A 72,089-nucleotide genomic window follows, 5' to 3' on the forward strand; every position below is an offset into this window, starting at 1 on the left:
CTTTCCCCCCTTCTCTTTATTCTGGCACTCGAACCCTTCCTTGAGAAAATTCGACAATCCCCTTCCTATTCTGGCTTTCTTTATAAAGATGTTGATATTAAGTTTACTGCTTATGCAGACGATATTTTGCTTTACATTTCTAACCCTGTTGTTGCCCTTCCCGCTTTCTTTTCTTTATTACATGATTATTCCTCTGTTTCTGGATATAAATTAAATATTGATAAAACTGAAGTCCTTCCCCTCAATAAATTCTGTCTTCCTCACATGTTTCAGGGTTCTGGTTTCCAATGGAACTCTGGCTCTATCAAATGTCTTGGCGTTTTATATTTATTTATTTATTTATTTATTTATTTATTTGTGTACTTGTTAAGCGCAACCTATCACCCAGAGGGCATCTTGGCGCTTTGAACTATTAGAGAAACTATCAAAATTAATCACTCCGATATCCTTAAAAAGCTCTCTTCTCTAATAGAACGTTGGTCCCCTCTTTTTCTTTCCTGGTGGGGTCATCTCTCCACTATTAAAATGATGCTCCTTCCTATTGTGAACTTCTGTCTCTCCATGCTTCCTATCTCTCTCCCCCATTTCTTTTTTAAGCCTATCAATAGTCTCTTTTCCAAATTCCTGTGGAATAAGCGTAAGGCTAGAGTCTCTCTCCTCCGTCTTCAACAACCTAAACATCTTGGTGGTGTCAATCTCCCCAATATCTCACGCTTTCATTCTGCTTTTACTCTCAAGCAAATTTGGCCTTTTCTTGATACCTCGTCTCCTCCTACTACAGCTTGGAGCTCTCTGGAATTGGCTCAATTTCACCCCTTCTCCTTCCTTATTGCCTCCAATCTCACTCAACCACCTCCTAAACTACTTTCTCCTATTTTCAAACACTCCAAAGCTTTAACACTCGCCCTTTTTCGTTCATTCTCTGTACCATCTACTCTTCATATGAATACCCCACTTTGGTACAATAAATCTCTTAAATTTCGTAATCGTGCGCTCTTTTGGAAGGAATGGATTGACAAAGGAATTCTCACTTACCGCCATCTTATTTCTGACAATTCCTTATTAACCTTTCCAGCACTTCGTGACTCCTTTGGTATCTCTAACAAATACTGCATACCAAATCAAATCAAAGTTTCTTTATTCGACTGACAGGAAAGCAGTCATAAAAGCACACAATACAATAATATACAATTCATTCATAAAAGGAAAAAATGTATCTTCCATTAGTCTTAAGAGAAAAAAAGTATTAAGCGAATATTAAAAAGGCATGATACAGTGGTCCTATGTGCATATACTTAATCAAGACGGAGTTGTATCTGTAACATAATTCAGTTTGGAGTCATCCTTCCATACTTAATCTATACTTTAGAGCTGTTTTTAAAAACTTACAGATAAAAAAAGTGCTGTCTTCATGCAACATTTGAAGGTATAGAAGTGCGGGCTTAATTTGTATAAAATTCATCTTTTTGAGCAACGGTTTTAAAAACATATTACGTGGACTTGAGTAATAAGAACAAAAGAATAAAAAGTGAGCCAAGTCTTGCGGAGACTTGTTGTCGCAGCCGCAAGCTGGCAACACTTGACCTCTATGGGCTCCACTTGGTACAGCTAAAAGCAGATGATAGAGATCAAATCGAAATCTGCTCAGCAGGAAGCGTTCATATCTGGATATATTCCACGATAAATAAGGTTCAGTGAACACACAGGTCTTTGTTAGTGCGTGGCTCCTTACGCTGGACTTTTTGAACTCAGTTTCTTCCCTGTAGAGTTGTCGCTTCAAATTAAAGGTATTTTTTACAAAATTGACATCTTGCTTGGTGGTATTCTGGGGTGTTAAGTAAAGGTCTAATCTGCCCAGATCTCTACAGCAATTGCGAATGTATTTCATCCAGGGTAACTTGAGTTGTCCTTCCCAAGTAAGGGCTTCAGCTAGGATGTTATGAGTCAGTGGAATCGCTGTATTGCGCCAACAGCTTAACCAGCAAAGCAAAGGGTTTGCAGCAATTTTGTCAGCTAGATAAGGGGTGCCCAGTTCCTCATGTATGGAAAAGTTTGCGGTACTCTTTGGTAAGCTCATGACCTGTTTCAGAAAGTTGTTTTCGAGAGCTACTAGGGTATCTACTGGTAAGAACCCCCACAGTTCACTTCCGTAACATGCCACCGCAACACTTTTTGCCTGATAAAGCTTCAATACGGCGGACACTGGAGTGTTACCCAATTTGCGAGCGAAATCCATTATACCAGAGTTGGTCCTCAGTATTTCTCCTTTCTTTTTAGTTATGGCAGGGCCCCAGTTGAGTTTATGATCGAAAAGTACACCCAGATACGAGAATGTTTTTGTTAGTGGTATGTTTTCTCCATTAACTGAGAAGGGGTATTGTTTTTTGGGAGTTAAACCAACCGTCATGACAAAAGATTTGGAATTGTTAATATTTAGGCCACGTGAGGACATGAATTGAAAAAAAGAATCCAGTAATTTTTGGAGTCCGAGTGCGGTTCTGGATAGAAGAACAGCGTCGTCCGCATACAACAGGACCGGTACGCCTGTTTTACCAATTCGAGGGTAATCCGTGTCTGTTTTTACCAGGTGATCTTCAAGTCCATTAATATATAAGTTAAAAAGAAAAGGTGCTAATATACAGCCCTGCCTGACTCCTCGGTTAATTTTAAAATCTCTCGTTACTTTCATGTCTCTTGTAAAACGCACATTTGCTCGGGTGTCGTTGTGTAAGTCGGCCAGAAAGTTGATCAAGTTATTTTCTACGCCCATTTTTTGCAGGACTTCCCATAGTTTGCTCCTATCGACACAGTCAAAAGCAGAGGAAAGGTCCATAAAGGCCATATACAAAGTTCCCTCTCTTGCTTGGGTGTATTTACCACTAATTAGATACAGATTCAGACACTGTGTGGTTGTTGCATGTCCTGGTCTGAATCCATATTGTGCAGGGGTCATTATATTGTGTTGTTTGGCCCATGCATTCAGCCTCTTTAGTAGAATCCCACCCACTACCTTCGCAACAGAGTTTATCAGGGAGATTGGTCTATAGCAGGCCGCTTTTGTTCTGTCCCCCTTTTTGTAAACAGGGACGATAGTAGATGCTCCCCAAGATTTAGGAGCCCCCACTTCGACCCCGGCATTGATGACAGATGTAAGAATGGGAGCCCATAAGTTGATGTTAGACTTGAATAGGTCAGGTGGAAGACCGTCAGGGCCCGGGGCTTTGTTACTGCATACACTTTCATGAACTTCTGTCCAAACTATCCACTGTTATCCTACACAACACTTCTTCATTCTCTTCACCTCCCCTCCTTGCCTCTCCACCTAACTTTCAGGTTCCCCTTAAGGCCTCTGCTATTTATAAATTACTTTCTCCCTCACTTATTGACAGGCCTAAAACTAATCTTGAACTTATCTGGGAATCGGACCTCAATCAAACTTTCCCCTCACTTACCTGGGACTCTATTTGGTCCAAACTTCATTCCACCTCTCGTTCCGCTAGTACCACACAAACCCTTTATTTTTTTTATAATAGATTATTTTATACTCCCTGTGACCTGTTTAAATTTAAATTGTTAGACACTAAGAAGTGTTGGTCCTGTTCATGCACTCCTGGTGACTTTGTTCACATGTTTTTTCATTGTCCTAAGGTCCAACTTATGTGGTCCCACATTTGGTCTACACTTAATAAGATTTTATCTACTAATGTTCCCTTTGTTATTTCTTCTGTATTCCTGGGTGGTTTGGCCCCAGTTTGGGATGTCCCACTCCATACTCTTAAATGTATTGATCTTTGCATAGCTATCGCTTTTCAAATTATAACAACTAATTGGAAAGACACTACAAACGTGGTTTATAATGCTTGGTGGAATTTGCTCTGCCATCATCATAGACTAGATTGTGCATGTGCTTCTTCTATTCCATTGTTGATAAAACGTGATTTACTTTGGTCCCCTTTAACAGACTTTTTATCTAAAAGTGCCTCTTGATCTCATGTTATTGTTGTATTTAGTATTACTGTTATTATTATTACTGTGAACTTCTCTGTATTTCATACCTCTTTATTTCTCTTACCATATATTTTTCTATTGCTGTTCCCCTTCCATTCCCCCATTTTCCCCTTTCTTCCCTCTTTCTTTCTCTCTTCCTTCCCCTCAAAATGAAAAGTTATAAAAGCATTTTTTCTTTGTATAGCGTTTTCCCCTTTTGGGGCCTTTCTTGTTTATTGGCACATTATTCTCCACAATTATTTTAATTCCTATTGCTCTTTATTTGTGCTATTGTACTGATGTTTTACATTGTTTTCTTCAACTCAATAAAGCTTTTCAAACTTCAAAAAAAAAAAAGAACTACTGGTTTAGCCATATGCTAAAAAGAGGAAGAGTTGTTATGGGGAGCTGTTTTTAATGGACTTGCCAGATTAGTGGCTCTTTTGTCCCATGTATTCTGTTGCTTTGGCACAAATGCATACATGGCAACATTTAGGAAGAGGGAATTTTTTTAAGTAATTGGGACAATTGTACTTCCCCCATTAACTTCTACTGAAGAAGAAACAATTTAAGGCGGGAGCCTGCTAAATAAAAACATATTTTTGTTTTAAAAATCAGGAGTCTCGAATCGGGTCTGTTGGCATGATTGCAAATGAACTATGGCTGGGTAATGTAGTTCGTATTATTATTAACAGCAGTGAGATTGAAGCAAAGAAAGTACATTATCATTTTCGCCCCCTTAATAGAATGAAACATTTCCTTCACAATAGTTTTTCGTTTAATGTACGAAAGGGGCAGATAATGACCTTGCTATACTAGTCCTTTGTCTATCTTTGAAAAAGAAGTCCTCCTTCCCCTGGAGGGTACTCCTTTGTAGTCCTTCTTTCACTTCGATGCACTGGAGTGCGGGAACGCTCGTAGCGCGATTACGTCACAGGACGCAGGACGTCCATTCGCCCTCTAGCTCTGCGTGCTGCCCTTTCTGTGTCTCTGTCATTGCAGCCGGCGTGAACGTCTGCACTTCCGGTTAGCGTGTGGTGCAACCACTGAGCAGGAACGTGCTTGGGACATCATTGAGGCGCGTTCCTGTGTGTCGTGAAGTCGAAGCCAGACACCATTTGCCTTCCGTCCGCACGCAGCCATGCTCGCAGCCTCGCTGGTCCGTCGCTGCGCTTTCAGCGGGGCAGTACGTGGCCTGCTCCGGGGTCGCCAGCTGGCTCAGCCTAGTATAACCCCAGGTGAGAGCCGGTGCTTCATATGTCCTTGAAAGAAGTGGCATTGGAGGGCAACCTGCGGCCTACCCCATGGAGGCGTGAATACCCTCTAAGTATGAAACGAGGGCATGGAAAAGAATTGGAGAGTCCTAGATGTTGGCGGTTTCGCGTGTTCTACTTTACTTAATGGGCTTCCTGTGGTTAGATGGGATGCCAGCAGGATGGTTGTGGGTGACTGGAAGGTGATGTATGTCATTGAGGATTTTTTGTGCCAGTGCGGTGAATGGGCTTTCAGTAGTAACATGCAGGTGAAAGTCCGGTCTTGATGCTCATAGCATGTTGGAGAGGCATTGATGTCTCGCTGAAGCGGGATGGAATCTTTGGATTCTGGCAAGTTGATCAGTGGGTGTTAGTAGCCTGCTGAGGGATTGCAAGGTGCTCTGGACACGTGTGGGATAACTGTGTTTTAACTTCAGGCATGAATGGTAGCCTGTTGGGTCGCTGGCGGGGTGTTGCTCGTCGCTGGGAACCGGGGTGATGTTCCTGAGTATGAGTAGTCATTGGGGGAGTTGTTGATAGTTGTCAATCTGTTCTTGGTGGTAGGTATGCGAGGCAGGTTTGATGGGGTCGCTGCATGTGGTAGGTTAGCCACTGCTCTTACTTCGCGGAGTTTGGTCTTTGCAGGGGTCTGCTGTTTATGGTGGTAGAAGAGGGCAGTGGGTGTTCTCGGGTCAGCGAAGAATCGACTGTCTGGGTGCTTGTCACTGAGCAGTTTTACTGGGGTACTAGTATAAACTCGCTGCCCGAGTGTGGATCAACCGGAACTTGCTATAAAGTAGACGTACATGTCTTGGGTGTAGGTCAGCGAGATCGTGTAGCACCTGGTATGGTGTTTCTGCGCTTCACTAGTGTGGATCGTAGGGGGTATATATCACGGGCGCTTTTTGTGAGGGCGGAAGATGGACGAGAGGATTTCGTTGCTCACTACAAGCCGAAACGAATCATCTGCTAACAGAATGTGCTCACTGAGAGGAGTGTGCACTGGACTGGAGTAGATGAGTTGAGTAGGTTGAAGGCACCGTGAGTGTTTTGCGATGTGCCGTGTATACTCGGGATGCATGGATGCCATAACTTTAGGTTCACTGGAGTTTTCTGTCAGTGCACTCTGACACGTTGGAGTGTGTAGTTGAGGTCATAGGTGTCTAGGAACAAAGAAAGGGCCTGTGTGTTATGAAGGCGTGTAGCGTTGTTATGGGCTCTAGCAATATGTCATATGGTTCCTAATGTTGGGAGACGTGGTTAGAAAATTCAAAAAATGTTTTAAAATTGTGCTCAGAGTACAATGTTATAAGTACCGAGGGCAATAGTGTAAGCGCCCACAGTTTGAGGTAGCCAGGTACATTCATGAGTAGAATACAGTGCCGATTGCAGCATGTATCAGCATACTTAATTCATATATTAATAAATCGTATACAGTTGTGATTTAAAAAAAATATATTTAACATTGGAATGGTTTAGATAACTCAAGGGGGAAACCTGTGGATATGCCTAGCTTGGTTTTTGCACTCTAACATTTGTTGTGGTAGTAAGACTAGATTGGATTAGTAAACGACCAAAACCATTGGTAACTAATCACGTTGCCAAGTATGTTATGACGTGTCTTGGTATTTGAAAGTGTTGCTTTTGAAACCGAAAGACCGAGGCTCGGGGAGCAGTCAGCTGACCCATAAGAAAGGTGACATTGAACATAGCACAGCAAATACTTCAAAGACAAACAGGGAAGTTCACTTTTGACCAGGCCTCTGGTTCTCTTCTACATAGTGGTAGAAGTGACCTTTGTGTTGCATCGAATAATAAAGAAGTGTAGCATTGGTGGAGAAAGAAAATGTTAAATAATATGGCGTTTTGTAGAGCGTTGACCTCAATCAACACTATGTAATATTTATACCCAAGAGCTGTGCTCTAGCGTTGCAGGTTCTGTGCTGTGTACTACAAATGCAGATGTTGTTACCATATAAAAGAGTTGTGCCAGTGTGGGCTGTTTTCAGCTCTAGATGAAGTATACTATTTTACAAACATTCGTGCACTTAGTCCCAGCATCTTTATTCAAGTCTAACAATTATCGCAGCTACAAGTTAGTAATAATTGATAGTGTGGTAGCGGTTGGCTACTTGCATTAAATTAGATATACACCTTTCATTGTCGGTCTTTTAAATTCAGTGTTTTACCGTATGCACAGCCACTGAAAATGAATTTGCATTATTTCTGCAAGTATTTTTTTATGCCGGTAGAAAATATTTATTTATATTTAAGTTTCCAGGCCGTAGTTGGGTATAAGTTAAAGGAACCTGAGCAGGTATTAACTTTTGTTATTAATATTCGATAAAGTACATCTGCTGCTTTTGAAGTTGATTTTCCTTTTTTTTTTTTTTTACCCGAGTCCAGTATTTTTTTAAGCTTTCTGGTCTTCTCATATCCTGAAGAATATCTCATTTTTCCAGGTGCTAATTTTTATTTAATGCGGTATGATGGGAAGAATAATTTTTCTCTTTAATGTGAAAAGAGTGCCAGACCCATTTAATGCAGTTATGCCGAGTAGATATTCATCAATTGGCTCTGAGCCTACAAAAACCAAATAGTTATGCTGCTCAGCTACAAACACATGGAAGGTATGTCTTTTTAAGAATTAAAAACAATAGAATCCATGGCCTTGTTTTTAAAAATAAATGGTTGTTATGGATATTACTCCCATTTATACTGCTTTTAACAGATTGTCCCTTTTCCTGAGTAAATATTTTGCTCATGCTTCTCACTAGGGTATGATGTATTTTACAGTAATCGCTGAAGTCGTAATTTTACATATTTGGTTTTAAAGCCCCTTTCTCCTTCAGTTATTCTTGTAGTGACATCACATGGTTCCAATCACCAATATACTACACTCCTCACAACAAGAAATAATGATGTTATTGCAAGTAAGGAAGACAAGTGGTGGTATGTGCATACACAGTATTTTGAAACTGGACGTTAAACACCTATTCCATAATAGAACCCGTTAAAACCCCTTTGGTCTCCATCGCCATGCAGTCAATTGGTTGCATAGTAAGCAGGTGTCACATTATTTGCCCTCGTACCAGCAATCTGATAGGCCATCAATTCCCATAATCTTGTTAGTGATATCCGCAAAGAACACGTCCTCATTCTGTTGTTTTGGCTTGTAGTGCACTTGGTTACCTGAAGAGTCCCGTGTGTCTTAGCTTGTTGGGTTCTCAGTTACCTGAAGATTTCCTTGTGCTAGACTCTAAGCGATACCAAAGATTGATTTGCATTTGGCTGGGTTCAAACTGGAATGGCATGGTGAGCAAACAAAATTGATGGATTTAGGCCCAGATCTCTGTACTGGGGTGAATGTATGACATTGTTTTGCTTTCTGTCCATCAACTGTTGTTTTTACATTTTTCACCCTTAGTGGGACGGGTATGCTCAGACGTGAGTCCCGTGCTCTCCATGCCACTGGAATCAAGCTATCCTGGCAGATGAGGGCTGAAAGCCCGAAACCGGTCTTAGGCTGCTTGTTTCCAGTCCAGTGAGGACCAGGCTTAGCAGTTCGGGCTGGACTGTTCCCATGGGGCGCAGGGTCAAGACTGATTTGCATATGGCAGGTTCAAACTGGAATGGCATGGTGAGCAAAAAAACAATGGATTTAGGCCCAGATCTCCGCACTGGGGTGAATTTATGGCATTGTTCTGCATTCTGTCCATCAACTGTTGTTTTTATATTCTAAGCACAGCCATGGCTGGGCATTAATGAGCACAAAAATAAACATTTTATTTTTTTCCATAGTTAAAGATCATTGGACATCAGATGTCACTTGATGGCTTTCGTTTCCCCAACAAAAAAACTATAGCTCTCCCCAGCAAAAAAGGTACATCCACTTAGGCTGACAAACGTAATGTGAAGACCTGGACACAGGGCAAGTGAGATGGGTGAAGTTGACTGGCAGGAGTAGACCAGGTAAATTGCTTAAGAAGATAAATGTATCCAGTGAATTGCCACCTGTATGGACCATGCACAGTACCTTAAAGATTTCTCTTGGCAAAAGTAGCCAATGAAGCTTGGCCAGATGCATAGAAATGTGGTAATTATTTATGAAGGTATGAAAGCAGTAGTTGAGCAGAGTCCAATGTAACACCTAAATAGGTTGGCCCTTTGGACCAGTGGATTTTGCCCCAGGGCTCAATTTTGTCGTATTTACATTTCAGTGCTTTGGCTGCCACCAAGTTTGCAACCAAGATCATTCAGTATTAGAATGTCTGCATCATTATCAATGGTATGATGAGTTTTATCGTCGTATGAGTGTTGAATGGCAAGGTGTACATTGTGGTGATGGTGGCAAAAAGAACCACACAAATATAGAACAGTTGGGCTGGAAGACTTGCTTAGGCACTTAACGAGAAAGAGGTTTGTAGGGGGAAAGAGATTGCTAAACCCAGTCAGATTTCTTAGTATTCCAGGCTTCTGAGACACTACGGCATAGCATGCAAACCAGCTTTGCATAGTTGACACTGCCAAAGACTGTCGTCAGTTCAAGAGGATTCGGGCAGTGATTCAGTCACTGTCCAACTTAAGCTTGAAGCCATTGCAGCCCGCATATCTTGCGGTCTTGTAGCTAATGGACTAAATAATTTACAATGCTCTGTGTTTGAGCCGTTAGCCACATGTTTGAATGCTAGTCGGTCCACTTGTCTTTTATCCTTCTGAGGTCGAGAGATGAGCACTATTGAGATGGGTAACAATAAGCATCCGTTTTCTTTCTATACTGTTAGTAGACCCTCTGGGTTGAACTCTACAAATGTTGGATGGTCTAAATGCAAAAACCACAGTTGATGGACAGAATGCAGAACAATGTCATACATTCACCCCAGTACAGAGATCTGGGCCTAAATCCATTGTTTTGTTTGCACTCCACACCACCCCAGTTCAGACATGGCCATATGCAAATCAGTCTGACCCTGTGCCTCATGGGAACAGTCCAGCCCGAACTGCCAAGCCATGCCTTTGTCTAAAGCCTGCTTGTCAAGGATCCAGGGCAGCAGAAATCCAATTGAAACAGGTTACATGTGTGTGCACACATTTTCAAGAATTGTAAATGGGCAACGAGCTAGACCCGTAGTTATTTCAGCTTTTCTTTTGTATACCAGAACTTCTTAGATCATATTATTCAAATTTTTTGGGGAAAACATTTCCTCTCACAATACCCCACTCCACCCCCAGTCATTTTTCTTGGATTATAACATCAGCTTGCCATAGTGGAGTATCACTAAGGAATCCTACAAATATGCAGATAACTGGGAACAAGTTGTATTATGTTGCTCTAGTGATTGTGTACACATTTGTTGAACTGCAATAAATGATGCACTTGATATTAAATGTCCTTTTTTCGTTGGCAAACTAAGTCTTCTCACATCTATAATTAGTCAAGTGTGCTAATCACGGGATGTAGAGAGAATCAGGTCTCCTTTTAAAAATGTTGCAATTTAGATAATTACAAATGAAATCTAAACCTAGCTGATTTTTCTTTTTTCCTTCACAGCTGCAGCAGCTGCTCGCTGTTATTCCCATGCGAAGCATGAATCGGATGAAGAGTTTGATGCTCGGTGGGTTACGTACTTCAACAAACCGGACATCGATGCTTGGGAGCTACGAAAAGGTAATGGTGTGAGTAGAACTGTCCAAGTCTTAATTCTGAATGTGGTGGAGGGTGCATGAGGTAAAATTTGTACTGTCCATGTTAGAGCTTGTCATGCATCTGTAAAAAATAAGATGGATGGCTGTTCGCTGTACACTAGGCATATCCTAGATGGTGATAAAAAGGAGAATTCCCACTTTCACAGGGGCGGGTGACCCACTCACCCCTGACCTCGAGCAACCAACGTTTCCCTGAAGTAAGTTCTCTCCACCCCCATTCTGCGGTGCACATTTCATGTCCCCGCCCTTGAACATCCATTATCTGCCCAGCCTCTGTGGCAGCATGCTCAGGGTTCCAGACATATGGCGATGAAAGTTGAGACGCTATGTGAAAGAAAGGACCGCCCAGCCCCCACCACTCATGAAACCCCAAACAAGGGGGCGGGGGCACACAACTGGGGCAGGACACCGGGTTGTTAAACGCCACAGGCTGAGTGCAGGGAATGCCATTCGCAGTATAAGTTCAGGTCCGTGACCTCGCCCCAGCCCCTCCCTCAAAGCCCCCTCCTTTTCAGGCAGATGATCTCGTGCAGGATTGACCTGGTGGAATCCATGCCGTGCTGCGGCAGTGTCTAGTTGTCTTTCTCCCCCCCCCCCCCAGCCCTCACACAGCTCCCGGCGCTGCTTCGATCCCAGCTGTTCCTTCTACCTCCCTCCCATCCATCAGGACTCTCGCTGATGCGGGCTCTGGGCCAATCAAGGCCGGGAGGGGTGTGGGATGCGGGATGCCGGCCCATCCACGGAAGCGGAGCCCGCTGCACTGCGCGGGGTGCGGCACTGCTCCTAGTAGGTGAAGCCAAAATACGGATGAAATGCCCCTTGGTTCGGCCCCCCACTTCCCAAGGGGAGGGGGACAGTGGCTGGACCGGAGGTCTCAGTGGGTGCCGTCCCCGGGAGGCAGAGCCCGGGCACCAATGATTGGCGCGAGATAAGGTTAGCAAAGGCAGGGAAAAAGAAAGAGCGGGCCCACCAAGCATTGGGGCTGGGCCAGCTCAGCCATAAATTTAAGGTAGGAATGTGGTAGGGATGATAAGGGCTATTTAAGGATGGGCGCCGGGCACAAGGCCCTCTTTCTCCAGGGAATTTTGGCAGGAGAAGACCGACCTGCCCACCCACCCTTGGAGGGACAGGAATGGAGGGGGGGGGATAGAGAAAGGGGGTGAGATTTGTCGCAGTGGCATATGGGGCTTACAAGAGATCCTGTGGTTTCGGAAGAAGGGACAACAGGCGGTACTTACAAAGCGATCCAAGAAGAATACAAAAAGCAGGTGGCGCAGCGGGCTCAGACTACAAACGGGGCAGGCAGGACCCAGGGGGTCACTGGCAAGCTCCCCGAGCTCCCTGTGTTCAGGTGAACCGGAAGTAAACAATTAATTGCGCAACTGGGGCGGGGACAAACGCCAACCCCGAAGGGAATGAGTGGGCCCCGGAAGTGAAAAGGTCACCCGGCTGGGTGGGAACCGGCTGGTTACCCGGGAGTGTGTGGACACCGGATGCAAAAGGGGCCATCCGGTTGGGTTAAAGCAGACGCTTACCCAAGGAGTGTTTGGAAACCGGAGGTAAAAGGTTACCCGGTCGGGCCGGAAGCAGAAGCTTGCCCGGAGAGAAAGGAAAAGGTGTGTCCCAGGGAGGGGGTTACATTGGCAATGATAGCTGCACTGAATGTAGGGCATAGTACAGAGGCAATGGTGGTTAAGGACGGGGACAAGTCACTTTGAAAAAGAGAGCCGCACTTAATGTAGGGCACAGTGCAGAGCTGATGGTGTAAGGACGCAGGGTCGCCAGACGGAAATAATGGCGTGTAAAGGATCGCTTGTAAGAGATAATGCCTAATAAACTGCAGCCTTAATTCTTCCATAAAACAAACTGGTGTGGTCTGAAGTTATTGGGATTCGGGCGGTGCGACCATGTGGGGGGTGCCTCTGCTGTGCAGAGCATCGCCTGCAGAGCACCAGAGACTCTGAATACAGAGCATCAAACAATATAAGGTATGCTCACTGGGTGAACATGCATGCACTTCAAACTAACTGCAGGATCCATGTAAACAGACAATGACATTAACACAGTATAAAACATCAAGACTCCAATCCTGCTTGCAAGCGTTTCTTACACAACTAATGTCAGGTGTCACATTTGCAAAAGTTAAAACTATTGGCATTGTGATTGACAGCTATTAATTTCATTATTTTTCAAAACCAACACCTAAATAAAAAACTTGTCATTTACAATACCAATAGGTAAACTTTCCTAATGCAAGACCTATTGCATTGCAGATGCTTGTTTTTCAGGCTACTGTGCATATTCATGCTACACCATATTCTCCAAAGGAAAGAACTATAAATAGGATTCTATATTTGTTGAGGAACGTGCCTGAGCATACTTGGTCTGAAAAACATTGACATCTTCATATCGCTATAGCAGCGTCACACGCAATATCTTTTTGCTAATCCACCATTAGTTAAACCGTCTGTATGGAATTTAATAAAATATTTACTTGTCCGTGGGGCTGGTTGCTTCATAAACCTACTTGTCCTGTAACAAAATCCACTTGCCCGTTTTGTTCCATGTGGTGCAGCGACAGATTATTGCAGCAATCTCATTATATAAGGGCTCTGTTACAGCATCTCTCGCTCTGATTATGCAAGGGCTCATACCATAGTAGTGTTTGAATACTTGCAGTCCCCTTATGTTGCTGTGTTTCAGCAGATGCACATACTGGGGCTGAATGTAGTGGTAACCACTAGTTCCAGGGTTAGAATGCCCTTTTGAGTCTGTGCAAACCTACTAACTTGTACATTTTAAGGATTTTCAACAACTCTTCTCAAATATTTTCCCATACTGAGAAACATTGGAAATTTACTCCTGACAATGGCAGACGTAAACCTTCTTCCAGAGTTGGGAGGGGGTGGATGGGGGAGTGGTTGGAGGGAGAGTGAACTTTCAAACCCTCAGGTTTTTTTTCCACAACACAGTTTATTGTAAAACGCCATAGCAGCCCTTGTGTGCCCAGGGTTTTTGGTGATACAATAAAGACAATAAAATTATGTTGAAATTTTTTTAAAAAAGAGTAACGCCACTGATGTCGACATTTGTGGGTTTTTTTTTTTTTATCACCACATACAAAGGCAAGTGGGCGACCATAACTTCCTCAATTTGTTACTCGCCGGGGCAGGAATTAAAGCTACCCTGGGCTCTCCACGTCCTGACATCTACCCAGTTCGCATTGTGACATATACATGCAAGATAAGTATTAGCTGACTCACATCAGTTCGGGATCACGCAGTCGGTTCCACAGGTGTAGCCATGGGCAATGTTCCCTCTAATTATTTTCCTCTGTGTGCGGCAGAGTAAGGTCTCTGTGCGCTGCAGCCAAGGCTATGTGCGCCAAGAACCTGACCGCGCTTGTAGACCAGGGCTTTGAGTGGGATGAAAATACTCGGGGATCTTTCAAAGGGGCGTAACCAATGCAATTAAGGGTGTGGCTTCAAAGCAATTAAGCTAAAAATGAGTGCATCATATAGTGTGCCACCCTACTGATATTTTGCTGCTTCTGTCATTGCCTCCGCTCACTCACCCCTTGGATGCAATTGCATCAGAGAAGCCAGCGCGTGAGCAGCGTTCTGAATGGGCTCCGATCTCACCCCAGAGAGGCCAAAGAGTGAATGTGTGGCTCCATTTGCTCCAGTTATCGAGCTCCCGGCAAAATGAGTGGGGGGATGCCGTCCACCCGCGTGGTACCCCGTCTCGAGCCCTGGCCAAGACAATTGGCTTTATCAATAGTTGTTTTTTGAATCAAGTTGTATATATTAATGAAAATGCTTCCGCTCTTGTGGTTGGGGTTGTGGCTTAATGCTTGAGCTGTCGATTTTGGAGATGGGTTTTTAGTCTCAGGTCAGCCTAAAATCCTGTGATTCTGGGCAAATCAATTAATCTCCCCATGCAGACAAAAAAATATATAATAATAAATCATGTAAAGCGCTGCAATACTTTTTCAGTTGAGTTCGCACTATATAAAAACTTGCTGCATTTCTTTTCTCCATGTTGAGTGGTGCAAACAAGACCCCAAACCCCTTCATAAATATACTCCTAAGTATCTCATTAATTTTTCACTCGAGGGCTTACTAGCATAAAAAAATTATGTGAGAGACCAGCGAGCACAGCGCAAGTGATTTCTCCCTGCATGCATAACTTACCTAAACTTGAATAATATAACATTTTGAAAACTTTAGTAAATGTTGCGCAATGTTGGATGAGAAAACTCCAGACATTTTGGCTGGTCTCAAAGTTTCACCCTGGACTACTTTTGTTACATTTTTGATAATAACTGCTGCATCTTCTTTCAAAATAATTACTAGAATTACTTGGAGTATGACAAATACCGCTATCTTTGAGTATGATGAGCTTTGCCTCTAGAATTTGTTAATGGGATATACTGTCTTTTACAAATAAATATAAAACATGTTCCTTAAGTACTCTGATACCAAGAGATGAAATATTTTTCAAGAGAAAACAATACAGTACAAATAAAATGTTTCACATAAAGGGAAACTGCCGATAGTAATTCAATTTGAAAGGACAGCTTCTCTGCCAATGTAATTTGGTAACATGTCTAACGGCAGAACGATTCTTAGCCTTCATGGGGATGACAAAGAAATTTCTGCAAATGACTGCCTTACGGCTTGCATTTACTTATTTCGAGGTGGCCAGTCAGCAATCCTGGCCCGAACTCCCTTCTTAGGAACACCGGGGGTGGCAAAAATATGATGGGAACTTTCACTACATGGTGGCCCAACAGGAGACATTGCTGAAGACTCTAAAAGTGCCATTCTGTGACCTGAAACGTCTCATAAAAATCATCGGAGCGGGCTTTGGAAGATACATCTGAACCAATAGCCTGTGCAACACTTGCAACTGCTCTATCAGTCTGGGACCGCTTTGGGCTGGTCATGTGAAAACGTGCTTGGTGCTAGTGTGCTGCAGCAGAAAACTGAGTTATTTTGCCTTCCCCAATGCCCAATCCCCTTTTGGAGAAAAGCCTCCAGCAAACAAAATGGTAGCATGGGAACTCAGAAGTGTTCATCTAGCATAGATTAAAATGTTGCACTCCTGTCTGTGCACGCTAGGTTTGTAAATTGGTACTGCCTAGAAGTCTCTTTAACTTCTTCATGGTTGCTGAAGCGCCACGTTTCAAAGTGCGAGGAAAGGCCTGGCATCACCTGTCCTGTACACATGTTGTTTGATGTATTGCTGGACCTGTTTGGAGATTTAGACAGGAGTCATCCTAGATCTTGTGCAATGGTTGTCCTTCTCTGCAAACTCCTCGAAGTCTCATGTGTGGGCTTTCATATTCATACGCTTGTTGTAACCGTACTGGATGCTCGCCGACGTCTGATGGCAGGCTGCAGATTCCTACACATCATGCCTTATTTCACTTTGTTTTGCGTGTCAATCCAAACAGTTCCCAGGTGTGACGGGTGGCACCGTAGGGCGGGGTTGTTCCTGCGTGTTCCAGTTGGTGTGACAAGGCTGCTCCTGTGTCCCCGAGTTTGGAAGGGTGTGGGTGGTCAGAAGGGGGTTTGGGCTGCAGCTGGAGCCCGTCCAGCCGTAGGGTGTGTTTATGTGTGTGGGGGCTGTAGCGTTACTGCTCCATGCATCTCTTCAACACAGCTGCGGTACCGGGGGTCCTCAGCCCCTCTCGCCCTGATGCTCCAGGCTGGTGAACCGGGCCTTGCTGCCCTCAAGTGCCCCCCTACTTTACAAATGCCCTCAAATCAGTCCGCAGCCTCTCTCTATTCAGAAAAGCCACGCATCAATTCCAAAAGCATTACATGTGCTTTACACGTCATGCTTTTGGACTTGCTGCATTTCTTTTTTAAATAGAGCGCAGCTGGGTGCTGATTGCAGGCCGTTGTGAAAGTATTGCTGTTAAATGCAGCATGAGTGCCTGAACAGTATCTGTTTCAATAGAAGTGAAAGGGGTAAATCCATGCTCCTGATTGTGTTTATAGACTCTCTCACCTCCCTCTAAAATGTTAGCCTGTATGCACAGAGTGACTGTCACTGTCATGTCATGGTAGCACTGACTCAGTGCAGCACTGCAGACTATGCCCTCACTGCATCACTCGACAGGGATCTCACTGCAGCATTAGAGACCTCACTGCAGCACTGTATAGCCTGGCCTTTACTGCAGGGCTGCACAGCGTCCCCCGAGTATACCAAGACACCCTCACCGCAGCACTGCAGAGTGACAGGCATTGTTACTGCACTGGAGAGACCTCACTGCAGAACTGTAGAGCCTGACCCTCACTGCAGGGCTGAACCGCATCCCTCCAGTATACCAAGACCCTCCCGCCCCCCCCCCCCCCCCCCCCACAGCAGCACTGCACAGAGGAACTGCCATTATTACTGCACTGGAGAGACCTCACTGTAGAGCGTGACCCTCACTGCATGGCTGCACAGAACAGCCCTCCGTGCAGTACTACTCAAAGAAGCGCTTAATGGAGAAATCCTCATTACCACACTACAAACAGTACCCCCCCTCAGCAGCACTGCTCTAGAGGGCAACACTGCAAGGTGATAATCATTACATCACATCTAGCGCTACGAGGCTTCCGGGTAGTATGCGCTTAACAAAACTCCATTAATAATGATAATAATAATAATAATCACTGCCCAGACCGACTCTAATTACAGCACTGCACACTGTGGCCTCCTTTGCAGCACTGCACACTGCGGCCTCCTCTGCAGCACTGCACACTGTCTCCTCCTCTGCAGCACTGCACACTGTCTCCTCCTCTGCAGCACTGCACACTGTCTCCTCCTCTGCAGCACTGCACACTGTGGCCTCCTCTGCTGCACTGGATATTCACCCTCAGTGCAGAAATGTGTGTGTGTGTGTGTGGCTGGCTCTGGGTGTGGGTGGGTGTGTGTGTGTGTGGCTGGCTCTGGGTAATTGTGTGTGGGTGGGTGTGTGTGGCTGGCTCTGGGTGTGTGTGTGTGGCTGGCTCTGGGTGCATGTGTGTGGCTGGCTCTGTGTGTGTGTGTGTGTGGCTGGCTCTGGGTGTGTTTGTGTGGCTGGGTGTGTGTGTGCTAGTAATTGCTGTCTGCTGAGCTCGTCCGTAGGGTACAATAGGTCTTACATTTGCAAGAGATTAAGCTAATGGCAATGTAAATGACAATGCCATTTATTTATCTGTTTTCAAAACCAACACATAAATACAAATGTTGTCATTTACAACGCCAATAGCTCAAACTTTTCCAAAGGTGAAACTATTGCATTGTAAATGCTTGTTAATAGTGCAATTCTGCCTGCTTTCGAGAGGGGGAGCTTTGACCAAATCGCCACCTTGCCCTCAAGCCAGGACACCGATCTGCCAAAGTTCAGATTCCAGATCTCTTGGATGTTACAGCTAATCCAAATACCCAAGTATTTTACCTCGTCTGCTTCCCACCCGAGAGGGTAGTCAGACTGGATCTCTGAGGTGCTGTCGGTTAGAGGGAATATAACTTATTTGGACCAATTTATGGATACGCCAGACAGACCTCCAAATCTTAACTAATTCTCGCAACAATGGGTTCATATTCTCATTTGGGTTGTTAACATACAGAGTGACATCGTCAGCGAGTAAACTCCGAGACTTGAAACCTATACCAGTATGATGTTGCCGAATTCTGGCAGCTAGTGGTTCCATCGCAATGGCGAATAACAGCGGGGACAGTGGACATCCCTGTCTGGTGCCTCTGGAGATTGGAAATGAGTCAGATACCATGCCGTTAATTCTAATCCTGGCTCTAGGGGCAGTGTAAAGTAAGCGGATCAGATTTCAGGGGTGTGGAAATTTTTTAATAATCTACTTGTCCATGGGACAAAATGCAACATAAACCTACATGTCCTGTAAGTCAATCACTTGTCCCACCTATTCCCAAATCAATTATGTGGGATGACAGAGCCAATAATGGATTTTCGTTTTAATAAAACTGACCAGTGATTTATCAATTATTTGCAAAAATGTTGTTGGCAAACTTGACTTTATTGCTGAGAAAAGCGATAATCCCCAGTTGAGGAGGCGCGGTCTGTCATGAGACGTCTGGCCTGCTTCCAGCCTAATTGGTTCTTCCCCTATCATCTAGCCAAACTGACGTACTCACTGCACATACACACAACCCAACTACAAGGACACACCCTCCCCGAGACAAACAAACACACCCACTGCACACTCGAACACCTTTGCACAGACACATAGCTAAGCTATAGATGCATAGACTCATACATCACTTAATGGACAAGCACACAAACACATGCAGGACCACACCCCTAGAGACTTACCCCCACGCAGACATAAACACACCCACTATAGATATACCCAAGCGCTCTCTATAAACAAGCTGTACCTGACAGGAACGGTTTGCATAACGTGCCTAATTTGGCACTGACTGGAGCAGAAATACTGCCCGCAAAGATATCCACGGATTTCCAAACAGGCTGGAAGAAGCCACTAATTTTCTCTTCTAAGGTAGGACATTCTACAAATGTATAAAAATATAAATGTATGTTGCAGAAGGGGAAGAGTTTGTAGGAAGTTTAGGATTAGGTGGCAATGATGTCCAGCATAGGTCCATGAGGGCAGGTCTGAATAGAATCCATGGCCAGACTTTCAAAATGACCACTTACTATTCAAATTCGTTCTAATGAGATTAAGTTAATATCTGTTTATTTTATGTGATAATCCTGAAAATCTAGTATGCGTTGGGCCATCCTTGGCACACGTTGCACACGCCTAGTCTCTTTGGCTGTTTAAGGCTCTCTTGTTTGCCAATGCTTCCTTCAACTTCGGTTCACAAGTAGCACAGCTTTTCAGCTGGTTAGGCTCAGAGTGCATTTTCTTGTGACTTAATATTTTCTGAGGTGTGAGGAGATGGTGTTTCAGAGTTGGAATTCCCTGGGAGTTTGTGCACACTCACAAAATAATGCATTTGGGAGTTTTCACAAATCTTGCATCAGCCTATTCGCATCATGGGCAAATATTTGCTCCTATCAAAGTTCGGACAAAATCTGTGTCCAGGGTGGAAGTGGGAAGAAAACACCACCTAATTTGGTGGGATTGTAAGAAAAGGTCTCACTGCTTGCTTTGTAGTTCCTTTTACAGAGAGCATGGAGAAAAATGGAGACAGTATTACTGTTGGGCAAACTACTTGTTGACTTAAAGTATGTTGTTTTCACTCTAATGCGTAATATATAATTAAATGATACAGTTTCAATCAATGTTTCCCGAGTAGAGTGCAGCTATGTGTTTTGTTTGTGCTTAGAAATGCCAGGCGTGCAGGTTGAAGCATTATATTAAATACTGTTTCTTTTTAAAAAGATATTCTTTCAGACCATTGAGGATCCATACTATTCAGGTGTGAAAAGAATATCCTGCCCTGACCCTTATGATGGCAAATAATCTTTGAGAATTAAATTGAACATATTCCTACATTGGTTAATTGTAGAATATATTAATTCCTAATATTAGCCATTGGTTCCTCAGACAGTCAGCCTCACGGTCTTTACTTGTTTTTTTTTTCAAAACATGCCCTGTATGATAGTGTTTCGCTGCAGTTCTCATTTCTGAAAAGGGTTAATTTCTGATATGCATTTCTTTACATGTCTTTGTTATTCATTTACTCACAATAAAACGTCACTTAAGGGGCCAACATTTGGCAGCAGCCACGGAAATGTCACCCATAAGCAATGAAAAATCACCAGCTATGAGTACGACATCACACAAAAGGCCTTTAAAATGCTGGGCTAAGTGTGTAGCTAAAAGAGCCAAAGCTAAAAGAGGCAAACGCATAACTCTTACATTTTACACATAAGACAACGTTCAATACAAATACCCTGAAATGCCTAAGCACACTGACAACTTGTCAGCGCCTCTCCCGAACAAAAGCTCACCTTTCAGAACCTGAATAACAAGGTCTGTGCCCTCCGAGTAGCAAATCAGGGTCTCTTGGTCCGGAAAGTGATGCACAATCTACACCACACTTTCGATTTCTTTGAACAGCCGCACCACAGGAGAAAGTGAAAACGGACAACAAAGTAGACGAAGAAAGGAGTTACCATACCTTCGCAGATTATATTGCGTTCTTATCATAATCTAAAGCAAGAAAAATTACTTTACTATGGAGTTCCTTCGTGTGTTATTGTGGCAATTAGTGAGGAAAAAAAATATATACTGGTAGAGTCTACGCCCGCTCTAAAAAAAACCCGCTCTTTGTTCATCCCGGTTTCATTCTCTTTCTGCCGCCTCTATCCCCAACTTCATAAGCTTGCAGAGCAAAAGTGTCCAGTTTTCAGCACTATCCACACAGGCATTAGCTGCTAGTAAAACACAAAAACGTGTTTTTAAAATCCTAGCCTGCTAGGAAAATAAATTGCAAGTTCTGTATTCGGCATCCCGTGCCATCACGAATACTATAGCATTAGTAAACTAAGCGAGAGAGACTCGTAGATCTCCCATAGACAGACCATTGTTTTTGTGCGCACCAGAGCAATGCATGCATGTAGAAGCTACAACCAGAAGCGAAGAGAAGTTGCATCTGAGAGAACACTACCGGCCACTCACCGAGCTGATAGCTGTAGGGGCGGGGCCAAGTAGGGACGTCTCCATTTCCTTTGATGTAATGTCTAGTTGTCCGTGGGACAAAATAGACAATAAATCTTCTTGCCCCTGACAGAAATCAACATGTCTCGGGCGTCGGGCGATATGAATTCCCCTCCCCTGAGATTTACAAATAATGGGCTAAACCCCATACGCTCTAGGATAGTGAATAGATACGACCATTCAAGTGAATCGAATGCTTTCGTGGCGTCTAGGAACACCGCTGCCGCTTGCGTATGAGAGTGTAAGTTATGCAGTGCTGAGAGAACCGTTGTTAGGTTGTGAGTGGTAGCACGGCCTGGTATGAACCCCGATTGGTCCGGGAGGGCCACGATCGGAAGCAAGGGCTGGAGGCGGTCCGCTATTATCTTCGCGTATATTTTAACGTCAACATTAATTAACGAGAGGGGCCTGTAAGAGTCCATACTCTGGTCATCTTTGCCAGGTTTCAGAAATGTAATGAGGGCTTCATCGAATCGGGCAAAACTCCCACCTCTTGTGCCTCTGCGAAAACAGCATGTAAGCGTGGAGCGAGCTCCTCTACATACGTCTTATAGAAGGCTGCTGTGAGCCCATCAGGACCCGGCGCTTTATTGAGCGGCAGAGCCTTTATGGTAGTGGCGATTTCCTGTTCTGTCACGGGACGGTCCATATATTGCCTGTGTGTATTGTTAAACCATACAAGTGCTATGGATTCCAGAAAGGACTCAAGGGCATCTGTTGATACCGCATGTGTGGACTCATATAACTTAGAGTAGTAAGTGGTGAGGGACTGTAATTTCTTGCTGGCCTGTTATCATTTCTCCTGCATTGTTTATTATCGTGTGTACATGTGTGGGGGTGGAGGGGTGGTGTTGATCATTCTGGCCAGCTTGTTTACCGAGGAATTTCAGCTCACTTTGTGCTTCCTCGGCGAAGTCTAGTAGTTTAGTTTTGATCTGGGATGCCAATTCAGGAGTTGTTACATAGAATATGCAGGTACACAAGTACTTGACGATATACCAAACATCCCATTACCCAAAACCACCCCCCACCCACACCAACCCCCCCCAATCAGGTTGTGTCAGTAACCCCCCTACTACGCCAAGGGCGCACAAACAATAGAACAGTGTAATCGTGGGAGACACCCCATGAAGGCGTGTCATCTCAAGCGTACACCCCTGCTCACACAGGGTGGCTGCATTAGTTAGGCTATTTCAATAATGGGCAGAGTATGATAAAAGCATAGCACAACCTTACAACCAGACATCTTTGGCATCTTATAATACAAACGGAGGAGCATGGTGGCACCAGCAGAACTCCAAGGACAAACAACTCCGAAATCATACCATGCAAGCCCTACTCTCTCTAGTAGCAATTTGGGCCCTGAGGTTCAAACATTGTCGCTCATTTGGCTTTCAGCTTCGGCCCCAGCCTGAGTCTTCCTCCTGGATCTGGGATTGCATATGTGCTTCGCAAATTTTAAGGCGGATCCTGCATCCAGAAAATGGTGCGTTGTGCCATCATGCACAACCCTTAGTTTGGCAGGGTACATGAGAGAGTATGGGACCTGTGCCTGGAGCAGCAGTTTCTTGGCAGGCAAGAATTCCTTACGCGCCACCTGCACCAGCGGCGTGAAGTCTGGAAAGAAGGATATGTTGTTCCCTTTGTGTGTTATCCTCCCTTTCTCCCTTGCTAGGCGCAGTATGAGATCCCTGTCTTGGTAATTGAGCAGTTTGGCTAGGATCGGTCTCAGCGGGGTACCCGAGGGCAGTTTTTTCCCCAGTGATCTGTGTGCCAGCTCCACAGTAAAGACCGAGGAGAGGTTGGGGTCAAATAATTCGTGCAGCAGATCGGTCACAAAAACCTCCATTTTCCCCATCGCCGTGGTCCCCGGATTGCCTGTGATACGAACGTTGCATCTTCGAGAGCGCGCTTCCAGGTCATCAGCCTTGGCGCAGATCGCCTCGATTTTTCTTTTCCAAGTTGGTGATGTGAGCCTTTGTGCTTTGCTAAAGTTATCAGCATTTGTAATGTCAAAATTGAACTATTTAGAATCTGAGAATATCTAAACTATTAACCAAACAATACAAACGCTCAGATTTTCGCATGGGCAAATCTACAAATGCATATTTGCTAATTCTAAAATGCAGTTCACAAATTTTGTAGGAGTTCTATTTTTTGTCCTACTTCTGTAAATTCATGAAAGCCGTATAGCTGCATTTAATACAAGGACCTATATAATTGGTGCACTTTTGAGAATTTCTTTATTAATTGGGCCCCTAATTTGGTCTGGCGTTGACTGTGACCTTTTGTGTTTATTAAAATTCTCTTTCTCCCTCCCTCTCCTTGTTTTACTGTAACGGACTGCATTATCCTCTTTCACAAGGAGCATATCTGCACACAAAGTAGTTTTGTTCAGTGCCAGTAACTGCTGTGGCAGGGTGTGCTTTTTTTGACAACAAAAACAGTTTTTGCTTTTGTCAATGTTTGTTATAATGGTGAGGCCTGGCAACTCCCACACCAATAAGGTTTACAGTGCAAAAACAAGTCACATATTGACAGAACTAAAAAGCTGACCACCAATTTCAGACCTACGGACTTTGCCAATGCTTGTTTATTTTTGTTTCCCATAATCTTATTGTAACTGGTTACACTGATTTACCGTTTTGAATATTTTTGGGAAATACTAGCATGCATAAACACATTTTACTAAATTATGCTGCAAATAAATTGTACCTGAAATTTTACAGTAGATTATCAAAAAAAAGTTCCTGCTTCATTTTTTTATGAACGTATTTTGAAAGCAAAGAATCATCTGTCTTTGTTTTAAGCTTCTGCAAATATTAACATCAAATCAGAGAGCATTATACAGTTTCATATTGCTAAACTTGAAAACATGTGTACACATTTTTTATTCTGGAACCACCGTCAATAGTGCAGCCGGAGCTTACACCATTTACTTAAAGCGCACACCCTAATAAAAATGGCTTTCACTTAATGAACCATGAATACAAGTTTGAACAGCATTAACATAGGGACAGAAATATTACCTTAACTGCAGATGGTGCCCGTCCCTAATCCATAATGTGGTACTGCAAACTAGCAGCCAAAGCGTTTGTGGTGCAGGGGGTTGTGCATACTTGTCCCAAGGACATAATACACATTGAAGCATGTTGCTCTTGAACCCAAACAATACTTCCCGGCGTCTGGCTACAGGAATTCCACATCCCAGTTAAATCTGGCAGCTGGATGCTTATGGAATGATAATAGTACCCATTCATAATTGCACTCTCTGGGTTACATTGTTGCCAGCAGTAAGATGTGATTCTGCAGATATTAAAAAAAATTGTTTGGAATGCATGCACACAGCCATTGTAAAACACCTATCGTGTTTGGAAATTCATGCACATGCTCACCTTCTGAACTTTCCTTAACCTCTTCCATTCGTCGGACGGCCTCCGGCCATCTGATGTCACGGTGGACGTTGGATGGCTGGAGTCCGCCTGATTCGCGCACGCGTAGAATTCGCCCACACAGCGGGGAAATGTGCGTCGAAGCAGTTAAGTGTTTGAAGTCTGTTGATGCTGTGGTGTATCCAGGCTAGTGGTTGCAGAATAGTGTGCATGCCTCCTGAGTTAGAGCTCTGTATTCCACCCTACAGGAATAATCTAGAGCAGTGGTTCTTAACCTGTGTTTCATGGACCTCTGGGGTTCTGCAAAGCCTATACCTGGGGTGCATGACTGTTTAGAAAATTAAATGGTAGCCGGTTAATACCTATAAACAAAGGCAGAATGAAACATTTTTAAATACCCTGTACATAATTTAAAATTGTCGGTTGATATCCCTAGCCTGACTCTTGGAAGCAGCGCAACCAGAACAAACAAAATCCAAGGACGCGCTCACCTGCAGAAGGCTTGCCGTGAAGGGAACAGCTCTCTTCACTCGTCACTTTTTGCCACCAGCCGTGAGGGAAAGTGCACGTTAACCATTCACCCTGCCCTCCAGGTTCAACCGTGAGGGGAATGGCCACGCAAGAACCCCAAGCCCCAGCAGGCATTGACGGACGCCTGCTGAGGGCGTCATCGCAGGGTGCCACGAGGCGTGGTAAATCCGGAGCGGCCCTCCCATGCGCAGGCGTGCCCGGGCCAAGAGCGGGCCGCCTGCGACCAGAGTAGGCCAGGCTGGGCCACCCCTCTGATATTCGCTGTTATCTATGACAGCCTTCGGTGAGTGAAGTAGGGCTTTCCCGTGTGGACATATTGTAATGGCTAAAGCTATATCCAGCATGCGTGCCTCAGTTTCCATAGATAGTATGCTGGAGAGGGTTGTCAATACTGTTAGCACTGAAATAGAACTGACTGAGGCGTATGTCCCTGGGATCTACAAACTCTCAATTCACTCCCTTACCTGTGGATGATGATCATATCAGTTTCCATATGATATCGAATTCACCAAAGAACCATAGTATGCATAATGTTTTTGCACTCACCAGATCCGGGAAGCAGTCTGAGCCTCGAGGATAACAAACCAATCGGGGATCATAGGGTGACTGCAATTACCGCAAATAACCCGTTACACAATAGCCACATGGACACAGGTGAAAACACAACTGTTTCCCCAAATCCAGAAATCTCTGGGGCAAAAAGGAAAACAGTTTAGCCTGCCTACCCTAAGAGGGAACAACCACCCCGTCTAAAACCACAGTGTAACGCTTGAAGTACTTGGATTCAAGGTCCAGGGGCCACAGCTGATATAGTGAATGACACAATAACTGTTGGTAGCCCTGTTGTTTTAAAATCGACTGTTACGTCTAATTACCCAACTCGCAGCCAAACTCCGTCTACACCAGCACTATCTAACAATTTCACATTGGGAGACACTGCTAATACGCTCAGACACTGTGTCTGAACGTATTAAGGAACTTATCGTCAGGAATTTTGCTTTACTCTGGAAGCGCCTGGATCGCTTAGAATCACTTGTTAACAAGTCTAGTTTGCATATTAATGTACCCAATTTGTCTGACAAATCACAGGCTCAGAAGGGAATTACTCCTAGTATTGCACGTCACAACCAATTTTAACTGCTGTGCAGCCTATGTTAATTGGGTCTTGTGATATTTGTCATAAAGTCAAAGAATGCATTCTTCCGGAGTCTTCCGTCCATCAGGGGAATAACTTACACCCAAGTACTTCCAACATTTTAGTCGAGCTGGCCCATTCACAGTACAGGCCCTGAAAATAATGGCAGCCAAGTACAAAAGTCCCAGAGTATGGTCACTGCCCCCAGTAAAAACTATGGCGGGCCCGTTGATCCAAGAAAAGATGTTTTAAGCCTACCACCCGAGGCCTGCCCGTATGTTCTGGTTTTAGCAGGGGTGCCCCCTACAAGGAAAAATCAGCCAGAGTCCTGGGATCAACTACGTAATAGGAGTGTTAATTGGCTGGCAAAACATAAGGGGTTTAGCACGCATAACATCAATGATGTTCTGATGGTGCATAGGATTGGCTGGGTTGGCCCTTCTAATAAGACCATAGAAGGAGACTGTGTTGTTAATTTCTATCGGCCAGCTCTGGTAAAATCTATACTAAGTGGAAGAGAGCATAATAACGCTTCACCTACTGACATTTGGTCATTGCATCTTGGCACCAGTCATCTCCCTATTCTTGTCACAAAACAGGCTTACCCCCGCTCTGACCTAGATAGACTAGATTTACTGCCTTTTATACTATCGCCCATTGAACTGGCCCCCACTATACCAGTATCTGCCCCCTTGGTAAGCGATGTTTCTGAGCCCCCCCAATCACAATTTAAGCTGGAATGTTGCCGGCTTAGCCTCCAAAGTAAACAACGGTAAATAAATTCGACATTCTAATGGGGATCTTTACCTTGGGGGTTTTCAATGTTTTTTAATGTTTGTGCATCAGTGCCTACAAATGGGCGACCCTCAGGTGGCCTGTCTATCTGGGTCAATACTATGTCTGGCGAAAGTATCAAAATTATTCCTACAAATAGTCCCAACTTCCAAGCTCTGATATATACACGGGGTTTCCATTTGTTTTATTAATTTTTATAATAATGATTTCTTAAGTGTCCCAAACACGATTGTTGACAACCGTTTAAATTTTGTGTCAGAAATACAGAATCCATCAGGAACCCCAATCTAGCTGGAATTTGTTTGGGAGGAGATTTTAATTTCAAGATTTCAGGGGCGAATATATCTAACACTGTTAATGCACCACACGAAAATCTGTGGAAAAGGGGGTCGGCATTAGTTGAATATTTGTTAAATTATGAGTTACTAAATGCGATGGACTTTGCAGCCACAAACCAAAATGACAGCCACCCAATACCAACGTTCAGAGGTCGTGGCTGTGCTTCAATAATTGAGTGTCTTCATATCAGCCACGTCAGAGCTGAGGTTATACCCACCGTATTTAGGGACCACAACACAACTTCGGTTATTTTAAGGGACATTCCCAGAGCCAATCCTATTGTAGAACCCGGAGCAAGTAATTTAACACCCTCGACTGACAATTTAAGAATCATTTGGAATAAAATCGACAATGGTATTGGGTTCCTGTATAGGGTAACATCTTATCGATCACTTGTCGATACCGGTTTGTCGCCTATGGACATCAACCCTGAAGTAGTAGCAGCTTTTACCCATCTATGCACAGGCCTTAAACAAATGATCTCAAAACCCATGACTATCAATAACCACAATATCAAGTGGTTTAACAGTGATTGCTCAAGGGCCAACAGAGAGCTTTGTGCTGCCTTGTTATCAATACCAAGGGAATCAAGTCTTGTTAGATCACTGAGGAAACAATATAGTAGAGTGGTTAAACATAGGAAAGATGAGGTCTTAAAAGATCAATGGGATAATTTGGCCAGTGCTGCTAATCTAAATAATACAAATGGATTTTGGCAATCTGTTAAAACATGAGATCTATGTATCCTAATTTAACCCCTTTGCTGTAATATAACAAGTGAAGCCTGGGTAGCTAATTTTTCCAAAATATACACAGCTCCGCTCATAATGATATAGATCTTCACGCTGCCACACAAGTCCAGATATCTAAAACTGAAGTCGAGGATGCCGTTGACCAAAGTTTAGGTGATCAGGCCCCTGGCCCGGATGGGCTCTATATTGATCTTATTAAGCATAAACCAGACTTTTGGGCACCGCTTTTGCTTAACACTCTAACAAACTCCCTTACCCCCAGTACATGGTCATCTAGCATTATAGTCCCAAATTTTAAAAAGGGAGACCGGTTCAACCCTAGTTGTTACAGACCGATCTCTTTGATCGACAACACACTGAAGCTACTTGGGCGGGTTTTATTTAATAAAATCAGGAGTTGGGCTGAGGACGAATGTGTTTTTTAGATAAATGTCAGTTGGGTTTCAGAAGTAAATTGGGAACTGTAGAGCAATGTCTCAACTTAAACCTGATGATCGGTAAATATACTATAGCTCGTCTGTCTCCAATCTACCTGGCCTTTATGGATCTCGCCTCCGCAATCGATTTTGTAAATAGATCGCGTCTTGGGCAGTTTTTTTAATTTAAATTATGGGCTGGACAAGGATTTAGTACACTTTTTGGCCTATTTACGTAGGGATTTGGGAGCTAGGGTGAAGATTAGCAGGGACTGGGCAGTATCAGGGAACATCGTGATTGGCAGAAGGGTCATGCAGGGATGCATTATGGCCCCTCTGCTTTTCATTTTATATATAGAGTTGAACAATGATCTGTCCAAATTGACCAAGGACGTCCCAATGAGTAAATGGCAAAATGCTACCCGCCTTACTGTACGCAGATGGCGATGTCATAATGGGCCGCACACCCAATGCACTGCGCACTTTAGTCAGGGGATTTGGGGATTTTATGAATAAGCTGGACCATTGCACAAATTTAAAAAAATCATTTTTAATGAGTTGCAGCCCCAAAAAATACTCTGTAAATGTAATTAATTCTGTCTCAGAAAAACTGTTATGCACACGCACTTTCCCATATTTGTGCTTGGTATTCTCTGACAATGTAAAAGCCACCAACTCCATTTTGTGCCTCCCTCAACCCAGAAGAACTGAGGTAGTGCTACCCATGTTGAAAATATATAAAACTGTGCCTACCTACAGCAACATATGGAGCGGAAATCTGGGGTTATGCAAATTGTAACAACATTCAGGTACAAGAAAACAGATTGTCAGTTTTGGGGGCACCGAACAGTTCTTTCTCCTTTGTTTTGCCACCATGAGTTAAAATTTCCATTTATCGAGGATAACATTAAGACCCGCCCAGTGATCTTCTGGATGAAAGTATGGCAAACCAAGCAGACACGTTAACCAGAGACGACATAGTTGACTGTCTTAATTACAATAAGGGTGGAGCTATACCATAATTGGCGTCTGTTAAGGCTAGCTTGAGTATTGTAAATCTGCCACACATTTTTACAGACCCAGGAAATATGGCAGGCACTAACAAAGATTATCCAGGGGGCCTTGTACGCTTACCATGGCAACTTGAGACAAGAGCAAGACATTTTGAAACCCTCAGTTGCCCGGTATATAACGATGGCAGATGCCCCCCTCTTCCCCCCCACACACACACACACAACTTCCAGCTTGTTATCTCTTAAAGGTGACTAATCGCTGGGAACGAAGCCTGCTTTTTCCCCTTAGGGCTAGTACCCTAAAATATTTACTCGGTTTTCCCTTAAGCTTCAATATTAAGCTTGAGCAAATGCACTGCCCCTGTGGAAATCATGGCGGTTAATCTGTTACTTTTTATTTTTCTGTGATTTTTAACAAATGTATAGCAATCAGCTGCTGATCCCTTTCTTTAAGGCTCGCAACATTACTGATTTTAGGGAAGCATATAGGGAGATTGTTACGATCAATGGAGAAAATGTAACTCTTGGTGTTAGTACCTTCTTAAGATTGGCAGTTCGCTCCTGCGCCTCCATATTTTTGTATCTGAATAAAGAATTAATTGAATTGAATTGAAAATCTAGTTTGGTTGGTTGCCACGATTGAAGCACATGCAGACAAATAGAGCACACTTTAAGAGCAAAAAGATATATGGTAGACTAGCATATGTTTGATCTCAAAATATTTTTATTGAAAATAAATTTGACATATACAAACAGTTTGTCACAATTCTTGACTGCTTAGACCAAAATATAATGTCTGGCTTGTGTGTGAGTGAAGGGGGTGGGGGGGGGGGGGGGGATTTATCGTTCCAGGTGGGCATCAAGGGCTGCCCACTTGTCCCCTCTGGCCGTGTGATTTGCCGGGTGGTGGTTGGCGGTAATGTTGTCGGCCCCTTGTAGAAATGTTACTCAGTTGAACCAACGTTTGAACGTGGCTTTACTCGTGTTTTTCCAGTTACCTAGAATTTTTTGGGCGGCTTCGGTTAGCAATACGCCAACTAGTTCGCGGTTCTCTTTGGAGTCGAGCTCTGTGGCCATGGTTATGCCTGGTAGGCCGCGTTGTATGTGGCAGCCTGTAAGTGTGTCTGTGAGTTCGTAAACTTTGCGCCAGAAAACCTTGACCTTGGGGCATTCGTATAGGACGTGAGCAAGGTCCCCCCTTGCTTTGTGGCAGTTCCAGCAGGTGCCGCTCTCGCTGCCTCCTACTGTTTCTAGCTTGGCTGGGGTCCAGTGTAGTCTGTGTAATAGCCAGTATTTTGTTTGGGCTAATTGTGGGGTTATCTTGTTTTTGGATGCTGAGATCCATAGTCTGGCCCTTTCATCTTCGTTTAGTGGTGTCTGTAACTCCCCTTCCCAGAATGCTAGTGTTTTGTTGTTTAGTGTTGTGGTGCGGGGGGTTATGAGTTTGTAAATGTGAGCAGTTTGGCCTGTATTGTTTTGGTTTTGTGAGTACTGTATGATGGATGGTTTGTGTTTCGAGAGGTTAGTTTTGGTGATGGCTGCCTTGATCCTGAGGAATTCATAGAACTCCTTGTTTAGTAGTTTATGCGTGCGCTGTAGTGCTTCGAATGTGAGCGGGTTGCTGTCTAGCTCTAGTTGGGCCGGCGTCATGATGCTTATGCTGTACCACTCTGTGTTCTCTAATGTCCCCCCTTTGTATGTCACCTTGGAGTTGTACCATATTGATTCCCATTTGGACCCTTTGATGCTGACCTCCAGTTCTGTCTACTCTGAGTAGTGCCGTCTTTGTGTTCCTGATGATTGCATTCTTTGCTTCTGGGTGTCTGTTGGCCGTCAGCGCCACAATTGGGTCGGCCACTCCCCCCTCCCCCACCCCCCCTGTCCCTAGGATGCATCTCTCCAGGTCGAGCCAGACCGGCATGTACTCTGGTGTGGGGGAGATCCAGTGTATGCCCTGGTTTGCTAGGCAGGCCATTTGGAAGGCCTTGTAGTTCGTAAGGTTTAGCCCACCTTGGTACTTTTTTAGTCTAAGTTTTGATAGGCTGATTCTGGCCTTCTTGCCACCCCAGAGTAATGAGTTGATTGCTTTATCTATTTTTTTGTGAAAGTCAGTAATTAAGGATAGTGGTAGCATGCTCAGCAGATAGTTTAGCATTGGTGTGATCAACATCTTGATCGTCTCGACTCGACCCCACCAATTGATGAATTTGTGGCTCCAGGCTTCTGTCTTGCTCCTGATCTTCCTCCGCATTGCCTCCTCATTGTGGTCTAGGGTCGACCTAAGGTCTCTTCCAAAGAGGAGGCCCAGGTACTTCAGGGGTTTCCTCTGCTACGCAAGTCCGGACGTGCCTAGTACTGTCCTTGTTGTGTGGCAGTTAATTGGCTTGCATTCAGATTTGTCACGGTTTAATTTATATCGGACCTGCGCATAGTCCTCAATGGTTTGCATCAAGGCTTCTATTGATGTTTCTGGGTTGTTAGTGGTGATCAGGATGGCGTCTGCATATGCTGCCAGCTTGAAAGCTTGTCCTCCGACTCGTACTCCTTATGTGAAGGAGTGGTTCTAATGTGAGTAGGAATAGTCCCGGTGATAGAGGACACCCCTGCCTCGTCCCCCTCTCCAGGGTGAACTTCGCCGACGTGGTTGTGTTGACCACCACTCGTGCCCGGGGGTTTTTGAAGAGTGACATGACCATACCCCGGTATTTATCCCCATGGCCGAATTTGCGCATGCATTGGTCAAGGAAGGGCCACAAGACTCTATCGAAGGCTTTTTCTGCGTCAAGCGCAATCATGACTGCCTCTCCATGCTGTTAGCTGTGTGGTTTATGAGGTCGCAGAGTAGTCTGGTGAGTCTGTTTTTTAGGTAGCCTACTTGCGATTTGTGTATGAGGTGAGGTAGATATGTGTTTAGTCTTGCAGCCATTACTTTTGCGTATATTTTACAATCTATGTTTATTAGTGAGATCGGGCGATAGTTTTGCGGGAATTGTGGGTCCTTCCCCTCTTTGGGGATGACAATGATGTTTGCCTCCGCAATCGAATTTGTCATGCTCCCCCTGTCAGCGCACGTCTGGAAGACTCTGACCATGGTCTCTTTTAGCAGGGGCTGAAACTGTTTATAGAAGGCCGCCGTGAATCCGTCCGGCCCTGGCGCTTTATTTGGCTTCAGCGAGTCTATTGCCATCCCCACCTCGACTCCAGTTATGTCCTGCTCTAGTGAGTCTCTTTGTTCGTTGCTTAGTTTGGGCAGATCGAGTTTGTCTAGCAAGTTTGCGCCGCCGTCTGCCGCTAGTGATTTGTCCGCTGTGTACAGTTCCTTGTAGAAACCCCTGAAGGTTTCAACGATTAGCTTGTTGACCGTGTGGGTTCTGTTATTTTTGTCTGTAATCGCTACGACTGAGTGTTGCCTTTTTTTGGCTTTCAGGTATCCTGCTAGTGCTCTGCCTGCTTTGTTTGCTGAGCATAGGATTATGGATTTGTATTTGTTAATCCAAGTGCTTGCCCTTTCACTTAGTATCCTGTTCAATTCGTACTTCTTTTTTGTGAGTGTGGTGATGGTGTTCCTATCCACCAGGTTCGCGCTATGGTTCCTTTCTAGTTCCTTTATCTGGCCCTCCAGTTCTGTAATTTTTTTGTTCCTACTCCTGTTCATCCTGGCTTTGATGCACAGGGGCTTCCCTCTTATTGTGGCTTTTAGTGCTTCCCAGAGGGTGATGGTGTCAGTGGTGTCGTTGAACGTTAGATATTCCTTAATCGCCTCTTCTGCCTGTTATGTTTGTCACGTTCTCTACTATGTTGCTGTTGAGGCGCCAGCTACGGTTTGGCTTCTTGTTGTGCTTCCCGCTTATGGAGAGGGAGATGTGAGCGTGGTCTGAAATTGTTATGGGCCCTATTTCTGTTTCAGTCAGATGTGTGTGAGTGGAGGACATGAGTATGTAGCCAATTCTGCTATGAGTTGTGTGGGTATGAGTAGAATGTGTATTCTCTGGCGCTGGGGTGTTTTAGTCTCCATGGGTCTGACAGTGCTAGCTTGGCGCATAGGTTTTTGAGTGTTGTCTGCTCTTGCGTTATGTGGCTGGGTTTTTTTGGATGTCTGTCCGTGGCATTGTCCATCGCTTGGTTCATGTCTCCCGCTGTGATTAGCAGCTCCCCCAGGGGGATGCTGTTGAGCTCGCTTTCTACCTCTTCCCAGAATTTTTTGTCTGAGTTCGGGCCATAGATGTTGGCTATGTGTATAGTCTCTTCCCCTCTTGTGCTACGAGTATCCTTCTGCCCTTTGTGTCTGCTTGGTGGTCGTGTACCCTGAACTTTGCTTTCTTGCTGATGATGATCACCCCCCCCCCTTCTTGTTTACCGCTGGTGAGCATACTACCTCGCTTATCCGGCTCGCATTGAGTGGGTTCGCGTACTCTACTGAGACTCTGGTCTCTTGGAGGACATGTATGTCAGCCTTGAGTTTATTTAAATATTCTAGTGTCTTCCGACGTTTAACGGGAGGGCTAAGGCCCTTGACGTTTAGGGATACAATCTTGATGTCTGCGGCTATTTGCACTGTGGTCTGTGTGGTCATTGCGGTCTGTGTTTTTCGCTTGTGCCTACGCAGGTACTAGAATTAGTCCTTGGCCACATGTTGTCGGTCCCGCCAAACCCCTCCCCCCCCCCCCCTTTCCCCCCCTCCCCCTTCCCGGGCAGGTTGGGGATCTGGGATGTGTAGGAGGACAGAAAGAGGGGGAAAGTCTCCACAAGGTTGGATGTACCATGTTACAACGCATACTATTAAAACTACCTACCGTTACAACGCGACCATTACAACGCATACCATTACAACGCATAACTCCAGTCCCCGTGGACCCTAGGGAAGGTGTTGGATAGTAAATTATACTTATCCCCTATCCTATAGCGCCCCCCAGCGCAATGCGTTGTAATGGTATGCGTTGTAATAGTCGCGTTGTTACAGTAGTGCGTTGTAACAAATGCGTTGTAACAGGTGTATACCCCACAAGGTTACGATTGTCCATGCTGCTTGGCTCCCTGCCCGGCCCTCTCCTGCCTCCCACCCTTCTCCCCTCCCCCCTGTCAACGTACTGTAAACGCGCGACCGCAACGCCCCCCCCTCCCCTGAGATCGATACTTCTCTGCCCCCTGCTGTGCTGTACACATCTGGTAAAGGATATTCTATTCAGACTGCTGGAGCCTGCACGTGGTCCGGTCTTCCCTGAGAGATACATAATACTTTAGGTAATAGTCCCAAGTTCAGAGTTCAAGTTCAAAGGTCCGTTGAGGTAGATGCGTCCTTCAGAGTGTTCTGTGGTGTCGCTGCAGTGTGGCTGCAGCCAGGTGGTAAGTCTAGGTCACAGGCCTGCCGCGCTTTAGCGGTCATGAGGTAGATACGTGTTTGTAGTGATCAGTGGTGCCGCTGCACTGTGGCGTGGTGAGGTAGACGTTGTTTAGGTATGCTGACTCTGCTGAAGTGTTGGCCTGGCTTGTGTCTGAGTGTCTGCCTGCTGCACCTGTTTCCGAGCCGTCTGATGATGCCCTCCTTTTCGCTGTCCCAGGGCTTGTTTCTTCCATTTCCTCCGGTTCGGGTCCTTGGAGGTATCTACGTAGGTCGGCTGGGTCGTCAAAAGTGCGCGTGCCTCTCCTGTCCGTTATTCGCATTTTTGCAGGCCCTGCAAAGCTGCACATGATGTTAGCTTTCTTTAGCCTTTCCCGGAGTGCTAGGAAGCCTTTTTTAGTTTCCACTGTCCCTTTCGAGAAGTCTTGGGTGATTATTATCTTATGGCCATTCCACTTCACGGTTTGGCCTTTTCTCGCAAACGCAAAAATGGCGTCTGTGTGATTGGCTCGCAAGGGTTTGCAAATGATTGTTCTCGGACCTTTCGTCTGCTGTTGCTTAATCACTGGTACTCTATATGCCATGTCAATCTCGAAGGCTCTTTCGAATTTGAGGCCTGTCAGTTTTGGAATTAGGGTTTTAGCATTGCTGCGCACGACCCTGCAGCCTTTTCTTCATCCTCTGGCACTCCCTGGATCCTGATGTTCCCCTTCCTATTTCGCAAACATTCTCTGAAGGTCGCTGGATACCTTGGAGACATAGCGTACATCTCTGTCCGTGCTGGCTGTTCCATCTTCTATGACGCTAATTCTCCTCTCCGCTTCACCTACTCTGCTGGCGATCTTGTTTTGGTTCGCTCGTATTGCAGTGAGTTCTAGCTGAACGTTATCCATGGAGTTCTTAGTGGCCTTGGCTAGGTCGTTGTCTTCCGTTATCTTTTTGAGAAGCGCTTCCATCGCTGCATCAACGGTGTGGTTGTTTTTCATCTTGATTGGAGATTCCACCATATCCTTACTTTGCTTTTTATTGTCGTTGGCAGATTTGTCGTCTCTGCCGGCCATATTATCGAAACCTCTTCTTGCGAGGTATACGGACAGCCTGTCCTTCTTCTGTTGGTCCGTCTGTTGGTTCTCTTGGTGTGGGCAGCTGTTTGTTGATGTGGTGTCTTTGTCCCTCGTGTTGCCACTGAAGGTGGACCTGCTAGGCCACCTTACTGTCCTGGTTCTTGTTTTGCTGGATGCCAGGTCTTCTCTATGCACTGCTGTTGCTTGCTTCCCTGTGCTCGCTACTGCGATTGTAGCTGTGTGTAGTGCTACACTGCACCTTCTACGGGGTAGGACCGTTTGTTCCGTTGGCGTAGGCCCTGACGAGCTGCCCGCCGTGGGCTGGTAACACTACTTGCTGTGTTGGCTCTGACCTTGTCCCTTACCGCAGACTGACTTACGGTGCCGTTAGGGTTTGGCTTGCGGCTTGTTATGCTGCGTTAGTTCGGTGTGCTCCCCTGGCGTTTGAAGCTAGTTCCGTAGTGCCGTCTAGCGCGGTTGAGCTTAAGAAGGATAGTACCGCACTTCCCGGCTGGGTCGATACCTCTTGGTGGTTCTGAGATGGCCGCCCACAGCGAGGGATGAGCTCCGGTGTCTGTTGTGTCGCCAGCTCTGGGTGGTGGCATACGTTTGGAGGCTCACCTCCAACGACTGTGGAGTTGCTCTGGGCTTATTGCGCCGTGCCGCCAGCTTCCCTTTCCAAGATGGCAGCCGTGTCTGTGTGTCCTGTTCTGCGGTCTGTGCCCCCGGCCCTTTCTAGTTTCGCTTTGGTTTTGGGGAGGCCAGGTGTTGCGTGCTTGAGGCTCGATACTGTCCAACGGTCGCCTCCCGTGTTCGTATTGCTTGCGCTCTAGTCACCGACTGCCCCTTCCAAGATGGCTGCCGTTTTGCTATCCAGCGCCTTTATGCGCCCTTCCGGCTTGGCCACTTGGACTGTCCTTTTTGTTTCTTTGCCTCTGGGTTTAGGGGTGGTGCTGCATGCGCCTTGGGGCTTGCTCTAAACCCCCCACCCCCCTTCCCCCCGGCGCGCTTGCCTTCCGTGCTCGTTGTGCCGCCGCCTGCCCCTCAAGATGGCCACCGTTTTCCGGTATCAGCCTCTGTGACCTTCATAAATGCTGCCTGGTTAGCGGTTCCTTTTTTCGGTTAGGTCTTTAATTGCTGGGACTTTCAATGGCTGGGTGGTGGCGGGCATTTACAAGTTTTACCCCTGCCTTCCGGTGTGCTCACCTCTGCTGCTGTCCGTGCTTGTGTGCTGCCAGTGCAAGATGGCCGCCCTGGAGTGGTGAGTTTCAGTTTCGTTTCTTCCGTTATCGGGAAGTTGGTTGCTCGTGGGTAGCTCCGAGCGTTGTTTCACCTTCCTTTGAGGCTCTGAAGTGGCTGCTTCGCCTGAGCTTCGCCCCCTTTTGTTTCCGCTCGTTGTTATGAGGGAGGGGTTCTGGCACCGCAGTGTGTAGTGGTTGCTGTAGCCTTCTTCAATGCGCCGCCATCTTAGGTGCACCTTACCGCTCGGCAGTGCTAGAGATCTTTTAGCTAGTTGCTGTTCCTTCTTGTGTTGCATTAGGGAAGGCTCGCACCACCTTCAGCACCAGGTGTTCCCACACTGTTCGATGTGCTTCTTGTGGCTGATTAAATATTTAATAATTTGTTGATTTCTAAATTTGTGTCTATTGTTTTGAGTTTGAAATCATAGAAATTGCTTAGTTTGGTTGTCCCTGGTTTCCAGTAGTGAATCAGTTGGGGTCCACCGAAGAAAGGTTAAGAAATGTTGACCTAGAGGAAGCGGGGCTGTCATAAGAGCAGTACCCTGAGATATATGGTATGGCAGCTTGCAGAGGGTAACTCATTTGAGGGAGACAGTCGCTGGTGGCGGCATGCAATTTTAAAATTGGTTCAAGGAAACAGTATGGGAAGCTATAACAATTTGCTATATTACACATGCTACATCATTTATTCTTGGTAGTGTGATTGGGTATCCTAGTCAAGGAACAGGCAGCCAAAAAGTTTGTATGTGATGTGTTGAAGCAAAATTGAACATGTGGTACTTTGTTTTCAAATGGAGTTGAGAGGAACACATGGGACACAAGGGGATTATAAGAGACCAGGAAAGCATTCCTGAAGCTTGCATGTTATTGGGTGAATTTAATACTTGAGATGTGGCAATTCCATAGTTGCTGACATAGGAGGTGGTGTGAGCACTCTCCTAACTGGGAGCATTTGATATGGGGGACAGAACGGAAGCAATGACTGAACCTAGATTTCTGCCAATGTGAAGCCGGCATATGTTCCTTCAGGTTGTAATCCTCAGAAAAGGATACTCCGTCCTTGAGACAAAGACCCTTTAAAATTGGTTTCCTGTTTGATCAGCAACCAGTGTAGGCGACTTCTAGCTAATGAGACTGTAGGAGAGTGCTCTTTTTGTATGGTCACCCCCACATATCTATCTTCTTCTCTGATGGTTTTGACTGTGAATGTGCACCAGAGCCCTCTAACCAGACCCTGAAATATGTTGATATGTAATCCAAACTGGTTCATTTGGCCAGACAAACAGCAACCTTTTACTTGTCATTCCTCCGATGTAAAGTCAGTGCCAGTCTGTAAAGATGGATATCAGTCAAGTCTGTTTCGCTAGAGTCCTTTATCAGCAAATCAAGTATTGATGTACTTACTTCTCCAACATTCCACACATGCACTGCAACATCTCCTATCCGATTCAAGACAGAAACTTCAGCTTTCTGACTTTGCCTTCTCGACAAAAAAACAACCATTTGCACTGTAATAGGTCTCGCGTATACATGTCTTTAAGCGATTGGCATTGTAAATGACAAAGCCTTTATGTTTTGGTTTTTAAAACCGAAATAAAAAGGTATTGTCATTACAATGCCAATAGCTGAAACTTGCGTAAATGCTAGCCTTATTGCATTGTGCAACAACAATTTCTAATTACCAATAGTAGTGAAATCTGACTCCAGCAGCTTGGAGCAGATGCATTCTTTCAGTTCTGACGGCTATGGGGAAGGGAGTTGTTGAAAAAACGGCATGTGGTCGCCATTGGCTGCTTCTCCAGGCAAAAATAAAATGAGTACCCGCTATAGTAAGTGTGCAGTGCTTGCAATATAAATAAAGTAAGTAATACGTTTTAAAAGGAGGAAGTTCAGACCGCTCCAAAAAAATAAGCGCGGCCGCTATAGTTGAAGCAGATCATGCCATAATGTAAACCAGCACTTTAATAATATAAAAGCGAGCGGTGCTGGGAATGTCATGGGTGGAATAGGGGAAGCGCATTAAAAAAAAATAGTGCTCAACAACTTATAAAGCAGACTGTGTAACACCACCAGTAAAAGGTTGAGTCGTTATGGGGGTTAACAAATGCAGGCAAGTCGGCACCAAGGAGGGACTAACAAGCCTATTTACAAATCAGAAGCCAGCATTTACGATGGACAAGGACACAAGTCAACTACATATGTGGGCGGGGCTACCAGTGCATACCCTAATACAGCATGCCTCACAAGGCGAGGAGTGCATGCGCGCTGCCGCTAGGCTCGACCTAAAAAACTACATTTGTGAGCTTGAAAACAGCCTGCAGCATTATGGAAAGAGCACTCCTGCCTTTTAGCATCTGTAGGCTGATGGTCAGCTTGGTATAGTTAATGCACTCTGCAATCAATAAGGAACTTCCTAACCCACGCCTGGTTTGATTGTATATTGGTAGTTACATTTTGAGCATGGACTGGTGGTATTCTGTGGTTTGTTCCAGAGGCAAAAATAGCGATATAGTCCCCTTTGTTCATCTGTATTTTTGCAGTATGTGTTTTGGTGCCGGTGAGGATTTTTTTTTTAAAGCACCTTTACGTTCAAAAAGTGTTGCTCATGGAAGGATGTTTTTTCTTCCTTTTTTTTTAAACGTTGGTTTGTCTGGAAGGTTAAAGAAAGTAGCTTCTACGTCATCTCTCTGGGGATTTAACCGCTTCTTCCTGGGCTGTTGTGCATACATTTGCAAAAAAAGGTACTTTGTTGTGTAATGGCGACGCCCTTAGACTTCGGCATCGTAGCCCAGGTATTAGGAAATTGTGCTTCATAGTAGGTGTGAAAAAGCTATCCTTCGTAGGGATTGCGGCTTTGCCAACCCCATCACCATCTCCCCCCCCCCCCCCCCCCCCCCTCTCCCCTCCTCCGGCACCAGCTGTTATGGTGATGTTAAAGTGGTTATTCCACATATAAACAACAGTGGTATTCTTAGATCGCTTGGATACCTAGTGGACTGGAAGCTGAACTCTGCTACCTGTCTGGAATCTTTTGTTTTCAGTCGGAGCATTAATTTGCGATTGTCCTATACTGAGCTCTTTTGGAACTTGTGGGTTACCTTAAAGCAACGGACCTGCCATATATGAGGCTAAACAAAGGCGTTGTGTGACTTTTGGGTTTTTTAAACTCGTGCTAAATGTATATTTTTCTGTAATTTCATGAAGATATTAAATGTTCCATTGAAATTGGTATTGCTTTGTTACGGATGCAGACATTTATTTTTTTCTTCTTTCAATTAGTTTTCTTGGACCCAATGCATGTGAGATATTCAGTGTTAATAATGAAGCAGTGGTGTTTTAGATGGGGGTTTTGTCCTTACTTGAAAACGCAGCACCACTAGACATAAATTAAGTTGCATGAAATTCATCAGAAGGAGGGCTTTTTTGATTTCTGAAACCAATTACTTTGATCTTTTTTTCAAACTGCTGCACTTAAATGTTGATGAGGCATTCTTTATCTCTCCATAGGTATGAATACCTTAATTGGTTATGACCTTGTTCCAGAACCAAAAATCATTGATGCAGCATTAAGGGCGTGCCGACGGTTAAACGATTTGGCTAGTGCAATTCGCATCTTGGAAGCTGTAAAGGTGAGTTCATCATAAAATGTGCCAGTCATTGGGTTTCCTTTGTTATTGCCTGTCATAGAGCATATTAACGCAGCGCATTAATGGTTCTAACCTAATTTCAAGAGCCATCCCGCAACACCAATACTTTCCCTGTTTGTGTACACTTTTGTGATTAGCATAGTTTAGAGGTTTGACGTATACGTGGAGTTTAATGTGTGGAGACACACGCTACAATTTCTCAAATAATTCATTCATAGGATAGAATTGTCTCTGAGATATGTGAATACATGTTTTAAGTGTCTAAGTGCCCCGTTCTAAAGTTCTTGTTGGTATTTATTTGAGGACTTTGTTGTATCAATGTGCATGACTTTTTCACTTTTAAGGACTGATGCTATTGTAGTGTATTAATTCATGCCTTGTAGTGATTCTATCCAAATGCGTAGTAGAAACAGGTTAAAATGGTCAAGAATAATGAACCTTGTACCATTTGATCTGTTTTCCATATTGATAAAATACATGTTCTTAATGTTCATGATTTTAAGTTGTGGTGTCATAAAAGATTATTCTTGTGCGAATAATGCAATGTTATCAATATATATGTATATGACTGTACTCTTCATTATTGCCTTTTATGACTATGGTTATGGCTTACTGTTTTCTATTCTTCAAGCATGTGAATCTATGAAAGACACGAATACTGGAGAAGAATAAATATCCCACTCAGTCCTTGAGATCAAGAGTGGCCAAGCTGGTTGAATCAGTCGTTTTTATCCCCATTGCTAGAGGGAGTAGAAGCATCGCAGAAGATTAGTTCTTTTCATTTTGCTGTTCGTTTTAAACTAATTCCAATCTGTTTACCTCCCCCAAACAGGATAAAGCTGGACCTCACAAGGAAATATACCCTTATGTTATCCAAGAACTTCGACCAACTTTAGACGAGCTGGGAGTTGCCACTCCAGAGGAACTTGGCTTAGATAAAGCATGAACATTGTAAGGATTGGCTTAAATTAATATTTATAATTGATGCTTCAAAACGCTGTTTTAACTCTTATTAGTGTTTTTAGAAACTGAGTACTAGAACCATTGGGTCTTTAAACTTATTTGGGGGGGGGGGGGGGAAATCTACGAAAGATACAATTTTAATCTGCAGAGTTTAGATATTTAGAACCTAACACTTGTATTTTTTATTTTGGCAAATAACACCCACTTGATTAGAAGTATTTTTGTATCTTATTGCTGGGTGAGTATCTTTAGTTGAAATTATGGTTGCTTTTAATGAGTCTTTTGCCAAATGGTGATTTCATCCATCTTGGTATGCCTATAACCATGAATTCATTTAATCAAAATGTTGTTAGGCTTGCTGTATAATATATTGAAGCAACTAATTGATTAAAACAAACAGAACTTACTTGTATGGCTAAATGAAAAATATGATTTGGCAATGATTGCACTGTTTGAAAACCCACTGCTGTGATGGGCCCTGGTTTTGATCTGTACCCCCCCACCCCCCCCACCCACCACAGGATCTGACATTCCTGTGCTGAAACATAGCAGCATAATTATCTGATGAAATCAGCCTGTTCATGGGGGGCAGAACTGTAGGGCCTGGCCACTGGCTAAGTCCTGCATACATGTGTGTCTGTATAAACGTACACAAGCACATCTACCACCCCTGCCTAAGCCCTTCACCCAACCCCTACTCCCCTTCAACCATGTGGCCAATACCAGTGCGCATAGCCTGCACATCTGTAGAATTTATTCTATGACCAGACTTTTGTAATTTTTCGATAACTAGCCTTGGTGAGTACCACACAACCAGAATCTTTGAATATTTCTTTATACATTGGACCTAATGTATTGGGCAATGAAGATGCGGTTGAAGCCTATTGGCCCGGACCTTGCTGAGTATTTTATAATCCAGATTCAGCATCAATAAGGATCATTAGGGTGCCAGGTCTCCTGCTTCGCTTGGGGACGGACACTAAGAAGCATTCCCTGGTTGTATCAAGGAGCCTACTGCGATTCAAAGTCTCAAAGTAAAATGCAGCAGGTCGTGGCACCAACTGTGTAGCATAAGTATGGTAAAATTCAGCCTGGAGGCCATCCGTTCCTGGTATTTCTGTTCAGATCTGGGGACCTCCAGCACTTCTCGCTCCTTTGCAGTTCCAGTAGTAACCTGTGAAGCTTTCATGTAAGCCTGTTTGGAAATATATAATTTCTCCAGTTAGCCCTGCTACCTGTTTGATCAGAGGCAACAACTTGCCCCGCCCCCAACTACCTCAAGCCACACCAATGTTTAACCTGCCCTGCTGCCCCGAGCATGCACTATAGTGAGATAGTCTTGCTTACTAATGTAATGGAGTTTTACTAACACTACAAAGCCTTGTATATGTGCTTCCCATAGGGCAAGTTGAGCCTCTGGCGCTGTGGAATCTCATTTTCCTGGAGCCAGGTGTCCTCTATGGTGGCCAGGTTGGCCCAGAGTGAGCATCCCACCCCTACCAACTGTCTAAGGAGAAAGAAAACCTAACTGCCACCTTAAATGCGTCTCACTCAGCGCTGGTGTGGGAGGCAGTATGAGCATTGGTATCAAAGTAAGCAGCTATCAGCAAGCACAAGAAGGTTGCTTCGTAGAGATATCTCCAAGTGAGAATAGGTGCCCTGCACCACCCCCAATGAGGTAGGTTATGGTCCGACAGGGTGCGACCCAAATACTCAGTGCGGCCCTGACCACAAGACCCACCAAACTCAGCCTCTTATTGAGTCTGGCATACAGATCGCCTTATGTCTGAGTCGAGCGAGGTAGTCAGTCCTGAAAACCCTGCACCCGTCTATCAGCCAGTGGGGAAACTGGTCTGTCTAGGTTTTTGACTTGCCACACAATTCTAGTCCCATGTCCATAATGTTTTATTATTCATATTGTGCATCCCCTGTTACACGTCACTTCATGGGTACCTACCTACTCAGCTGCTTTCTCCACTTTTTTTTTTATTTTATCTTATTTTTTTTTTTTAAAGCCTACACGCTTAAGTCTTTCTTTTATTTATTTCCTTCAAGGCATCACCACTGTTAAGTCACCTAATTTAAATTGGCTTTCTCCTCATTATGAGATTATTCAGGATTTGGTCTTAGGTTGTGTGATCCTTGGGAAACATTGGAACTACATGGTACCCTCTACTGTAGACCTCAATGCTAGTCTTCATCCACTCACTGCCATGCCTCTAGTAACTGGATATGCTAACTGGCAAGGTAAATGCTACCCCCTCCCCATTTTCCCACATTGCTCTCTTCCAGGGTCATCTGCGGTAGGGGCTAGATTCAGAGATCCCTTCAACAGCTTAGACCTAGTGTATCAGAGCACAGCATAAAATTCAGGTTGCAAAAGTTGAAGTGCACATTTAAGTGGCCAGGTCGGAGTGATGAAAAAGATGTCTTGCTTTTCATTTGGTCCAGCGCCTTCACAGGTAATTCCAACCACCTTGACTCTGTTGGCAACATTTTGAAATGGCTTTGGTGTCAAATGTTTGGATGTCTGTAAAGAGTATAAACACTATTTTTAATATAGTAGGCCCTCCACCACAATGCTGCAGGCACCCATGAACGTTTGGCCAGTGTGCGATTGACAATTCAAGCTTCTTAGACGTTGACATTCACCTCTGACCACCTCAAAGCTAAAACTATTCTCCTGAAGGAATACAGATTTTTAGGAATTTTTGAACCATTTCTTTGTAGACTTGATTGTTAAAATGTTTGGTAAGCTGCTGCAGCATGAGATCAAATGCCAGGTTGCCATTAGTATGCCCAGTCTTTTATTGACTTAAGACCAGTATTTTGACCGTAGCCCCCATATCCCTCTCCCTGCAGCCAGCCACTTTGTTAGGCAGTGGTCTTGATGGATAAATAGTTGACATTTTGAAAACTCTTCATAGTGAAACAAAGGTCACTGTTTACTTCAGCACTTAAGTACAGATGAGGGCTCAAATAGATTTCCCTTTAAAAAGTAAAGTAGGGCTGTGGCTTAGCTCACAATCTTTTTAACATATTCAATCTGAATAGAACTTTGGAACATGAGTATAACTTGACTTGGAACATGAGTATAACTTGACTTCATCTGGGAGTCGGTGTCTTAGTGATGGGGTTGCTGTGCATCCCTTTCTTGCTCTTGGTTGATGATGCAGTTATATTGTAGCACATAAAAAAATTCTCCTAACTAGTTTTTCCTCATTTAGATGACAAAAAAAATTGTAACTGCTGCAGAGTCAGCCTGCATCTGGGGAAAAAGTCTCCACTCTGGTGTAACATATGTGCACACAGTGTCAGGGCTGTGAATTTTCTAAATGGGAGTCCCTCAGGAAAAGATGCTTTTACCCCAATCCCTCCTACCAAAGAAGCAACAAGAGAATAATCAATTGTCACCTCTTCAGCCTGGGGGAAAGGGGAAGTGGAAGACCAAACAAGAGAGAGACTGGCTACAGGATACTGGCTCTTCTGTTTTTCTAATTAGAGGTCTACTGTAAAAGCACAAACTAACACTTTCTATTCTCTACTAAAAAAAATATCAATTCTAATTATCTCATTAAATGTCTGTTTACCTGGGTACCCAAATTAGCTAGCTCCTCTCTAAACGGTTTCATCTGAATGTTCTTACTTAAATTAAATGTAAATCTGATTCACTGAAAGAACCTCAGCCAGGGCTTAGCAACACCTGCTTTAGGTGTTATAAAGAATATGTGAACTTTCTGCAGCTGAGGAACCTCTAGTCGCTTCAGTGTCTTGTACCGTTCTTTTGTTGTACTGTTTTTTCCTTTCAGAAAGTATAGTTACTGCAATCTCAGAATTGACACCAGTTCCATACTCAATTAAGATATTCTCCTTCAAATCCGTGTCAAGCGGTCAAGAGCAAGTTCCTATTATTTCTTAACCTGTGACCGCACTTTGAATCATCAGTCAAATACGATGTGAAATTACTTCAGACTTTCGCTGGGAGTAGACAAGTCTATATACGCTTACTTGAATTTCAAGAGTCCTTCTCTTGACCGAAGGAACTCCCACCAATATGTGTTTGCTTTTTCCCACGAAGTGAAACTCCAGACGATGACAGGAATTCAGCACAGTTAGAGTCCTTCCGTCAGTGAAATTCTGCTGAGGGAATTTACCAAGAATTATAACAAGTTCAATTGCCCAAAGACACAAATACTCTAGTACTTCCCTATTAGAAGGGGTCAAGAAGAATAAACATCAATGGCTCTCAAGGTTTTCCGATTCTGATACGAAGCGCGAACTCAACGCTCCTCTCAGGGATTTACTTCAGTTGAAGTGCGCCACGCGTTTCTCGCGCATGCGCATTAACGACTTGAAAACGTCTCTAGGATGAACTGGACCGCACACCACTACAGGAAGTGGAGGCGGTCTTATCTAGTCCAAATATGGCGGAACGCTGCAATTCCTGCATAGAAGGGTTCTCCAACAAGGATTCTTTTCCAACGCAGGTACTTGGCAACAGGTAATTTTGCAAGAAACCAAACCTTTTTTCTGGGAAAACCACTAGGGCAAAAGGAAGGGTTCTTGACACAGTGATAAATGGGACATATTTCTTTGACTTAATAGCATTGGTTATGTGGATTATCCAGCCTAATAAAACCTCTGTTGAATTCCATTAAAGTAGGTTTGCTATATTTATGGGTCTGTGTGTATTCTATGGCATTTCTCCTGCTATGGATTCATATTGGTCTTAAAACTGAAACCTTTTTTCTCGTGATTCTGTTTTAGAAATCCCAAACACTTTAATAATAATAATAATACAGAAGCTTGTTGAGCGCGAACAGCTACCTCTGGGGAGGTGTCCCGGCGCTAGCGAGTCCTACAGCAAGAGTGAGTAGTCGGGAGAAAGAACAGGATTATTGCATAAAAAGCCAAGTTTTTAGGAGTTTCCTAAAGCTGGCTTCTGACGTGGCGGATTGGATGGCAGGGTATTCCAAAGTTTCGCCGTGCCGGCCGAGAAGGACCTGCCTCCAAGTCTAGCTTTCCTCACGCGCGGTACAGTTAGCTTGAGCAGGGAGTTTGTGCGCAGCTCTCGTTTTTGGTGGTAGCGGGGGACACGTGCCTTTTAGCGCTCTGAAAGCCAGGGTAAGCACTTTGAACTTAATTCTGCTTGCCACTGGCCGCCAATGCGGCTCGTGCAGATGCGGAGAGATGTGCTGCCTGAAAGGGACATGTTTTATCAATCTCGCAGCCGCATTCTGCACGATCTGTAAGCGTTGCACCGCATATTTGGGTAAACCAAGATAGAGGCCATTAGAATAATCGAGTCGAGATGTGATTGTTGCGTGAACAACCGTTTTTCGACATTCGACTGGTAGCAGAGGCAGAAATTTCCGCAAATTTCTGAGTTTATGTAGGCAGCCAGCGGTGAGCTGTTGTATATGCGGCAGGAAAGACAGGTTCTCATCCCATTTTACTCTGAGATTTTTTGCATGGGTTCCGGGAGATGGGGCAGGGCCCATTTCCGTTGGCCACCACAGGCCCAGAGGGGGATGTTTGAGATTTCCAAAGAATAGCACCTCCGTTTTGCTCGCGTTCAATTTGAGCTTATTGGTGTTCATCCATTTGCCACGTCTTGAAGACAGCCCCTGATTTTGCTGAAGGCTGCCTCAGACGTGTCTGAATATGGGAAGACTAATTGAGTGTCGTCCGCATAGGATATTGCCTTGACCCCCCATTTGGCAATCAAGGTGAAAAGCAGGGCCAAATAGACATTGAACAACAGGGGGCTGAGTACTGACCCCTGTGGGACGCCACACCAAAGGTTTTTTGGTCCAGAAGAGAAGGGACCCAGGGCCACTTTCTGGGATCGATTAGTGAGGTAGGAGAGTAGCCAGTTAAGTGCTTTGTCTTCAAGGCCAATGTCCTTAAGTCTGGTCAGCAGTCTGCTGTGATCTACAGTATCAAAAGCAGCTGATAGATCCAGATGCTAATTCCATCTGCAAATCCCTACATCTAAGTGCTGATTACATAATAAGATTCTGATTATCGAATGTGCTATAAGTTTGACTTTGTCAACAATGTGCCAGAGTATAAAACAAGAACTGGCCAGAAACGATCCTGCTTGGTGAAATACTCCCATTCCTTCGCTCCAACATCTAAAACCTTTCCTTTTTCTGTGTCCTGTTTATAAACCTGTCAGATACTAGTAGCTTAAACGAGTGCTCCAGAGTAGAAAAATGTGCCATGGAATTTTTCCTTAGCAGTCTGCAAATACTTGTCAAACTATGTTGCTAAAGTATGGTGTTTATTGATTATCAAATTTTACAAGCGCCGCGTTGCTTTGGGAAGCCCACCCAGGTCTTAAAAAGCATAAGCATAGACATGTAAGAAACTAGTAAAAAAGTGACTGATTTAAAAGTTGAAAATGGAGATCTAACAAGCTGTCAGTCTTGAGTTAAAAGCTTGACATTTGCTCTGTGATAGCTCTCATGCTATAGGAATTAATCTAGACCCCACTCTTTAATGATTGATTTATTGATGTATAAATTGCAGCCTTTTAACAGAGAACCACTTCGTAGCGCTAGGTCCTGTGAAATTCTAAGGTTTGAAGCCTTTGTGCTGTAGTAAAACATGCTTTGCATACTCCTGCCATCTAGTGTTGTGTCCGGATGTTTGCAAGTTGATTTTCTTTGAAGAAGTCTTTCCCAGTTATGAGGTAAGGTGACTTCCTTTCAGTGATGGTGCGCTTGGGCATAGACTCCATTGTTAGATTGTTTTCTTTCCGCCATATGGTTCGGACGTGTATTGCTGTGCTCCAGTTCGAAACCCTCCCTGGGTTCCCCTTGGAGCTCAATCCACTGTACCCTCAGCAGTGTTATCGTATGCTTTTGCCTGTTCTCCACATATTGAATCGATCGGTTGACTCCAACTTCCGTCGAAAATATCGTCTGTGGCCTTCGGGCATATCCACGTTGCTCTAGCCTTCTGCCTATGGAACAGATTCTGTTTTAGTTTTGTCCTCAGTGCAACTCCAAATAATGTCACACCGATCTACATGAAGTCTGCAACTTGTGCCTCTCACCAGAGCAAAAAGAAGATTGTGAGACTGATCTGTTCCGATCGAAAAAGATTCTACAGGATTGCTTGGCTCGATGACAAGCAATGCAGTGACAAAGCATCCAACCTACTCCGGATATCTTTGGAGAAAAATCCGAACATGAAGAGGTCGAAGCAACAGCAGCAGAAGAGAAAGAAGTCTTCTCTATCCCAGAATTGGATTCGAAGCTGGAAATTGAGTTTGAGTCAGAGGAGGTTCCACCGGGATAGGGTGTTGAGAGCACTAAATCCACTATACCCCACAAAGTATCTGCGACCAAACACAAGGCTTCGGGACCCCCTCTGCCTTCGGGCCATGGTTGGCTCCATGACCATGTTTTCGACGCCCACCCTCTGGCCAGGCACCAAAACGAACAGTCAAGCCTTCCGGCTCGGGATAGAGTCAAATAGTCTTCGGAACCAAAACCTTTTGCTGCGAAGGATAATAGAGACCAGTCCGGTTTGGCGCTAAAATCGAAAGAGGGCCTTCCAAAGCCTCCAGAACCGATCCTGGACATTATGAAAGAGAAATTCGACCCTAAGCGAAACAAAATCTACATCAATCCAAATACTGGACATATTTCGGCAAAAACACCTTCCAAAAGTAAAGTCAGTTCAGAGGACACTGGTTATAAGATTCCTCTCATAAAGGAGGACATGGCTACAAGTCCTGTTTGCAACAATATACATTTTTCCCTCATTGACCATTATACTTTACCATTCGACATTATTCGTATTCTTCATAAGTTAGTTTTTAAAGCATAACAGTGAAAACAAAACATCTTTGTTTATTTTCTCAATAAGTTTATTCTTTTTTTCTTATTTCATTATTAATCTTTATCAAAAGTGATCTTTTTATCGTATTTTCATATGATTTATGTTAAAAACACATACATGATAAGCAATTCTCAAACATAAATACATTTCTATCCAAATAAGGCTGATACAAAATCAAATGTAGAACATTTCAAAACCAGTATATACAACAAAACACCCCTGGATTCAATTCAATATGCACAGTCATACTCCAATCATTACATTACATCCAATCTCGCACCATCTATACTCACACAATATATGTACACAGTAGAGTTGTATATGACGAGAGAGCCTCTGCCAACAATAAGATCTTCGTGCAAAGCACGAGACTCCGCACTAGGTCGATGCACGTTTTGGTGGGTTTAAGCAATTAACAGTTGCATTTAGACTCACTAGTAGTCTCTAATGCTCGTAAGAGCAAACTTGCAGACCTCTGCAGATGCACCTCCCCGAGACAAAGAGCCTAAATTGATAGATGCATTTGGGTAAAGGGTGGTTGCCAATGTAGGAAAAGCAGTACTAAAGATACTTTTTGAAACCACTTTAACGCCTACCGGTTAGCCACCGCTTTTGAAGAATACTGCTATAAAGCCTATGCAAAGCATGTGTATCTGCAGCCTACATGCCTTGAATGGATTGTTACTTACCCAGTAAGCTGTTCTTGTCATGTAGAGCTGTAGATTCACATGCACCCTCCCACCGCCCCAGACACCAGTAGTCTTTCCAGTTCTCATTATGTACATTACATCCGCATGGACATCTCTGTACTACACTCACTTAACTCCATTCACACCTTCTTGCGGGAAAACAATGTATCAATGGAGTCGATGCCCATGCGCATTATCACCGAAAGGAGTCCTGAGTCCCCTTACCTCGTGACTGGGAAAGACTTCTGCAACTAAAAAAAACTTTCAAGCATCCAGACCCAACACTAGATGGCAGGAGTTTGCAAAGCATCTGAATCTACAACTGTACATGTCAAGAACAGATGCTTACTAAGTAACATAATCCTTTTACAGTCCCGTGTTTATCCCCAGATATTTGTTCCATGGTACCAATGTGTATTTGTTGCTGGCTGGCTGCCCATGGGCAAATATTTATCTTCTAATAGATTTTTTTTTTACTATTCTGCTGCTAATTTGTATCATTAACATGTTTGTTAATATTTTCCACTTTGAGTTTGTAATTTTGTAGGAACTGCTTTAGCAAAAACTAATCAGTACTTTAATAGCTAATACTAAACCATGTTTCTTCTTTTCTAGGTCGGCCTGCCTCTGAATTTTATTGTTGATGCTACTTTACTGTACACAGCCACCTCAAGATCTTAATCTGTTAAGATATTATCTTATTTGAAATTAAACTTTTCTTTTATTGCGTCCTGATGAAGCCATGTAATATTGAACTGGACCTAATAAATGGAAAACTGTTGTACCTCTATATTATGTGGAAAAAGTGTGATGGACTGCAGACTGGAAGGAAGCATTCACCAGGATGTTTAGTTTGAGACTAGCAGATAAGAGTGAAATGTGTTACAGAGACTTGAAATAGAATGTTCTCAGTGCTCCATCTCAGGTGTTGTCATAAAACAAAAAACAAGTTTGGGGGCATAGGTTTTTTTTTGGTGGAGGCGTTATTGAGGAATTATTTTTTGTGTGAATTGCAGATGACTGCTTTTTGGCCCTGAGTTAACTCTTCAGTGTCATCATAAAGTGATGGTAAACTACCAAATTTCCAACTGCACAATTTTCTTAAAACCCACAGGACTGAATTGTATTCCAGCAATAACATTTCGGCTCGTAATAGTTGAATTGTACAAATATCCATTTATAGAAAATAATTAAACTTTAAGGAATTGGAACGAAACATTTAGGAATGGAAAAGCTGAAGTTGGGACAGTAAGATGGAGGTGGCAAGTTGGAAGAGCAGCAACCCGGGTTTCCCTTTTTGGCTTTTTTAAAACACTTTTCTTAGGTCTTGCCCAGGCAGCGCAAGCATGGTTTCCTCACAATCATTTGTTTTCTAGCTGTGGGTATAGAGGCCACCAATTGTTTACCATTGGTTGGCTCCATTGTCTTTCTCATTTACATGCTTCTTATTGGTTAGCTGTCTTAATATTCCTTCCTCTTTGTGTACTTATCCGCCCTCTGAAGCACAAATGTATTTCATGTGTCCTTCCACTAATTTGTTTTACGCTCTTTTTCTGTGTTTAAAGTTGTTTAGAATGCATCTTTTTCAGCTGGCTCCCCTGTGTACTTATTGCCCCTACGAGTTGTTTGCCGCCATCAGCCCAGATTCCCTCATGCGTGTTGCTTGTTCCCAGCAGCCCGGCTTCCATCATGCGTGTTGCTTGCCCTGCCTGCATTACATGTCTGTGTCCGCAACATAGCATATTATTTTCAATCCTGCTGCTGTACCACATAGTTAAAATACCTTCACAAAGCCAGTAGCTCTTGCATAGGTCAGACCTATTGACTTTGCCAATTCTTATTTTCAGATGAAAGGAAGATTCAGCCTAACATACACTTTACCTTGAAATAATTTTCTAAACCAATTTCTTTTGAACCTTTTGATAGAAAAGGGTGAGGTTTACCCAAATGATCACAAGACCGGAGTCTGTAAAAATAGGAAGCATTTAAAGAACCAGTTGCTTAGGTTTATCTGTTGGTATTTCTGTTTGAACATATGCTGCTGGGGAGCAATGTAAGGGTATACATAATGACCCTTTAGTGGTCAACCCCAAACAAAAATTCATGTGCAGTTTGAAGACTTGTCAAGGTGTGTGCAAGCCAAATGCAAGGTTCCATGATGGCGAACAAAATTACATCTGTCATGTTTACTGTGTGTACATTAAAATTATATTTAAGTTTTAATGCTTAGCTTGCATAACAAAGTTATTTTTCTTTTTTAAACATTTTTTTTGATAATGCATTTATTGCCATAGATGATAACATAGCCATCTCCACTAGGATTTACTTAGAATTGAGTCGGTATGCAAGGGAAAGTTCAGTCCCTTTCTCCTGACCAAATTGTGTTCTGTACAGAACCAAAAAGGTCTGTTATACACACTTGTGATTTGTACACATCTTGTGCAGTTTATAGATTTTTGTCCCTGCCGCCCCTCAACTCCATAATGTTAAGATATGTTCCCAAGCATTGTTTCCTCTGACTTTGTAGTTACTTGTGTTATGACATCAGTCTAAAACGAGCAGGCTGAAAACACATGTATCGCTTAATCTGAGCAATCTTGTAATAGCCCTCTTATCCAGTATTGGGGTATCTTTCATAGATTCACATGCCTGAATCCTTCCCCCGTCGCAGAGGCGGGAGTCCCGCGGTAATAATATATACAAAAGCAGTGCCTTCGAATTTTTTAGGTCTCGCGACCGATCAATGCGCGCAAGCGCATTGAGCGTAGCGAGAATTCATGTCCTCAAAACGCTTGTGAAACCAAGAGTTTCTTTTGTGCGTTTTTTTTTTAAGTTCACGTGAATCACGTGACCAAACAAGCATGCGCATTCCCGGCCGCACAGCACATCAAAGGGCTTCTCCCCTAATTATTCATGGCCGGCCGCAGGCCGGCCGTACTTTCAGTTTCCCGGCCGCTCTGCATTATCAGGTACGTGTTATTTTTTCACTTTGTCTCCGTACAATCTGTGTCTACCTCTTCCCTCCCCTCTTGGTCTGTCTTTGCCTGTCTTTCTCTCTCTGTGTGTCTCTCGCCCGTACAATCTCTGTCTACTTCTTCCCTCCCCTCTTGGTCCGTCTCTGTCTTTGCCGGTCTTTCTCTCTCAGAGTGTCTCTCGCTTCATCCCTACCCCCCACACACACAATCTTGTTATCCACGTATCCTGCCTGTCTCCTTACCCCTGGTCCTATGGCTTGTTTTATGATTCTTTATCTTCTCCCCTTGTTCTTGTCTCTGTCTCATCTCCGCCCCCCACTCCCCTGGCTCAGCTTGGCTTTATTTCTGTTTCTCGTAGTCTTTCTGTGCATCATCCAAGTATCTCTGTTTCGCTTTCCGCAACCCTCTGTCTTTTACTTAGTCTTTCTCGTACATTAAGCATTTTAATCACTTAGTAGAGCACATTGTGTGAATACACTCAGGTGTTCTCTATAATAAAGTGCGGACAGTGGGGGTGGGGAGAAGGCAAGCGTATGCAAAGCAGCTTAAATACTTACAACATGCAGCGTGGCTTCTGATGCGCTACGCTAGAATGCACGTCCAAAACAACCAACCGTGATGATGCGTCGACGCGAGGCTTCATGCACTTATGTTCAAAGACAAATGTTCAACTTAATCTTTTTGTATATAGTTCTTTCCACAGGGGTTTAGCCTCACGTGGGCATAGAGGATTTTCCGTCAATGTCAATATGATGTAAACACTGCTTGTAAATGTTAGTAGTTAGTCATTCCGGGCAATCTCCAAATGCACTGAGTGCTTGCTCCAGGGTTCCTGTAGCCGCACAGCAGCCCTCACGGCGCGGAGGCTGACACGCCCGATCAGGGTCGCCCCTCTAGTTTCATATAATGTTCTCGGGTGGTGCAGATCTGATTTCACATCTACGCCTCAGCAAACGGTCTCCCTCTGCTTCCTCAATAAAATATCTACAGCGCGTCAAAACTGCAGGCGAGTGGTGACGTAAGAGGGCGTGCGATGACGAAAGACATTCAACACTCATAAGATGCGCCCATTTCTCTGGATAACCTTTATCCCTGTAGCGTACAGGGGAGGCCTGATTCCTAGATTTTGCTGCGACTTACTCTTGCAGTATTGCTGCAGGCATGGAGTAAGCCAGGAGCACTCCCAGTGTACTCCTGGAATTCAGGAATACGGCAGCAGTCATTAGATCACTCTTATGGCAGAATGTTTGTGAATCAGGCCAGTGATATCCAAGGACCACTCTTACTTCTTTACTTATTGCTCGTGCAGGTCTGTAGACCTTTCAGATGCAACCTCCCCCCACCCTGTCTGGTGAAAGGCTGCTCCATTCATTACTACCCTGGCTGCCAATGGGGTTTTATAACATTGCTTGTGGCTTTCACCCCTCCTGTCGTATGCACTTAGTTAGACATGCCAACACTTTTCTCTTCTGCAGTGTATCCCATTCATTATTGAGCACCTTATATGACACCCCGCTTGAGCCATGCACTGCACTGACCGCCCCTCTATGGACTGTCTGTGTTCTTTGCCCTTCGACATGCGTGATCTCCGGTACTGGACCCAGTAATACGCCTCATGAGGTCAGTAGGGGCGCTCAGGAGTAGCGCAGCATCCTTTCCTTCAGGTGACCATCTCACCAGGTTAAACATAGTAACCGCAACATCACTCTCAGTTTGGTGGCTATGGAGACCTTACTTCTCTTGCTCCAGCACGCTATAATGTTTACCCCTCACGCATTCAGATTTCCAGTTCTATAAGGTTTTGTAATCACTTACTCTTGTATTTCTTATGGCTTACTCCTTACAGGAGTAAGGCACACAATGCAAGTTATTTTTTGTTAGGCCCATACAAGGGTTTCTTTCGTGTGGTTCACGTGACCAAACAAGCGCGCGCATTCACGGCTGCACAGCACATCAAAGGGCTTCTCCTCCCCTAATTATTTCCCGGCTGCTCTGCATTATCAGGTACGTGTTGTTTTTCACTTTGTCCCCGTGCGTGCGTCTCCCTCGTGGTTGTTCTCTCCCTTGTGAACCCAACCCCCCCCCCCCCCCCTTGCATTTCCCGTACTTGTCTTTATTTTTTTCCTTTCAATTCTTTTTTTCTCACTTATATTTTTACTTCTTTTTCGTTACATTCCTTTATTTTCCTTTGTGTCTCCCTTTTTCATAAGTAATGTTTCCTATCCCACTGTTCCGTCGTTCCTTTTCTCTTTCTTTTGTGTGTTGTGTTGGTGGCGCATTATTTAACTTTGTCTCCGTGCGTGCGTCTCCCTTGTGGTTTTCACCCACCACTCGTAGTGTTCTCTCCGTTGCCAGTAGGTCTCGCAGTAGGAAAGTTGGAGCTATTACAATTGCAAATAACAATGCCTTTTATTTTTGTTTTCATTTTAAAAACATAAAGGGCTTTGTCATTTACAAAACCAATAGCTCCAACTTTCCTACTGCGAGACTTATTGGCAACACCAGTGTTTGTTTTTGTAGTAGGCTGACAAGACTATAGGCCTCAAAAGGCCCACAACTTAGCAGCCTATCTGCCTCATTAAATGAAAAGAACTGAAAAGGAGTTCCAACCAATCAGCTGTCTCCTCAGATTTTCACTGCATGTTGTGTGGAAAAGAGTCTCCCTAGGTGCCTACTCAGTTTTCTACTTTTCTCTTCAAGACTATCGCCAAAGGTTCCCGCCTACACCGTCCATGCTGGGTGTGCCTTTGGTACCAGCAGACGTACCCAGGCCTCCAACACCGCATGCTCCAGTGTCGCCAAGACACACTGGACCCCACACCTCAGATCAGAATACTTCCTCTTCAGATGAAGATGGGTAGAGAGGAAGGCGAGCTGCCTAATGACGAGACACCTGAAGATCCATGGGATGAATACATAATCCCCATGCCTTCACCTCCCGTGCCGCAACCCTCGGATTCTCCACCGGAGGACTTTGATGGCTTTCACAATATCATGCAAAGGGCTGCTACAAGATTTGAACTGTTACAAACAAATGAAGGAGTACCACCCGATGAGAGAGAAGAGAAGGCTTTGTTCCTGACAAGGGAGTATTGTTCCTTTGTAAGTAAACCCCTCACTCACCACCTAGTGGTGACTTGCTTCATCATCGGGGCCCACCCAAGTGGCCTAGCGTCACTTGGGTGTGCTTCAACACCTGGTTTACAGTGGAGCAGGTAGTGAAGTGTGGGGTGCACAAAAAACAGTGTGAATGTTAAAATGTCCTGGTCAACACTATAGTATTATCTTTAATAAAAAAGGTTGTAGGACAAAGTTAAAAAGTAAGGTGAGATACTGGCAGGGGGGTTACGACCTGTGTATCTCTTCTATGTGATGGTCGACATGTTTCTACCTTTTGGGATATTCCCTGGTATTCCTCAGGACCAAAAACAAGGAAGTGGGAGGTGTGGGTCCCCTAAAAGACTCACCCTGTCCTAACTCCTTGGTCTACCAGAAGATAAAATTATATCTCTGGGAATTCACTCCTATGGTTTAGGAGATGAAAAAACCTAGGGAAGGAAAGAAGTAAAGGAAGTAATTACTATCCTGTTACGATGCGCAGTGTTTTTAGGTGAAAAAAACGTCGTGCAGATATCCTTTCGTTCCACAGTGGTGCGATGGAAAAAGTGCCTTCTCAGGTAGATGGAGTGTCTACTTTATAGAGTGGGAGCGTGCTCATATTGGTGAGGGTGCGCTATGGTATATCTATACCTAAGGGCAAGTTGTTGTTGAAACATGCGTATCTTTTTTTGGGGCAGCATGCTTGTATGAGGCAAGAGCAATGTCGCGTTAGTATTCGCGTTTAAACAGCGTGAAAATGTGCTGCGCTTAAAATAATACCATCTATTCAGTAAGAAAGTGTGCCAGTAGATCCTATTTTGGATGCTATAGTGAACCAAAAGACATACATAACTCTCACAGACACAAAACAGATAAAAATACACGGAGCTGAGCTCAACAGAGTCAGGGCTTACATTAGAAAAGCTCGTGATGGACTTCATCGAGCTAGGGGTAGGCATTTCACGTTTGTCAACGTATTCTGGGTGAAGAAATTTGGAGCTTGTAAGTCATAGCGTGGGTAAATCTAATGGGCGTGGGCTCAAGGAAATGCATAGGCCCCTGGGGAGGGAAAGCTACTTACAGTTAGTCGTGAAGGGTGGAGGCATGTAGCCTACGTCTACCGTCCGCCGCTCGGTTAGGACTGACTGAGCGAGCGCGGGGTAGATATGCATCGGGAACCCGCTTCCGGCGTAGGTCAGGTGACGCTACGAGTTCCGGTAGGCGGGGGGTAGTCAGGGAGCTCTCAGGACGCTGCGCATGCGTGTTGGTGTAAAGGGCTGCGCATGCGTGAAGGTGTCTTGGAGACCTCTGGATGCTGCGCATGCGGATTAGGTGAATGGCAGCGCAATTTGTTCTCGTAATGAGTACATTGGACTATAATAACAATGGGTGCACGAGAAAGGGAGGGGTATGGGACATAGCAGTGCTAGGCAAAAATGGTATTGGTGGGGGTATGGCTGTGCCCCGGGCTAGCGTTGTACAAAGTGCCAAAGGTATGTTATATTCGGGGTTATTTTGTTGGCCAGGGCTGAAACCGGGCTGCTTCTGAGCGGAAGATATCTGAAAGATGTTTTCATTTAATTACAGAATTCCACGGTATGTTATCGTTGAGGCCCCGTTGATGGGTGGAAAGTCTGTATATCCACCTCTGTTCCTTCTCGAACAGCCGGGCTTGGATGTTAGGCCCTTGTGACAATTGTTCAATCACCGTCCACCTCATGTCGTTTGTGGTGTGATGTACTGAAAGGAAATGGTCCGTTAATTTGGTTATGTTCTTTTTGCATCTGATTGTGCTTCTGTGTTCACAGATGCGTTGCTTTACTTTTCGTGTTGTCATCCCTACGTAGGGTTTTCCGCAGGTGCAGGTGATCAGGTAAACAACATTGCAACTATTACAGTTAGTTTGTGCCCTTTGCTCCCAAACTTTGCCCGGCTCCAAGACTATGGTCTTTGTGTTTTCTGTCAAATGACAGACGCTACAGTTTCCGCAACGTGAGTGTCCCGTGACTGGTGGGAGACCCCATATCTGTGTCAAGGTAGGGTCACTATTGCTTTTGCTTTGTCTAGGTCTCGTGTTGACCAGTGTATTTTTCAAGCTCTGTGCTCTTTTATATGAAAAGAGAGGTTTCTCCCACTCGAAAGGTCCAGAGTTGACTATTGGCCAATGTTTTCTAATGCTTTTGCTAACCTTGTTGGAGATAGCATTGTATGTGGTAACACATGTGAGGGGTGTGTTGTCATTTTCTTTGGTAATTTCTTCCAACAGGGCTTCGCGGGGTTGGTTTCTTGCTCGTTTTTGGCATTTCGTGGTGATCTTTTTCGGGTATCCACGTTGTGTGAGTTTTACCGTTAGATCTTTGGCTTGTTCTTTATAGTCATTCAGTTTGCTGCAGTTTCTGCGTAGTCTTAGATACTGTCCATAGGGGAGGTTTTCCCTTAATGGACGGGGGTGAAAACTTTCGAATCTCAACAGATTGTTTTTTGCGGTGGGTTTGAAATGAGTTTTGGTAGTCAGACCTTCTTCTTCTCTCTTGATTTCAATGTCAAGGAAAATCATTTCATTGTTACTCACATTGTGGGTGAAGTGAAGATGTTGGTCACAGGTGTTAAGCCAAGTGATAAATTGTGTTAGGATTTCTGGAGGGCCCTTCCAAATTGTAAGCACATCATCTATATATCTGCGCCAGAACTTGATGTTTTGCAGATATGGATTGTTGGCTGAGAGGATGTATTTTTGTTCGAAATCGTATACATACAATCCCGCTATGCTGGGCGCGAAAACACTGCCCATGGATGTGCCGCCTATCTGAAGATATAGGGATCCTTCGAACTCAAAGAAGTTTCTTTTGAGTGCTAAGGTAGCACATTTGATTATGAAATCCCTCGGTGTTCTGTGTTCCCAATTGGTTTGATCTAGTGTTCTTTTGAGAACACTAATAGTAGCATCCTGGGGGATATTGGTGTAGAGGCTTTCAATATCGAAGCTGACCAGAATCATATCCTCTTCCATTTTGATGGTTTTCAGGATTGTTAGGAGGCTTTTAGTGTCTTTCAGGTAAGTGCTGGTTCCTTGGACTATCGGTTTTAAAAAATAGTCGCAGAATCTAGAAAGAGGTTCCAGTAGTGAGCCTATCCCAGAAACTATGGGTCTGCCCGGCGGTGGTGTCTTGTTCTTGTGCATCTTAGGAACTATATAGAAGTAAGGTGTTTTCGCCTCCGTCTTGGTGAGGTAATCTGCTTCTTGTTTAGAAATGTCTCCTAAGTGTTCAGCTTCTTCCACTAGTTCCACTATTTCCCTTCTTAGATCATCTGTGGGGTCATCTGTTAGGGGCAGGTAGTTATTGCGGTCCTCTAGTAGTCGTTTGCATTCTTGTTGGTAATTTGTCAGGTCCATGACGACTAGGCCACCACCTTTGTCCGCTGGTTTTATGATGATAGTCTCATCTGCCTTTAGATCTGTAAGGGCCTTTCTCTCTGCCCTATTGATGTTTTGAAATTGGGTGGGGACAACCATAGACTCTATGTCATTAAATACTGCCTGTTCGAAAGCATTTATTTCCACCGGAATAGTGTGGGGTGGTGGGACGAAGGTAGATTTCGTTCTTAATCCCGTTTCATTGGGTACCTCTTCATTGTTATCCAAGTTGTTCTTTTCAAAGAAAGCTTTGAGTTTCAGCTTCCTGAAGAAGGCTGCTAGTTCGCAGTGTAATTTGAATTTGTCCAAATTGGCTGTAGGGACAAACCCCAGCCCTTTGTTAAGGATTTTATTTTCCACGTCTGTTAGTACTCGTGATGAGAGATTAGTTACTAGGTCCTCATGTTGCTGGGGCCTGCTTTGTTGGATGCGGTTTTTTGTCTGGTGTTGTTGCTCACCATTTCTTCCTCTTCCCAATGGACGGTGTTGCCCCGTTTGTTCCGGCCTCTCCCGCGCCTGCCTCTGCTCTGAAAAGGAGTCTTGGAGCCGGGCAAAGTTTGGGAGCAAAGGGCACAAACTAACTGTAATAGTTGCAATGTTGTTTACCTGATCACCTGCACCTGCGGAAAACCCTACGTAGGGATGACAACACGAAAAGTAAAGCAACGCATCTGTGAACACAGAAGCACAATCAGATGCAAAAAGAACATAACCAAATTAACGGACCATTTCCTTTCAGTACATCACACCACAAACGACATGAGGTGGACGGTGATTGAACAATTGTCACAAGGGCCTAACATCCAAGCCCGGCTGTTCGAGAAGGAACAGAGGTGGATATACAGACTTTCCACCCATCAACGGGGCCTCAACGATAACATACCGTGGAATTCTGTAATTAAATGAAAACATCTTTCAGATATCTTCCGCTCAGAAGCAGCCCGGTTTCAGCCCTGGCCAACAAAATAACCCCGAATATAACATACCTTTGGCACTTTGTACAACGCTAGCCCGGGGCACAGCCATACCCCCACCAATACCATTTTTGCCTAGCACTGCTATGTCCCATACCCCTCCCTTTCTCGTGCACCCATTGTTATTATAGTCCAATGTACTCATTACGAGAACAAATTGCGCTGCCATTCACCTAATCCGCATGCGCAGCATCCAGAGGTCTCCAAGACACCTTCACGCATGCGCAGCCCTTTACACCAACACGCATGCGCAGCGTCCTGAGAGCTCCCTGACTACCCCCCGCCTACCGGAACTCGTAGCGTCACCTGACCTACGCCGGAAGCGGGTTCCCGATGCATATCTACCCCGCGCTCGCTCAGTCAGTCCTAACCGAGCGGCGGACGGTAGACGTAGGCTACATGCCTCCACCCTTCACGACTAACTGTAAGTAGCTTTCCCTCCCCAGGGGCCTATGCATTTCCTTGAGCCCACGCCCATTAGATTTACCCACGCTATGACTTACAAGCTCCAAATTTCTTCACCCAGAATACGTTGACAAACGTGAAATGCCTACCCCTAGCTCGATGAAGTCCATCACGAGCTTTTCTAATGTAAGCCCTGACTCTGTTGAGCTCAGCTCCGTGTATTTTTATCTGTTTTGTGTCTGTGAGAGTTATGTATGTCTTTTGGTTCACTATAGCATCCAAAATAGGATCTACTGGCACACTTTCTTACTGAATAGATGGTATTATTTTAAGCGCAGCACATTTTCACGCTGTTTAAACGCGAATACTAACGCGACATTGCTCTTGCCTCATACAAGCATGCTGCCCCAAAAAAAGATACGCATGTTTCAACAACAACTTGCCCTTAGGTATAGATATACCATAGCGCACCCTCACCAATATGAGCACGCTCCCACTCTATAAAGTAGACACTCCATCTACCTGAGAAGGCACTTTTTCCATCGCACCACTGTGGAACGAAAGGATATCTGCACGACGTTTTTTTCACCTAAAAACACTGCGCATCGTAACAGGATAGTAATTACTTCCTTTACTTCTTTCCTTCCCTAGGTTTTTTCATCTCCTAAACCATAGGAGTGAATTCCCAGAGATATAATTTTATCTTCTGGTAGACCAAGGAGTTAGGACAGGGTGAGTCTTTTAGGGGACCCACACCTCCCACTTCCTTGTTTTTGGTCCTGAGGAATACCAGGGAATATCCCAAAAGGTAGAAACATGTCGACCATCACATAGAAGAGATACACAGGTCGTAACCCCCCTGCCAGTATCTCACCTTACTTTTTAACTTTGTCCTACAACCTTTTTTATTAAAGATAATACTATAGTGTTGACCAGGACATTTTAACATTCACACTGTTTTTTGTGCACCCCACACTTCACTACCTGCTCCACTGTAAACCAGGTGTTGAAGCACACCCAAGTGACGCTAGGCCACTTGGGTGGGCCCCGATGATGAAGCAAGTCACCACTAGGTGGTGAGTGAGGGGTTTACTTACAAAGGAACAATACTCCCTTGTCAGGAACAAAGCCTTCTCTTCTCTCTCATCGGGTGGTACTCCTTCATTTGTTTGTAACAGTTCCTTGATCAGGGGATCAGGAGTATTCCCCGTCCAGCGACGTTTGGACGAAATTCCTTACTCTCTACTTTGGTAATATAAAGATTTGAACTGCCAGTTACTATTGAGCAGTCGGACTGCTTTTTACACAACTTTAAAGAAGGTCACCACGGCTATACCCATTATAGATTTCATTTGGAAGGAAGGTCTTAAGATAATGAATACGCCGCTTCTATCCCTGCAGTCCTTCCTCTTATTGAGAAAAAGTATAGAGCACCGCCGTAAACTCCATCTTGTCTGGTGGGCCATCCACGTCCGGACTCTGTAATATCTCAAGCTGCTCAACAGAGGTCCAAGAATCCATCCACTCCAATGTCAACACCACCGGACAAAGAGGGCAGGAGATTGGATCTTATAGGAAAAAAGTTCTCCACCAATGCGGCAGCTTCCATTAAAGCAGCGAATTCCTTGGCAATCTGTCGGAATTCATAGACCTGATTACCGGAAGATCGTCGGCAGGAAGCACGTAAAATAGTGCTGGAAGGAGAGAGGGCGGCATCAGAAATAATAGACTGCGCCCTAGACATAGCTAACACTAACTTAGACGGTTATCGGGTGCTGCGGTCCTCAGACGACAGGGCTGGCTCAGAGCAACCTCCTTCAGACCGGAAGTGCAAACAAAGATCCTAGATATGGCTTATGACGAGGATTCACTTTTCGGTAAGCACATAGATGACGCCTTACTTACCATCAAAACGGATACAGACACCACAAAATCACTTGGTACCCTGCAACATAAGAGAGGCTCTTTTAGAGGGGACAGGGGTCGTGGTTTTTCATCCAGGGGAAAGTATCACAACCAACAGACCAGGCAATACCAGTCTCAATACAGGCAATCTACATCCAGCAATTTCTCTATCGGGGAGGAAGACTAAGATCAAATAATCAGGGAAGAGATTCCAACAAACGTCAGTGAGCTATGCCGGATGCCAGCCCAACATCCTGCCCTCCCTGTGGGCGCAAAGATCTCCGCCTTTTGCTAGCAATGGCGGAACATTACATCGGATCTGTGGGTCCTCGACCTAGTAGAAAAAGGACACACTCTGGAGTTCTTAAAGAAACCGCCTACAACCCCGCCCAAGGGTCCCCCCCTCCCCCTCGTCATCACTTACTGTTCAAAGAAGCCCTAAACATGTTTCGCAAGAATGCGATAGAGAAGGTTCTCATCTCGCAAAAAGGAAATCGATTCTACTCTTGCTTCTTCCTCATAAAGAAGAAATTGGGAGAGTGGCGCCCCGATTTTAGATCTGCGCAAACTCCACAAATTCTTGAAGAAACAAAGTTTTCGCATGGTGACGTTGACAGATGTGCTCAATTGTCTCAACGAAGGGTATTTTATGGCTTCTCTGGACTTGGAAGACGCTTACTTCCATATCCCTATACACCCCAAACATTGCAAATACCTGCGATTCACAGTGGCTGGCGTCTACTTTCAATTCAAGGTGCTCCCATTCGGGCTGAAATGGGCACCAAGAATATTTACCAAATGTTTAGCCCCAGTTTCTGCAGCACTGAGGTCGCAGGGAATACAAGTCTTCCCATACCTCGATGACTGGCTGCTCAAAGGCCCATCAAAACAGGCTAAAAGACAAGCGGTCAAAAGCTCCCTCCGTCTATTCTCAAACCTAGGGCTCCCCCTCAATGCAAAGAAATCACAACTGCAACCCCTTCAGGTGTTAACCTTTCTGGGAGCTTTACTGGACACCCAACAGTGCAAGGCTTTGTCTCAGGAACAAACTTCAAAAACTAATCTCAACAAAAAAGTCACTTTCTGTCCGAACATATGCGTCTCTTCTGGGGATGTGGTCTTCAGCGATCAGCCTAGTCCCATTGGCAAGACTAAGGATGAGGCTGCTGCAAGAAGAATTGCACCAACAACAGGGACAAATAGGAGGGTATTTTGACGATCACATAAAGGTGACATCCAGAATGAGGCAAGCTCTTCAATGGTGGTCAAAAGAAAACAATCTGTCACTGGGCCTCACGTTTCTCCAAACCCTTCCAGAGTTCATCCTGACCACGGACGCATCTATGGAAGGTTGGGGAGGTCATCTCCAGGATGACGATGGTTTCTCCAATTTCCGCAGAGACATATCAACAGTCTAGCGTTAAGAGCCATTTTCCTGTCTTTGCAGGTGTTCCTGACGAGAATTGCAAATTCCTCAGTGCTGGTGCGTTCAGACAATACCACCAGCATGTTCTACATCAACAAGCAAGGGGAATAAGATCTCTCCCTCTCACAGGACGCTCAAGAGATGTGGGAGTAGGTTATACAACACGGCCTAACCCTCAGAGCGGAGCATGTGAAGAGGGTTCAAAACTCTCTAGCCGACAACCTCAGAAGATCTCACAGGTTGCCACGAATGGGAACTGGAACAGGATCAGGTAAACAGGATCTTTCGGAGATGGGGCACGCCAACTCTGGATCTGTTTGCGACTCGACAGAACAGCAAATGCCTGTACTACGCCAGCAGATTTCCTCAACGGGGGTCAAGGGGAAATGCCCTGTCCATGAGATGGTCAGGAATCTATGCATACGCTTTTCCCCCCCCGATTCCTTTAATTCCGAGGATACTGCAAAAGATGAAGAGGGAACATTGGACTCTTCTCCTCATTGCGCCTCGCTGGCCGAGGCAGTACCGGTTCCAAGAACTGCTCCTGCTATCTCAGCAGCCTCCAATTTGTCTCAGACAGACAATTTCAATGTTGACAAGGGAAGGAGGTCAGATTTTATACCCCGATCCTCAATCGCTTCACTTGCATGCCTGGCTCCTGACTTCTTAGAGTTTAAGGATCTCAAGATTTCTGCAGACTGTAGAGAGATTCTGTCTCAAGCCCGTGCTCAGAGTACTATCAGAATGTACTGTTTTAAATGGAGACGATTCTGTAGTTGGAGTGAAGCAAATAATATTCGTCCGCTCCAGGCTTCACCTGAGGATATCCTTCCTTACTTGCTGTCGTTGGCCAAAGCAGGTCTAGTATTCTCTTCTATCAAAGTACATCTGTCCGCTATATCCAGATCCAGAAAAAGTTCAAACAGGCCATCACTTTATCTTCCTCATTGATAAAGCAATTTCTCAAAGGATTATTTCGGGCTTATCCTCCAATTCGACCTCAACCTCCTGAATGGGATCTCAATATAGTTTGGTTCCAGTTAATGAGGAGGCCCTTCGAACCTATTCACAAAGCTGAACTAAAGTTTTTAACTTGGAAAGTGGCTATTTTACTAGGTCTCACTTCAGCCCGGAGAGTTAGTGAGATTCAAGCTTTCATGATTTCAGAGCCTTTCCTTCATTTCTCTGAGGACTATGTCACCCTGAGAACCAATCCGAAGTTCATCCCTAAGGTACCATCTCAATTTCATATAAACCAGCCGGTAAAGTTTAAGACTTTCTTCCCAGATCCTGTCAGACTGGCAGAAAAGGCCCTGCACTCTCTTGATGTGAAACGATGTCTAAAGTTCTATCTTCAAAAAACTAAAGACATAAGAAAATCTAACCAGTTATTTATTGCTTAGGGTCAGGTTATGCTGGGACAAGCCGTGACGAAAACAATAGCCAGATGGTTATCCTCAGTAATACAATTCTGTCACGAAAAAGCTAACAGACCTTTAGTCGGAAAGGTTAAAAAACATTCCACCAGAATGATGTCTGCGTCGACTGCCTTATTTGCTGGGGTCACACTGGAGGACATTTGCTGAGCTGCTACATGGAAGAGTGTCCATACATTTACAAAACATTACTGCTTGCAGTTGGCATCACAGGATGATACAGCAGTGGGACAAGCGGTGCTGCAGCATCTTCTTCATTAAGGTTAGACTTTTAAAGGATCTCTCAAATTATATTTGTGACATAAGATTATGCATGATATACTGTAATGTATTGCTTGTCAAATGCTGTTTTTAATATGAACTATATGTTCGAGGCATATGGGCTGCAGATGGTACATTATGAATAGATCGCCATCTGGTGTTGGGCTCGGATGATTGCACTTTGTTTTTCTCTTGGAGAGTCTTTTGTCTCTTGGTGACTCCTCCCTTGGTTGGTAGTGCGCATGGGCATCGGCTCCATCCTTAGATTGTTTTTTTCCGCCATCGGGTTCGGATGAAGATCGAGACGCTCCAGATCAACTTCACAAGAAAGTGATTTTCGGCGCGTATTCCCTTTCCAATTCGACGGTATTGTTATTCGAACGCGTTCATTTCCATTCCGACGCGTTACAAATTCAAAATAGAAGAGAAAAACTTGGATCTACGTCAAAGAACAGGAGGCCTTTCTCGACGCAGTCAAGCCCGGAGTCCATGGAAAGGACTCCATTCAAAAAATGTCCAACGTGTGGTGCTAAGTTCCCACACAAGGACCTACACGAGGTGTGCAACCTCTGTCTATCGCCTGAACACGAATCCAGGGACTGCGAAGCCTGCGCATCATTCTCCTCCAAGCTAACGATTAGAAATCGTCGAGCTCGAAGACACGAGGTTTCCAGAATGCAGGCGGAAGCGATCCCGGAGCTGTTCGGAGACTAACAAATCGAGGAAGAAGAGGACCAGTCTGGGTCGGAAGGGGACCAGTCGGAGGTTGAAGAACTCATCGAGCAACAAACCGTGAGTGACGACGTCCCCTTACCGAAAAACCGACCCCGTGCGGTAACGACCCCGCCCTCGGGCCCGGTCAAACCGCTGAAAAAAGTTTCCGACGCCCCGCCCTCGGGCCTGGCAACGAAACCGAAACTGAAACCGAAACACTCGGACTCCCACCATGTCGGATCCGAGAAAAGGGCGACATCGACTTCGGCACCGAGGCTACATACAAAGGAGAGCTCGGGATCGAAACATTCCATGTCGAAACATAAATATGACTTATCGCCCAAGAGACACTCGATACCAAGAAAGTCGGAATCGAGCAAACATTCGGTGTCGAAAATAAGATCTGACGATCGAAAACAAAAGCACCTCTCGGAACCAGGACCCTCGGTACCGATTCAGGAGCAACAGACAGATCCCAAACAAAAGATCTTGTTTATTGATCCACAAACTGGGAAAGTGGTCACGAAGAAGAGAGAGTGAACAGTCAGAAGATAATCCTCTTCCTTCAAAAAAGAGAACAATGGGGACGAATATAACTCCTCCTGCTTCTCCTCGTCCTAGAGTAACACCCTCTTCTCCTATTCCTCACAATAGGCCAAATATTCCTACACCTTCCACACCAAGACCAGCTACACCTCAGTCAGATGTAGACAGTGATCTAGGGGAGGGAGAACCTCAAGGGGATGACGAAACTATCCCAGATGAGGAGGATCCATGGGAAAATTATGATGTAGGGTCAGATGAGGACAACGACCCAGAGCTATATCCCTCAAAGCCTTCACCACCTGATGATAACACAGGTTTTGTGCAGCTCATTAATAGGGCAGCAAAATACCATAAGGTAGATATACATACAGAACCTCAAATAGAGGATTTCTTGTTAGAGACTCTACCTAATGCACAGAGAACATCAGGTACTCTTCCTATGTTGAAAGGTCTTCTTACTCACACAGATGAGATATTCGAAAACCCAGTGAGAGCCAGGGTGTTAAACCCAAGAATTGATAAAAAATACAAAGCGGCTCCAAAGGACCCAATATTTATTAGAGGGCATGTACCGCTAGACTCGCTGGTGGTCTCAAACGCTCGTAAAAGAGCAAACTCATTATCTACAGGAGAGGCTCCTCCACCAGATAAAGAGTCAAAGTTAATAGATGCATCAGGTAAAAGAGTAGCATCACAGGCAGCGAATAGCTGGCGTATAGCCAATACACTAGCACTACTCGCACGTTACGACAGGGCACATTACGATGAGTTAGAAAAACTTCTTACACATCTCCCAAAAGAACATCAGAAGAAGGCAGACCAATTAATACAGGAAGGTAAAATAATAACAAATACTTCCATTAAATGTGCATTAGACGCAGCAGACACTGCAGCAAGATCGATTAACACTAGTGTCATGCTAAGAAGGCACGCATGGTTTAGAATCTCAGGATTCAAACAAGAGGTACAAACAGCCCTACTGAACAAACCATTTGATCAAAAGACATTGTTTGGTTCAAGTACAGACGAGACATTAGAGAAAATGAAGAAAGATACGGAAACGGCTAAGTCAATGGGAGCATTGCAACAGCCAACACACAGAGGTTCCTTTCGTAGATCCACCTATAGAGGGGGCTCAAAGAACACAGGAACGAATCAGCAATCCACATCTTTCACACCAACATCACCCAGAGGTAATTCAAGAGGCAGTTAGAGGTAACAACAATAAGGGAAGAGGCCGCGGAAATAATAACCGCAACGCCTCAACACCAAAACAGTGACTTCATAGAACTCCCCCCAGACCACATAACACCGGTCGGGGGACGTCTATCACAGTTCCTACCTGTCTGGGAAAACATCACGTCAGACAAGTGGGTGAGACAAATTATCCAACATGGTTATTGCCTAGAACTCACAGATACCCCACCAAACATCCCCCCCAAACAGCGTCCAATGAGTCAGGATCATCTGACATTGTTAAGAGAAGAAGTGCTAGCACTTCTACAAAAGCATGCAATAGAGAAGGTCCCAAAAGATCAACAGGGCACAGGAGTATACTCTCTATACTTCCTGATCCCCAAAAAGGACGGGTCCCTACGACCAATATTAGACCTCAGACCTCTCAATGCTTACATAAATTCGGAGCACTTCCACATGGTCACGCTCCAACAAGTACTCCCTTTACTGAAGAAAGGGGACTTTCTTTCTACACTGGATCTAAAAGACGCTTACTTTCATATCCCAATTCACAAAGCCCACAGAAAATACCTAAGGTTTGTGTTAGAAGGACAACACTATCAGTTCAAAGTCCTTCCATTCGGTGTCACAACAGCACCGAGAGTTTTCACAAAATGCCTAGCTGTGGTGGCAGCACACCTCAGAAGACAACAAATACATGTCTTCCCATACTTGGACGATTGGCTAATAAAGGCCAAGTCAAAGGAAGAATGTCTTCACAACACATAGAAGACAATTCAATTGCTGCACCACCTAGGTTTCACGGTGAACTACAAAAAATCACACCTGCAACCAAACCAGATTCAGCAATACCTGGGGGCTACAGTAGACACAGAAAAGGCAATAGCATACCCCAACCCAGTCAGAGTGCAGACAATGGTCGGGTTAATACAAAGATTTCAACCACAACACTCACTACCAGCACGAGTGTTTATGCAACTATTAGGCATGATGTCCTCCTGCATACTGCTAATACCACATGCCAGACTACAAATGCGCCCACTACAAGAGTGTCTAGCGACACAGTGGAATCAGGCTCAAGGTCAGATTACAGATCTGGTGTTGGTAGACGACCGGACGTATCGCTCTCTGAAGTGGTGGAACACAGAAAACATTTCCAAGGGACGGTCGTTCCTAGAGCCAATTCCACAAGTGATAATAACAGCGGACGCATCGCTCTCCGGATGGGGAGCGCATATGGACAGATACACAGTACAGGGGAAGTGGAGTGTGCAGCAAAAGAAACTGCACATCAACTACCTAGAGCTATTAGCAATATTTCTAGCACTAAAAGCTTTCCAAATGCAAATAACAGGCAAAGCAGTCCTGATCAGACCAGACAACATGACTGCAATGTATTATATTCAAAAACAGGGGGGGACACACTCTCTCCAACTGTCCAGACTAGCACAGGACATATGGAGATGGGCCATTCCTCAAAAGATCTACCTGTTAGCGGAACACCTACCAGGAATTCAAAACCAAATAGCAGACATCCTAAGCAGACAGTCAGAACAAGTACACGAATGGGAGCTGCACGACCAAATACTACAGCCATTCTTCCAAAAATGGGGGCAACCAGAGATAGATCTGTTTGCCAATCATCAGAACGCAAAATGCAAAGAATTCGCATCCAGGTACCCACACCAAAGGTCCCAGGGCAATGCACTGTGGATAAATTGGTCCAACAGATTTGCTTACGCGTTCCCTCCTCTACCACTAATTCCATTACTGGTTCGGAAACTACAGCAACATTCAATGACAATGATACTAGTGGCACCCACGTGGGCAAGACAGCCGTGGTTCACCACGCTGCTACAACTCTCACAAGTACCACATCAAAAGCTAAGGTTATTACCCATGCATCTTACACAGAACCATGGAGAAATAATGGACCCAGATCCCAAACAACTGAACCTAGCGATCTGGCTCCTGAGGTCATAGAGTTTGGGTATTTAGATTTACCACCAGAATGCATGGAAATCATTAAACAAGCAAGACGTCCTACCACCAGAGCATGCTATGCAGCAAAATGGAAGAGGTTTGCTATACACTGTAACAGTAAGCACATCAACCCTCTGGACGCATCCACTAAACAAATCATTTGCTATTTGTTACACTTACAGCAATGTAACCTAGCATATACCTCTATCAGAGTTCATCTAGCAGCCATAGCGGCATACCTACAAAACAGACAACATCTGTCACTGTTCAAAGTACCAGCAATTAAAGCTTTCATGGAAGGACTCAAAAGAGTCATTCCACCAAGAAGACCACCTTCCCCAGTCTGGAATCTCAACATAGTGCTTACCAGACTAATGGGGCCACCATTTGAACCTATGCATAGGTGTGAAATACAATTCCTCACATGGAAGGTAGCCTTCCTCATAGCTATCACGTCACTTAGAAGAGTAAGTGAACTGCAGGCTTTTACGATTCAAGAACCATTTATGCAGCTACACCAAAATAAAGTGGTTCTTAGAACAAACCCAAAGTTCTTACCGAAGGTTATTTCAGCATTCCACATCAATCAGTCAGTGGAATTACCGGTTTTCTTTCCAAAACCACAAACAGTAGCTGAAAGAGCCCTACATACACTGGATGTTAGAAGGGCCATATTGTACTATATAGAAAGAACACAAACTTTCAGAAAGACAAAACAGCTATTTGTTGCGTTTTCTCCCACACATAAAGGCAATCCCATCTCCAAAGCGGGCATTGCCAGATGGATTGTAAAATGCATTCAAATATGCTACTTAAAGGCAAGGAGAACATTAACTGTTCCTCCTAGAGCTCACTCTACACGTAAACTAGGAGCATCTATGGCATTTCTGGGAAACATTCCACTAGATGACATATGCAAAGCGGCTACCTGGGTTACACCGCACACCTTCACAAAACACTATTGTGTAGATGTGCACACAACACAACAAGCTAGA

At 44.5% G+C, this 72,089-nt stretch overlaps 1 protein-coding gene across 1 annotated transcript; it reads left to right on the forward strand.

Annotated features, from left to right (window-relative positions):
- Window positions 1–4,882: 4,882 nt before the first annotated feature.
- Window positions 4,883–51,548, forward strand: COX5A (cytochrome c oxidase subunit 5A). The gene is made up of 5 exons (XM_086959326.1): window positions 4,883–5,225; window positions 10,792–10,908; window positions 41,113–41,234; window positions 42,085–42,203; window positions 51,374–51,548. Exons 1-4 carry the CDS (start codon window positions 5,129–5,131, stop codon window positions 42,196–42,198), a joined length of 450 nt encoding a protein of 149 aa, XP_086815452.1. The 5' UTR covers window positions 4,883–5,128; the 3' UTR covers window positions 42,199–42,203; window positions 51,374–51,548.
- Window positions 51,549–72,089: the final 20,541 nt, after the last annotated feature.

The sequence above is a fragment of the Lissotriton vulgaris genome, chromosome 2_2, assembly GCF_964263255.1.
Source record: "Lissotriton vulgaris chromosome 2_2, aLisVul1.2, whole genome shotgun sequence".
NCBI lineage: Eukaryota > Metazoa > Chordata > Amphibia > Caudata > Salamandridae > Lissotriton > Lissotriton vulgaris.

Excerpts from the sequence above, each read along its gene's own strand:
- COX5A (XM_086959326.1), top strand. The coding sequence starts at position 5,129 with ATGCTCGCAGCCTCGCTGGTCCGTCGCTGCGCTTTCAGCGGGGCAGTA. Across the intron at positions 5,226-10,791 it reads TCAGCCTAGTATAACCCCAG|CTGCAGCAGCTGCTCGCTGT; the intron begins GTGAGAGCCGGT and ends TTTCCTTCACAG. Across the intron at positions 10,909-41,112 it reads TGCTTGGGAGCTACGAAAAG|GTATGAATACCTTAATTGGT; the intron begins GTAATGGTGTGA and ends ATCTCTCCATAG.